Genomic DNA, 58,159 nt, shown 5'->3' with positions numbered 1-58,159 from the left:
AAAGTTAAAAAGACGGTTAAAATCTGATTTTGTCAGACTGCTGAAGAGCTGTGTCATTTGTTCCCACATGGACTATCACCCTTGTGATGGAGGACGGGAGCAATGGCATTAGGTCCTGGAGTTTTTTTTAAATGTCAGCTGTGGTGGCACTGGGGAAGCAGTGAGTGGTAGCGTTAAAGAAATGGATGTTTCTGGTTATGGAGTCACCAATTATTAGTGTGGTTGGGGAGAAAAGGGGACGAGGAGATGCCGGTTGTGTGGTTCCATAGCAGGACTGAGCAGAATCTGCTTCAACACTGCGTGCGGACTGAGGATGGAGTGTGTGAGCTGCCGAGTGTTGTGTTGGAGTAGCAGTAACATACCTGAGAGAAGGGCTACCTGACGGTGCAGGGTAGAGACGGCCTCCGGAGCGTCTGAGCACAGCCTCCTTCAGGATCCTACGGCCGCCGATCAGGCCCAGCGGCAGACCGGCGGCCCAGCTAATCACCGTTTGCCGCCAGTGCAGGAGATGTAGCCAGTGGAGGAGATGCAACAGTGTTGGCAGGCACTGTCCGCCAAAAGAGATCCGTATCAGGGAGACTCGAAGCCGCAGGTGCCTCCGCTGGATGGACTGGAGTGTCATCAGACAGGGCTGCATAAAGTTTGCAGAGGTGGATGTGCGGAGGAGAGGCAGCCCCGTCCGAGCTTCTCCTTCAGCCATGGACCACCACTTCAGCCCAGGTTGACTGATGCTTTGGAGTCGAGCAGGAGAAAAGCCTGGGAAGGCAAGAGGGGTCCCAAAACACGGTGTCCTGGATGTTAGCGGTTGCGCTAAGAGAAACAATCTGTTTGGCTTGTACTGAAGCCACATCCATAAAGCCAGTCAGCAGGGAATCTTTCTCTTTGAGTTCCTCTGAAAGTCGTCGGATGTCTTCCATAAGGTCAGCAATCTTTTTGTTTGTTTTCTTAAGGAGTGTGCAGTTCTCATGGGGCAGAGTTATCTCGGCTAGCATAACGTTAGTCACTGGAGCTTTGTTGTGGTCAGTAACGTTAGCGTTGATAGCGTTTTTACAGTCATCTAGCTTAAAATCCATGTCGGATGACTAAAATCCTTAACCCACGTAAAACTTAAGTTAAAAACTTCAGTTAAATAAAAAGGATATAAAAAATGTAAGTGTGGATTAAAACTGGATAACAGTTTTATTTTACGACGCCAATGCATGCGCAGAGTACAGATTAAAGCAGCTGTAGATGGCTGTCCTGAGTATCAAGAGTTAGTGAAGCTGTAGTTTATACTGCAATAGCTAATTTATTAACAATAGCTAACCTGGCTAGTTGTAAACAAATAGCTGGCCGGACGAGGTTTTCCAACCTTTTAACTGGAACGCCATCAACTTGGGTGTGACGTCTTCTCAGCTCTGACCTCCGACTTCCGAGGTCAATGGAGCGCAGCATCTGTCAGTGCCAAATCCGTACTGCCTGCCGGATCTGTTCTGCACATGCGCAAAAGTGGTTCTGTCAGTCAAAGAAGGTGACCGCCTATTCAAAATTATCTTTCAAATCAAGATAACAAATTGTTTTTTAATCACTGGAAATTAAACTGTCTGAACTAAATGATGTAAGAGGAATATACTTAAGATATGAAAAACTTTATTCAACAGTACATTTTTAATTTCTAATAATGACAATCAATCTAACGGTGTAGCAACACATAAAAGGTATTCAGATATAATGACCTGCTCCCTATGTTGATATAAAGGCCTCATTCTAAGAAAAAACTAAAACGCACTACTTTTTTTCAGGTGATTGTACAGTAATGAAAACATACTTATATATTATATTCCATTTCTGACAATAATTCTGTCAATATCCCCAAAAGTCCTTAAATGTATCAACTTGTGGAAATAAGTTAGTTAAATGCTAAGTAAATTAGATTAAATTATTTGTTATTTGAAAATTCAAATTTAATTTGACTGTCTGCAAATTATCAGACACTTTTGCTACTGTGTTAGCGTGATGCTAACTATCAGTATTATTATTATTTTCTCAACTTGTAGATCTTCCATATTCCTACACATAAGCACAACTCGGCCCCATGCTGTATAATGCCACCAGAGGTCAGCTGTTTGGGTCAAGCTTTTAGCATTTCATGGGAGACACAATGAGGAAAAAGTAGTACACAAAGAAAAAGCACTGAAAGTCTTCAAAATATAGCATACACTTGAACTGAGATGGATTATTTTCACTGGGCCTTCTTTTAGGCAGCTAAATTTTGCCGCTGACTCTGTCCACAACAGTACATTGCTTATTGTCTGTGCTGATACAACTCTCTGCTTCTCTAGACTTAACTATGCCTTAAAATGAAAGGGATAGGCAATCAAAGAGAACTGGGAAATACAATCATTGTGTATAATATAACAGCAGCACACAGACTTTTTCCTCCAATCCTGGAATGTGCCTTTGCAGTGAAAAGAAAAATAAACTACTGAAAAATGTATGAGGGTTGTGGCTTTGGAAGTGATCATTTAAATTTACAAAAGTATAACAACATGTAGACTGAATGAGTACACAGGCCGCAAAAATGTTTTTGTTCTTTTCTTCTGAATAAAACCACAAGCAATTGCTGGTAAGGGAAATTGGTCAAGAATCATTATATTGCTGTCATAGAATATTTTTTAAAGTTTTCAATTGAGGCAAATAAAAGATCATTAATTATGGATTCTTCCCATTAGTTACCAATAACAGAATGATGTTGGGGGCTGAAATACCAAGCATCAAGGCCAATGTTCCTGACTGTAATATGCAATTACAGACTATTTTGATAATCATTTAAGTATTTTTTTTTATGCAAAAACATTTAATGATTCATCAGCAGATTAAACCATAATGAAAATAATCATTAGTTGCAGTCCTTTATAAAATAGATGCTACACATTGTTACATCGGTTAGATTACCCACAATTCAATCGCTTAGATCATTTTATGGAAACAACGAGCACCAAAGTATTCACATTTACTGGCAGGAATGAAAGGCCTGTCCCATCCAGACATGTCTCCCAAATACAAGCAGGATGAGTTCAATGATTTAAGCAAATAAAAGCCCGACTATTAATTAAAGTTATGCAGTAGTTAAACAACTGGAAAATGAGCTGTACCTCAAGCCACTACAACAGTAAAATCCTGCTTTTATGTTAATGCACAAGTAATAATCTAAATATCTTAATATATAATAGTACAACAGTTGCATGCTGCGTTGTTCTGCATTGAGTACTTTTACTTTTAATATTTCAAGTATTTTTTTTAGAAAGCCAAATGACATACCCTTGTCCCTGGTAATGCTGATCATGATGATACTGATGTGTTATCTTGCCTGGTCTGAGTCTGACCTGCAGACCGCCTCACTCCCGTGAATCCCAATCGAGTGCCACTGGCACATGGCAGACATCTTGCAGATTTGTTAAATCAGTGGTAGCTGATAATAAGCATTCATTCAATAGGTTTTAATTCAAATACAGAGTGGTGGAAATATTTGTTTAAAACTGGACTGAACATTTTGCGATGTTTGCCATAAATTTTGGCAGGTGCTAATTTGACTAATTGTAATTTGTGCCTTGGCTTTTTTAATGATGCAGATATTCTGATTGAATTTATTGTTCCACAAGGCACACCACCTGAAGTATTTCCCTAGAGTGAAAAAAAATAGCAATTCAGTCAGATTACAGGCAGGATGTGTTTATTATACATTATTTAAAATGTACCTTTTCTAAAATTAGTCTTATATATATTAAAGGAGACAAGACATATTTGTCTGTTAATGGTGTGTTACAAGTAGTAGTACTATTAATAAGACTTACAGTTCTTATTTATATTGCAATATTTATTGATCGACACTTGACCCCAAACTCGTTCAAAGATTTCAGGGCTACAATATATAGTATACAATATAAAGTGTTGTTTAAATGAGACACTGATGGGTGATGACGGCGAGAGTGAGCCCTCTGGTGGATAAACCATTTCTGTTAGTCTTACCGTCTTTGCCACATGAGAAGTGCTGCATTTTGTTTTTCCATTTTTAACTCCTCCTTTTACTTCCTATATATTTGGGAGTTTTCCCCTTAGCCACTGTGCCACCTCGCCTCCCTCGTTTGCATCTCGTGCTCACATATTAGATTGGATGGAGGAATCACATTTACCAAACATCCTTGCTCACACTGAGTTAATTTTAAACAATTATTTTTCCATAATGCACAGGTAGTTTAATGATGAACTTACTCTATAATTTACATTTTGCACACATCTAATACTTTTTCCTTAATGAATAAAAGAAAACTAAAGGTTATTTTTTATTATCATGTAATATTCCGGTTAATTAACAAATTTATCTATGAAATGTAAGAAAATAGGAATATCTCAATTTTCTTGAGCCCAAGGTGATTAAATATATATTTATATAAAAAGGTCTCCAGTTTTACAGGCTCTTTATGCTCATGTGATTCTCTCTTGTTGACTTGCACATTTGTTTTGCCATTCATTATTATTATTTTTTAAGAAAACATAACCAAACAACTGACCCAACTGTTCACTTCCTTCCCTTTTCCCCTTCCTCTCACTTCCCATAAGTCACCGCCTAACAAGACACAAGCGGACATGAGGGAAGAGAGGAAACAAGTAGGAAGATGGACATTTAAGAAGATGACATTTAAGTGCTGACAAGGAGGCTAGAAACTATTTATGTTTAGCAATGACTGATGACTGGGGTCGGTCACTGAAATTTCCCTCCACGGTCCAATAAAGTTTCATCTGATCTTTAACATAGATTTTATTAAACCATAAGCCAAACAGTTGACATCATTAAGCACATATTCATGAAAAAAAGCATTCAATAGTAGACAAAGGGTGGCTATTTGTTTGACATTTATTTCACGATATAAGTATGATAACTACTTGGCTAAATATAAGTGGATTACATTTTTTTTTGCATTTTTTTTTTTTTTTTTTTTTTACAAATAACCTTAAAAACATTAACATCGCTTTGAAAAAAAACATTTGGCTCCAAGTTTTCCATTGTAGCTACAGTCATAACTTGTCTGTATCAAAGTCCAATATCAAAAGAGATTTATAGGCCATCCTGTCTGCTTCATGCTGAGATCCTCTACTGGAGGAAGAGTGAGATTTCCATCACAGTTCTTTCAATATAACAACAATGAGCAACAGGGGACAACAGGAAAGGAGGCCATATTAATCTGCCCAAGGACTCTTAGGGTTTTTTTTTTTCTTTTAAGATTTCACTTGAGATGGCCATTTGTCATTTTTTGAATATTGTATTGAAAGGTATTTCCAAAAACATACACAATAGAATCTTGAGAAAAAGTAAAATACTGAGTGATTTCCCACAATACAGCAGGAAAACGTTAAAGCTGCCATTAATGCTGTTCTTGCTCATGTTAATCCAAACCATTATTGTAGTTCATGTAGTGTGGATATTACAAACATCTGGTGAAAATCAGATAGAAAAGAAGCCTTAATAGACTGAAGAGCACAAACAGGGAACCGACACAGCAAAGTAAATATGATCTGAATGCATTAGACCAGTTATAAGCTCCACATTCTTGATTCCAAATACTCTGCTTGGTACATTTTCATTCTCTCCATCAATGAAATAAACCTTACCATCTCTTTAGACATAGGTCATGACTGAAGTGAAGTGTTTTCCCTTATTTCCATTGTTTAAGATGTTTATGTAATGGAAAATGGACAATGAACATGGCTTCCCAGAAATTAGTACAGCTCTAAAGGATTGCCTTAAAAAACAAGAACTACTGAGGAAAATGTTATTAAAAGATGCTTTATACAAAGAAGGCACAGATACTTTATATGGAGATACTTTTCAGCCGCTTATGAAGGCACAAGAAAATGTATATGGTCATGCGACTCAGTGTGGGTATATCATAAATTTAAGTTTGGGTTAAGGCACTATATATTTTAGGGTGTTTCCATGTAGGATCACAAAATATGTGAGAATGCAACAGAAATCACACATATCACTTTTTGTTACTCGCACTGTGAAATGTCGTTTTCCATGTGTTGTCTTGGTTAATTTACCACTGGGTTTTTTATAATTTTGTTGTCCATTTGAGGGCGAGTTTGCTGGAATATATGTGAAGGTTTTTGACTTTCAAGTTGATGAGGGGCGCCTGAACACACCATTGGGTTTGGTAACCGTTAGAATTGTATGGTAGAGCACTTCTGAGAAAGAATAATTTGTCCCTATAACTATGTAAGAGTTCTGTTTGACCTAGAAGATTTAGGCTTCTATTGTAACTCTATCATCATGCCATACTCCACTCATCGGGCTTTCTTTCTTGCAATCACTGAGCATTTTGTCGAGATGAGTGCATGAATACGGTTCTAAAATATGGTAACTGGTTTCTTCAATTGAGTTGTTGAGAACACACACACACACACACACATCTTTGTTCCACTATCCCTGTGGGGACATATCACTGACTTAATGCATCCCCTAGCCCTTATCATAACCTTAACAATCATAACTACATGCCCAACCTTAACCCTTATCCTAACCTTACTGTAACCTGAACCCTAACACCACGTCTTACCCCTCAAAAAGCAGTCTCTGACACAAGTCCCCATGGGTTTGCGTGCATTCGGGTTATTGTCCCCACTCTCGCTGGTGTGGCCCTGAAGAAGATTTTGGAGAAGAGTTGTCTGGTTTTTGATGGGCTAATTTCTTAAAGCTCAGTGGCACAAGGCATTTTAATTGTAGTCCCATTGCTTTATGAGAAAGATGCACCTCAAAATATCCCACTTAATTAGCAGCTGTGCATTCAACTCAACTAGGGTTATTTTCAGTTTTAGTAAATACTTCACTGAAATGGAAATAATGCAACAAATCCAAATGTTTGCATCACTAAGTGAGGTAAATCTGACTCTCATATAGGTAGTTTGGTGACAAACAAACCATGTCTCCTTATTTCTGACATGTTAAGTGTTGGTCTAAGATATTGCTGTATTCTCTTACTGGAAAGTATTCTCTACAAAGGCACATGTATATTGCACACAGATAAACAGGTGTATAACCTTTGACGCATTCTGTACATATGAGATTTTTATGATCTTATGGTGAAAAAATACTACTAGTACAGTGAATTTAAGATTGTATTTAAACATTTATGTCAACCACTTATGAGTTTCATTTAAAATATACAGATTATTTCATCTGTAATAATATTAATTTGAAGGCACAGCTTTTCAGGTATTGATCACTTTCAGTGATTATTTACAATGCTATTTACATAAATGAGGACTTCTTTTAGAAAAAGTCTCCACTTTGTCAGCATCAAGGTTTAGACTGATTATATTAAAAAACATTCTGTGTTTTTGAAGTACTTTTAGGATTCCCTTATAAAAACATATTTCTTTGGCTATTTTCATTTACTTGACCAATCCTCCTAGCTGGCTCAAGGTCCATCCTGGTAAACGCACTTGCGGCTTTATACTTCATTATTATTATAGTGTATCTTCACTACAAAATGGACAAGAAACAGCTATTAAACATTACAGAATTGACAAAGTAGCCAGTGCTGCTGGAAAGTTTGTGAACCCATTAGAATTCTAGAATCTGTATTTCTGCATAAATGTGATCGCAGATGTTATCAGATCTTCATTTAAGACCCGAAAACACACAAAGAAGGCCCAGTCAAACAAATAACACAAAAAGATCCACTTTTTTTATTAAGCACAATTATCTAACATTAATTATCTTTGTTGGAAAAAATATCTGAACCTTTATTTTCAGTCCTTTTAGTGACACCCCTTGAGCAGCAGTAACTTCAACCAAACCAAATCCTGGAGGTTCACATACTTTTTCCAATACACTTAATGTTGGGTTATTTTGCTAAATAAAGAAATTAAAAAGTATAATCCGTTTGTATTGCTTTTTAATGGGGTCCTCTTTATTTAGTTTTAGGACTTCACATTTTAGATCACATTTATGCAGAAACACAGAAAACTTTAAAGAGTTCACCAACTTTCTAGCAGCACTGTATATGATACAGTGAGTGATATAAAACAAATGACAATAAAAGGTAAGCATTAGAGGCTGTGGATAAGCACTGATACAGGCAGACTATACTGACTTTGTCCTTCTCCTGGACTTGTTGCAACAGAAATAAAAACATGGCTTGGCTCTACTCAGACAGGTATATGGCTACATCTTGAGCAGGAGTGGCAAAAAATCCATTACGTTCTGTGCAGACTCTTTTCTCCTGCAGAACAGAGTAGAGAGGATACATGATAAAGAGTCGTTTGTTTGTTGAAAACAAAGCCAAAAGTTAAATAAAAACACTAAATGTAAATCTGAAAAACAGAAAATATCCATAAAAATGCTAATTGGTAAAGGCATGTGTATATTGAAATTAATCTGTGATCAGAACTTTATGCAGCACATAATAAAATGACATATACCTCTACTGTTTTATAGAGATTTGGGTGAACTTCTATCTTTTAGCGGAAGATTTGTTAATATTTCTGGTTTTCAATTCCACTTTAAATTATCATTTCAAAATGAATTTGAAATGAAATGAATTTTTTTCCTGTTACATTTAATTAGTGCTAAAACAATATATTAACTATTTTAATAATTGAAAATATTCAAGTCATGTCATTCTCATTCAAATAGTCAATATTGATTAATACTGATTAAAGCTTCTCAAAAATGGAGAATATGCCACTTTTTGTTTTATATCACAATAAATAGTATCTTTGAGTTTTAAAAATTTTATTATGTTACTTTTGGCTCTTGGAAACTGTAAATGGCATTTGTTCATTTATTCTGATATTGTATAGACTTAATAATGAATTAATTAATCTAAAAATGAATAGAATTAATATTTAACAAAAATTATTTATCATTCATTTTCTCTTATAATTTTCCTGTTGGGTGAAATTATCCAGCCCACAGTGGGACATGTTTACCTGTTTCTGTCTGTGGCGTTCCAGGTAGTGCTGCATGACTGCGTGCTGTGAAGACGACACGTTGGACGGAGCAGTCAGAGGGCCGATATTGTTGCTCTGCTGGGTGACAGGTGATGTGCATGTCTGGAAGTAGCAGGAACCCTGATCCAGAGACGTGTTAGACCTCAGGCCTGAAGACCCAGAGAGAGCCAGGATGTCGCCGCCTGCTGGATTGGAAGAAAAGTACTGGTTGAACATGCAGCTGCTGTGGGTAGCTACCTGGCCACATGCCAACTCTCCCTGCTGAGTGTGGTTCAGTCCGGTGACACTACTTGGCCAAAGGCCAGCACGTAGGAATGTTTGGCTTTCTGAAGTTTGGCTGTGGCATACTGGCATCACCTCATGTCCATTCTGCACGATGCCAGTATTAGGCAGCTTCTGCTGCTGGTTCTGCTGAACCTGGTGGTTGTGCGTTTTCAAAGGGGGGCTTCCTTGCAGAGAAGCTGTGGCAAAGGGAATGGGAATATTAGGTGTGCTTGGAGAATTAAAGCCATTGCAAGGAATCAGGGGTGGCAAAATGTCCATTACACCGTCTGCTACATTGTTTGGTTGTTCAAAAGAGCTCTGCAGCATCTGTCCATTTGCTGCCTTTCTAGGAGCTTGAAAATTATTTTGAGGATACAGCAGACGTTGGCTGGACAGAATATGTCCAGAAATCCCCTGAGGGCAGCCCGTGTGGCTGATAGATGCCTGTCCACAGGATTGAAAAGAGGCTGAGGCATTATCAGCTGAGGCAGTGAGCTCTGGGAGGTCTATAGACAGGCTGAAAATGTCCTGGAGCTGCAGCTGTTGAAGTGGGGGCATGTTGGTGTCAGCCTGAGTAATCAGGGAACCATGGTGGAGTGTCTGGGTGCTGCTGAATATCTGAGCAGACTCTGCAAAGCTTTGCCCTGTAATCACTGGTCCATTCCCTGTATCCTGCTGGTGAGCGTAGAGACCATTCATTGGAGAGTGTGTGCAATCAGGACTTGGTGTCTGAAACAACTGTGGCTCACAGAGTCCAGTGGCTGGGAGCCGAGCAGCCTGAGTGAAGGGATCCTGCTGATTACTGTTGACTGCTGTGAGGCAGCTGGGAGGGCTGGCATTTAGACATTCTTCTTCCTTCTCTTTGAACAAAACATTTTCAATGTAGTCAAATATGTCATTAGTGAGGATGCTGTCTAGCTCAGACCTGACATTGTTCTCCGGATTCTCATCCTGACCCAATCTCTTGAGAGCATTTTCCCACTCCATCAGCTCTGTATCACCGACGTCCAGATTCTGCAACGCTGTACAAAAGTCACCATTTTGAGCAATTCCTTCCAGGTTTTCAATCACAGCCATCACTGACTGTGTGGCCTCCTCTTTCACGACACCTGTTGTGGGTACAGTCCCACTTTCCTGCCAGGTGTTACTGGCAAGACTGACCAGGGCCCGGCTGTCCATGAACACCTGATCCACAGGTAAAGGGGGGTCCACTGTCTGCGTGTAGGCCTTTTTATCCTGTCTCAGGAAGCAGTCCAGCAAAGAGCTGGGGGCCACATCTGTGTTTGTGTCATTGTTACTAAACATTTTATTGAACTGAAACTGTGTGATGTCCACTGTGGGGCTGGTGTTGTAGAGGACAGCCTCTCCTGTGGTTAAGCTGAAGGGAAGCTGCAGCCTCCTTTGACGCAGATACTCCTCACCCTCAGCGTTGCTGAAACAGACCAAAAAGCACACGTTTTACTAGTTAATAAGACATGTTGTAGAAGAGGTTTTTTTCAACCTGCCCTGGCTTGACAGTGTGCCATTGCTGTCTAATTCCATAATTTTAGCAACCAATAGAGCCACAGACAGGACTAAACACTCACACTAAAGCTCTCTGAAATGCAATGATGAATTCAGGTCTTCCATCTTTGTAGATCAGCTTGGCGTTGGCCTTCACCCACACCCAGCCAGCGGACTTACTCAGGAGCCTGAAAACAGTCAGACCGCTTTCCCCTGTTTTTATCACTGTGATAAAAAGACAAAAACAGCACACAAAGAGAGGCTATCAGTATAGTGGCAATAAATGTCTGTTATTAATTAGGAATGCGGATTGTTAATTTTTATTGATAATGATACCGTTATTGAGACTGCTTAATGATCTGATTCTTTATTGATACCACTATCGATACTTTACTATTATTTAGTGAAGGTTGTTTGGTAAAGACCAGACCCAACGGGCATGAGGTAGGCCTGCACGGTATGAGGAAAATATTCAATGTGCGATAACGTTGTTATATATTGAGATGACATATGACTTGTGATAAATAAACATAATATTGAAGTGCTCATAGCTGCCTGGTTGTTTTTAAATTAATTATAGGATTAGAATTTAATATTTTAAATACAGCTAAATATTGTTTCTAGAGCAGCAACATTAATGTTTAAAACAACAAAGTCAACATATAGTCAATTTGACATCACAATACTGAGTGATGTTTAGAAATCACTCTGTATCAGTCCCTCCTCTTCATCCTCCTCTTCCTCTCTGCTGTCAATCACTGCCTGCAGGTAACGTTACCTGATGGAAGGAGGAGTGGCTGATTTGTCTCAGCCAGAAGTATTAGTAATTAGTATTTAACAATTTTTAAGACCACAGACCAGTCTATGCTCCAGACAGACAGCTTTCTATTAGCTTGTTGGTAACATTTGGCTAATTACCTAGCTAACGTTAGCTGTGCTTGTATAGGACACACAGGATGAGAGACTGAGGACAGAGCAGTTTAAAATGAACCCTTTCTACATGTTTACCTTAAGACAGGTGTACTGATAAAGTATTGTCTTTTTACTCGTGAAAAGTCTTTTTACTTTGTGAAATTTTGGAACCGGGTCCTTTTAGAACCGGGTCTCGATCCCCATCCCTAGTTAGAATTATTCTTAAAGGTAACCCTGACATTTTTTAGCCTGTCATGATTTTATTCACCATGGATTATGGTGAATAAAATCATAACAGGCTCTTACAGTCAGTAAGAGATCTAGATAAAAATCATGTATACATTCTGTATAATGTTAGTCAACAGGACAAAAAACTCAACATTAACTATGATTCTTACTTTATTTTCTTAAAAACAAGTATCCTTTGGACTACTACTTGCATCTCCATTTAATACAAAATAAAATTATAAAATTCTAATGTAAAAGTCAAGTTGAAATTGCCAACATACTGCGGATGTGGCTGTCGGCACAGTGCATCATATCAGCTGCGTGGATGAATTGGTAGCCGGAGCCTTTCATACACAGCTCAGTCTCTGAATAGCCCAGAACAATCTTCCCCCTGGTGAGAGACAAAAAAAACAAAGCAAAAAAAATACATAAACTTTGTTTTGCCGGAATGAAATTCTGTTACCAAGCAACCGATGAAGAAATAAGCCATGGTTAATTGTATTGTAATAAGACCTAGGAAAACTGCCCACCACTAGATGGTGTTTTGAAATGGGGCATCATTTGAGATCAAAACTACCTGCCCTTAAAAATAATCCACTAGCCAAAATAATAAATTGAAAAAGAAGAATGGAACAATTAGTAGCACCTGCTATCAATGCCCATGGGTGTGAAGTCCAGCTTGTGCTTGGTTTGAAAGAGGAGCATTTTCGCTCTGATCTCCACAATGGATGGAGGCTGGACGGGCATAGCAATGGTGAACAGCGCCAGCTGAGGTTTGTTACAGGTGCCGTTTTCACTCTGGCCATGGAGGTACTTCAGTCGCCCCTGGAACTTCAGAGCCTGGTTTGGGTTAAAAAAATTAGATGAGTAACTTGGGGATATTTTTAAGGGCTTAGAATGGAAACAGTTTCTTCAAATGGCTCCCAAGAACAGCATTTGCTGCTGTTTGAGATGAGTATTTCAAATTAAGTAAAGGTAATTAAGCCACATTACACCCAAATATGGCAATGTTTTGACAAAACAACTTAAAAAATATTGTTTTGACCAGAAAGCCAGAGGAATTGTCCAGGAGGCAGCGGAAGCGACACACAAAGCTCCTGTCCAGGAAGGAAGAGTTCTCTGGGGGAAGCTGCTCAGGACTGTACATCACTGTATTACCACAACTCTGCAAGACTGAGAACACAGGTGCAAATAAAAGATTAGGAGCCAGAACGATTGACATAAACAGTGAACCATTGATTTATGTCAAACTCATGGTTAAAGCCTGAATAAAGAAATGCCTTATTTTTTAATTCAGAGTTATTACCATCTCCATCCGCATCAACAGTTGGGGGGTTTAGAGCAAAGTGAAGCTGCTCCCTGAACGAAGCCCGGTCATCAGTATGGATGAGCTCAAACACACTCTGATGAACCACATCGGACTGTCGGCAGAGGAGAGAACACAAATTTCATCAACAGTTCAAGTCATTTAGACATGAGGAGTATACCAATCTGGCTCCACCTCCTGTGACATTGTGGTGAAATAGAAGCAATGTATTTAGAATTCTTTTGGGGGGCAAAACCACGAGTGTTTAGAACATATTGACAACAAAATGACAACTCAGGAGTGATTTATACTGCAGAATTAAAATGACATAAATCATAAGCTAGGACACCAACTATTTTTCACCCCATCTGTTGATGGCAGCAGACATGTATTCGAGGAGGAAAGTACCAGCTTTGAACAGCTACCTTTCAAGTCTCCAAATGATGATATCTGACACTAAAATAATATTGTATCTGATTGCATCTCACCTGATGAAAGCCCAAGTAGTCCTTGATTGTGGCAGAGGCATAAAACACAGATCCCTCGGACGTGATCACCATCACAAACCCGTTCAACGCCTGCACAGAGAACAGAACATTCAGCACTCACAGAGGTTTCATGCATACATGTTAGGTATGTTACTGACACACTGACCAAGAAGACATGGACATATGCATATCAGGTACACATATCAACTGTAACAGGCACCAAATCACTCATAGCACAAAACAGCTACACATGCTAAGGATGTAAACACATTGTACAATAACATTATGTAACAAGAAGCAGTGTTTTTTGCTTTTTACCTTAAGACAGTAAGGCCTTTGTTTTCTTTAAATTACAACAATCGTTAAAAATATGAAAGTCTAATCTAATACATACCTAGGACCGTGATAAGGTTATCATCTGGAAATTATTTTTTTTACATGTGTGACACTGCTACCAGAGGGCAGTTCAGAGTTTACAGTAAACAGGCTCCTCTGCTGACTAGGACAGGTAAGAACATAAGTCCCAGCAAATAAAAAACTGAAACTACAGGTTAACAAAGCACAGATTAAATCCCGATCTGTCAATTAAAAGTGGTTTGAATCTGGATTGTGTAATGTCATGTTGTATTTTTTAACTACATTCCACTTTTTAGTCTGAGTGATGCCTTGCAGAGGACACTGAAATGTAAATCCTGCTGCCAGTTTATTGTCCAAAACCACATCAACAGCTGCTTTTCAAAGGCCCTTCATATTACATAATCACCGTCTGATGTGATCATTATGCAGAACAAAGTGTGAAAATGAACCTGACAGGTAAGTGTCAATAAACAAGGTGCAGGCAACTTGACGAGCACAGGCTTTGTTAAGAACATTCTCTGAAACTGTGTAAGGTGTATTTACACTATTTATAGTTTCTGGCTTTAATCTATTACTCTGCTGGTTGCTGTCATTTTGTCTAGTGCTGCTTTTAGACTGACAGTTACACAGCTTTATCCTGTGGTGGTAGTTGATCAGAGAGGGTAAATAACATTTCATCTGACTTGGCTTCATGACTTAGCTTTGAAGAATAGGTGTATCTTTTGGGGATTGGAAATTTCTCTTTTGCTCTTTACATCTAACTTACATTTACTCTATGTAACTACTCCATGACAAGTCTTAAAATATCAAGAAAAAAGTAGTAGAAGAAGTAGGCAAACAGTGCAAGTGTAAGCATGTTGGAAAATAAACTAAAATCATTTGAAACTAATTTTGGTGCTCCATTCTATTTAATCTGATTTAGTACATTTGTATCTTATGTTCTGTGTAATATTATGGTTTGAAAGCGTGTATGGAACTAGAGTTGAAGACTGGAGACTCTGGAAACAGTGGCTGCGTTCGAAAAGTCTTTTTTGCTTAGGAAGGTTCCTAACTGAGTGAAGTGAACCGGAAGTGGCAGCCATGATAAGAGCTGTTCGAATTCTCTAAAAGCTGAGGAAAGGAGCCTCAATGCTTCCTTTCATATCTCCTTTAGCATAGGGTACACCTGACTATCCTTTACGAAAGGAAAGGAGAGAATGCCGTCCCACAATTCCTTGCGGCGGCAACATTCGACAAAATCCATCCAACGATAAAATCCATCAACCACATTTAACAAGATCCTTGCAATTCAGACGCACATAATGATTCTTGAATAAGACTCTCACAGTTTCCTTCTTTCTTTTGGCTTGTTTTCTTTTGGATTTGCTGTAATCTGATGCTGTTTCAACACCGTTTTATGTTTTGGGTTGTTGAAATATGCAATAAAGTGTTTTCTACAATAATAAAAAAAATTAAACCATCCATGACGGATAAAGGAGGTTGATCACCATGTAAGTTACCATTGGCTATTAAGCCTTTTCTCTCTTATGCCATAACTTGCTAATATGCATATATCTTAAACTGTCAACAATAACTGAGACCCATGCCAGCTGTCTTGTAACGTGATCAAAGTGAGGATAATGTTGCAGCGTGTAGCCTCACGTATGTATGTATGTACTGCAGCCTTCTGCAAATTAATACTTCAGTCACAGATGCTGACACCCTCGCCTTAATAAAGGCAAAGATCAAGCTGGATAACCTACAGGAGGCGTTTCCCTGATCACTGATTTATTTGTGGCGGCCTGCCACATTATCAACGCTGATTTTCGATTGATTTTGTTACTACTAAAAAAAGGGTAAAATCGTATTTGATGATGATCACAGCGTATATATTCTCTCAGCATCTCCTCTCTCTCTCTCGGCACAGTTACGCTGTCATTCTGTGGGAAACACTGTATTTACATACAACTTGGATTCATGTTGATAAATACGCCTATGGGTGGGCAGGAGGGTAAGTGTGAGCAAGCATTGTCAATGTGACAACCCTGTCCTTTATTTAGTGACTGGTAGGCTACCTTATCTGCCTTTTTGCTATCTTGGTTATGAAGTAATATATTCCACCGTGTTGTGCACCTTTAGATGGCCTGCATTACAACAACATGGGGCGCAGTGTCAAAGATGCACTTTTTGTAGTCCATCTTCAGAACATTGCAGTTTCATCACGGCTGGTCACGTCAGTAAAATCCGCCGTCGCATAATTACGTCGCTTAGAAAAGAGCAGTTGGATTCTCTTAGACCCGCCGTCCTCTTTTTCTAAGTCCTTACAGATTCTCCTTCACATCTTTCCTTGACCTCATGATGTTTTCCATCGAGGTCAAGGAAAGGTGGTTAGGAAAGGAGATTTTTGTCGACTTTTTGGATGCAGCCAGTGACTATCAGTGACAGCATCCTTGTATCAAATATTTATTCACAACAACCTGTTTGCACTTGCATACTCTTACAAGTGACACCAAGCTTGCTTTCGTCTGATTACTATGACCAGTTTTCAGTTTGAACTCTGTTGTGGAGCTGTTGGCTAGCGTTAGACATAAATCCAAACCACCTACAGGTAAGACTCATCAAAATTCAGTTTTCACAGATCTTTGTTAGAGTTTATCTTCAACTTCAATTGTCATATTTGTCAATTGTCAAGTCCCAAACATGGCATGACAGTGTACTGAGGTATTTAGAAAAATAAGTAACGTATGATAAGAGTCACAGCTATTACAAATATGCCCCTTAACATACATTTACATGTAGTGTCTGAATGGGAGTTATCCCTCAGATTTTGACTTGGCCCAGTCTCTTACCTGGAGCAGTAGGTCCCCCTCAGAGAAGCCCGTGCTGTCCACGCTGTTCCCATTTTGCCCGTTCACTACAGGAAACATCAGACTGCTGTTACTGTTCTTCATGGTCGCTGCACAGAAGATGACAAAACAAGAGGACTCAGCAGAGGTAATATTAACATATTTTAGAGCTGGTGTAGGACATTTATTTCAGAAGCATTGTTTTACTTTTTTGTTATATTAGTTGAAATTCCCTTAATATCCTGGCAGCAATCAATAAATCAAATGTTCTGACACAAATGTGTTTTGGGGGAGTGGCTTTGGAGGGAAGCCTGAAGGGAAGGAGTGGGATAATTTAAAAATCTCTTGCTAGTTTCTTCAATGTTGCCTATTCCAGCTTAAAGATTTTAAGCATTTTAAGCACAGTTATGGATTGCACCCTCAGCTGACTCCACTTTGTGTGACTGACAATGATTTAAACGGGTAAAAGGCTTTGGTGGTAGGCATTAGACCTTCTGTAGGTGTTAAAAGGAAATATTCAAATATTTATTTTGGAAAATATTTTCATTAGTTAAACTGTAGTTATATTATTTTCACTAATAACTAGAGTTACAGTACTTGCTGAGATCTGGGAACAAACCAACATCACTGTAACTCAGTCCCTTAAAACTGATCGTACACAAATCCAAATTAGTTTTAATCTGTCTTTTCTTAGACCTGCTTCGTATCCATCATCATTGACTCTAACAAAGTACTGTAGAGACCATCATCACATTCAGACGGTACTAAATAAGATAAAAAATCATGCGTCTTTACTGCAGAAATAAATGATATGTCACATGACAGTACGCTCAAATCTTGCATCTTGCCTGAAGACATCCTCTATGCAGCCTTGTCTCTTTTACACGTTCCAGATGTATGTAAGTAGCTTGCTTGATTAGCCAATCCATTTAGAAGTAAAAAGTTAAACTATACACTCAGTGAACTATATAACAGGGTCACTTAAAAGGCCTGTGCGCCAATCACTATGTGCAATCACCGTCATCTGTTCCATTTCTGAGGTCATGTGATTTAAAGAACCTAAGGTAATAGGACACCACTAGCATTCATTTGAGCTGTTGGGTGTCAAAAACATGCCAGACAGAAGTCAGTTTAGACAACCATTTCCTTGTAAGAGACTACGAAAAACCTGGCAACGTCTCTTGTGTTTTTATATCAGGGAGATGTATGAGGTGATGGCTTGTTATATGAAGGGAAAATCCATATTAAATGGCATACTGTGTGTTGGCATATGGTTGCCTTTGCCTGTGTGTGATTGTTTTTACTGTGTGACTCTTTTAGGGATCTATAAATAATCTGAATATTGGATCACGAGTGTGCAGCAGCAATAAAAATTAAAAAACAGCAAAACTGGCTCGCTGGCCTGAGTCGAGCTTCAATTGTTAATCCCCTGCCAGAAGACAGGTTTTCTCATTGCTGGAGAACTGATCTGGCTGCCTGCATTTCTGCACACACATAACATGCACAGAAATAACACGCACAAACACACTCAATTCTCTTGCATCTGCCCCTTGGGGTTTTTTGCAAGCAATAGCCGGCAAGAGTGCTTCCCCTTATCTGGACAGCCACTACAGGAAAATCCCAGGATATGGCCTCTCCCAACCCGTCCGTCCAGTCCTGTCACGCAACTTCTTTAAGGAGGGAAGGGGCCCCTGAACACTCTCCCCCTCTAACACAGACACACAGACACCACTCAGCTATAACTCACACGGCGTTTACACACCAGACCTGCACAGCTCTACAATCACACATTTACACCACACAGAGCTGCAGGCCTGACACAGAATGCAATCCATGCATAAAACCACTATTAGCATAATATGTGATGTGCAGGCAGTACAGGATAGAAATACAAACTGTCAGATAGACTTAAAGTTAAAATCCTATTAAAAATAAGCAGTAGGAATTAACACACATGTAGTTAATACTTACTGCTTTAGTCAAACAAATGTAAACAAATGTAGACCATGCCACTTCAAGTGCAAATCTGGATAACCCACCACATCCCTCTTGTTTTTTGTTTTTTTTCTCTATTCAGTGAGTTTGCGTGAGTAAGTGGGCCTCTGTGGCCGACTGTGTTCATTCTAGTTTTCTTCCCCAGTGGTGAGCTCTGCATTGTGTTTTCCCCTTTTCCCATCTTTTTCTGCTGCTAACAGTTTATGGCGCTGCACAGTTGTTCATGTGCATGTGGCTGCAGGATATGTAGGAAATATGTTCAAGGATCCTGGTCAGAGTTTGACCAGAGGTTGTTAAGAGACTGCTGTAAGTTTGTGGGAGGCAGTGAAGGAAGTAACATCAAAACACACACACTGCCTTCACAGGAGCAGGAAAGGCAAAATATTGTACAATAGTTTCTTCAATATATATTGATGGTATCTGTGTTGAAGCCCGTGGCTAGGCAGAAGAAACACTCCTTTAAATATGAGTGAAAATGTTTCACGGGTTTATTCTCTGAGGGTAAATGAACTCAGAGGATTCTGTTACTACAATTAGACCAGTTACCAATCACATATGTGACTGTACTCAAACTTGTCAGGTGATTCCCAGCTTCATCTGTACCATTTTGGAGGTCATGTGATTTAAAGAACCTGAAATAATAGACACCACTAGTATTCATTTGAGCCGCTGGGTGTCAACAACATGTCAGACAGAGAACCATTTCCTGGTAGGGGATAAAAAACTTGGCAACGTCCCATTTTTTTCTGTACTAGGGAGATGTGTGTCATTGTTGTAAACCGATAACCAAACTTCCACTCTAGGCAGAAGTCATCATTTGATGGTATCTTTGTTGCAGCTGTGACCAGAAAGAAGCACCAGGTTTATTCATATTTTTATGCTGTTGATTGCTACGGCATAACACCTGATTAACAGTTCAGTGCAGGATTTTCACAGCACCACTGCAACACTAGATAGATGAGTGTAGTGCTAATTGAGTGATTAGTAAATCGACAGAAAATTTACAACATTTTTTTGTTATTTATCACACAAAAACTGTCCCATTACAGCTTCTGCTGTTTTTCTGTTTTATATCATTGTAAACTTTGCAGTTTTGGACTGTTGCTCAGGAAATACATTCAACATAAACATTTTATAGACTAAATGATTTGACTGATTAATTTAAATGAACAGATTAACTAATAATTAAAATAATAATTGGTTGCATCCCTACTAGATGGATACATTTCTTTTACAGGGCTGACTGCCTTCCATTCAGTAGTACATTCGGTCTGTTGCTGGTTCAACCTGTTGTGTTCAGTTCAGTACATAGGCCTATTCACTGTTTATAAGTTTAACAGCTCAGAAACCACTTACCGTCAGGCTTTTATTTGCTTCAGTCACTGAACTCAACCTGCCTGTATTGGGGCAGGCGCCAATATTGGGAGAGGCTTTTAATTCCTTTCACATAAAAATCTTGTTCAGCAGAGATGGGGAAACACTGTCAAATTGTTTTTTATGAAAAATACTGAAAAATTTGAATAACATTTCAATTACGAATCATTAATTTCATCTAGTTCCGAGAGAAAGGGTATCTAGACCAATCTTATGCAGAACCTACCTAAGAAAGAATGAAAGCTGAAGGTTACCATAGTTGTTTTAACTTGGACCGCTTTGTTGGGGTGGGATTTAATCCTGCAAAACCCATGAACCACAAGATAGTTGTTAGCTTTCCCTTTGACGTTTGAATTTCAGTCCCTTTACCATATTAATGACAACAGTAATGACACACTTTCATACTAAATATTTCACAGCCGCCCTAAAAGCTTCTTCCAATACTTTCAAACTCTTTATTTTTCAACCAAGGTGTAATTAGACACCAAGAGAGGCCACTTTCAACATCAAACTTCCTGTTTTAGAAATCAGGCCATTATAGACTTTTAATGCAAGATTCACTCCAGGTAAACATCCCCGAAACTCCCCGAATGAGGTAACCTTTAAGAGATTTTACATCTTTTCATCATGGGGTAATTAAGGGAAATACTATACGCAATAAAGTCTGAGTATTCAGGGAAACAAGTTAAAGCAAAGGAAAACAAATTCCAGTATAAAGTGGTGACAGTGAAGCTTGAAGCACTGAACAGTGAAGTGTTCGACATGTTGGATGGTGATAGAAAAAAAAGAAAACTGAAACTAAACCAGAAGCAATTCTTGAAATGCTTTAAGTTGAACTGCAATTACCTGTCTACACAGTTTCTCTGTTAAAGTATTAGTATGTGGTATGGAGTCTGCACACAGTGAAGGAGGAAAGGAAATGCTGTCACGGGTTGGAAGTCTGCCAGAGTCAGGGAGAGTATAAAGCATGCCAGCAATGCATAGGGGAATATTATCTTGATTTGAAAACATTTAGTTCCAGTAGATCCTGTACAGAGATCTCTGTTCTCACGCAGATGTGCAGGAAAGGGCAGTAACAAATAACAGCCAATGATCTGGGTCACTCAGTCCATAGGTTCTTTTGATTAATGTCCCCGTTTACTTCCATGACTTTAGGGGAAGGACACAGCCTCAACTTTTTCATGATTAGACAGTGTCATCTAGGCAAGTCAATGAAAAGAAGGAAAGAGCAGCATTGGATGGAAAACAAAGGTTTACACAGGCAGCCCAATGCTTATTATGGATATGGGGGCACTGTTTTGCAATTAAAACAAGGAATTAACATAGCAAATTGTTGGATTTCAGTGTGTTATTACAAAATCATTGAATGTATGTTAAAATTGCAAGTTACATAATCCTATTAGTATGTACATTTGCTAATAATTATAATTATAATGCATAAGGTTTCAGTTGTACCGGGAATGTTTTACTCTGGCCCCAAAAAGCCAGTCCTGTAGGTTTAAAAAGCTTTGTGTGCTGCAGCACGAGCAAACCTTGATGATCAAAATAAACAGTGATTATATATTATTCAAGACACAATGGGCCTCATGCCAGATTTTATTCTTATCTTTCTTATGGTTTTTCATATGGTGGGCTTGTACGAGTGAGCCACACCAGATTCAGATAACTGTGTAAATGACCCGCGTAAACAGGATGAATACCTCCTGTGTGTAAAGGAGTGAACGTTCATGAGAATTGTAAATTCTCATGTAATACCATATAAGGCTAGGCATCCTACCCCATATGTCAGGAAGTATTCATTCATGAAAATTACATTGAAGAGTAAAAATAAAAACTTTACGAGTTTGGAGATTGAAGGTTGAGATTGCTTTTGGAGATCCATATAAAGAAAGTAACATTTTTAACAGCGTCAGCAGTGGAGTGTTTGTGGAGTTGCAGCTCTAACAAGTGTCACATTTGCAGAAGCCCATTGTAGCCTAAACTGTCTCTGCCAATATATCACCACACTGTCACGCCCTTCCAGGGGCCTGATGAGCCAAGGCATCCAAAATATTACACTTCTAGCTGACCTTTTTATAAACAGAGTCAAATTACCTTCCATTAGTGCATTATTTATAGTTGTTTTTCAGTTTTAGATGTTCATATTGTAGTGTTATACAGTAGCATCAATAACCAGTTTAAATTAATGATACTGTTGGGCTGTATGAATACAGTTTGAATTATATGATAATTAGAACTACAGAGTCAAACAGCATCATGTTTAACATGCTTATGAAGTGTAAGTTATATATTTTACAAACCCATTTAAAAATATATATTTAAAACTTTGAATAATAGTAATAATTATTTGCTAAAATCACTGAATTGACCCTGCCTTTATTTGGGACAGGCCTTTAATTCTTTTAGCACAAAACTGACACTACTATCAAACAGAATAATACAAATAATATCAAATACACATCATTAATTTGATCTAGCTCCGACAGACGGCTTATGCACTTTTATTTTGTAACATCACGATAACAACACGGTGCAGGATGAGAGAAGTTAACAGACCGAGAGCAATGGACTTCACGTGACAGGATTCACAACTTGGATTCATTTTTATGAAAAGCTGTTTTGATTCTTTTGATTGGTGGACCCTTACAGACTATACAGAATATAAATAATCAAGGAACGGACACATTCGGGCTTAACGAGCGGACTTAACTAGCGATTCAAAGTCAACCTGTCAAGCACTTTTTTCCCCTTTTCCTCTCTTGTAACCATGCAGGTTACACCAGAAAATCTAGAAGAATTAGAATGTGGGTCTTGTTGTTTCCCTTAAATGAACTTAACAGTGGTATTGTGGAGAATCTAACTGATCTAAGGATGTTCAGCATGTCCATATTGACATATTGATCATACGTTTAAACATTAATGTTTGTATTAACAATCTAAGCAGCTTAGAAGCAGCTAAAGTGGCAACCCTGCGGGGTTTCAGAGGATTTATACATCCAAAGAGCTTCTATAAAAACCATACCAGGCGTTTAATTGAGGCAAAATGTGTTCAAACTCCAGGCCAGTAAAGGAGATAGGCGGCTATTTGGTACTCGGCTATTAACTGAAGTTTTACTGAATACAATCCATTAGTGAAAAACTTAGGTTAGGATAACAGCAGACTAATTGCACATGACTCCTACGACAGGAAAATTGGTGAATATGACAAATTCTCCTAAATCACTCGCACAGAGCCACTTAATAACAAATCTGTTCGTATGTGTGGTTTTTGCAGCCCCATTGTCTTTTTTGCTGATGGTGGCAGTGTTGATAGTAGAGTCTGGTGGTATCTGTTTTTTTTATCAACACTGCAAGCTATTTTTGGCTGTCTGGACTCTTTTCTATCTGTTTGAAAAGCAAGTCATCTGTTTTAGACTGGGCACAGACAGAGAAAAAAACAAAACAAAGCAAAATTCAGGTGCAGTGTTAGGCGTGCCTCGCATTTCATATCGCTAATGATCCCTATCAGTCTCCAAGCAGTCAGTCAAAGCTCTCAGAAAGAAGGAATCATGTAAGGCAACAATTTGAGGCTGAAATAAATCTTACAAGATGTCTAAATTTAGCCCTGGCGAATCAAATAGTGAGAACTTGGATGTTAAAGCTGCTGGCAGATGGATGAACATAAATGTTTGAAGTCTGGAAATATATGCAAATTATAACACTAAAAGCTAATTTAGTGTCCTGGGTAATATATTATATTATGGGTATATTTTCAAATTCCTTCTGAACCCTGACAGATCTGAATCATAGTCATAATAAATGTGATAATACTGTTCCTCCAACCAAAGTTTGAGTGGGACGACAGCTGATTTTGGTTCGACACATAAACAAACAACAGCATTTTTGGAAGACTCTAAATGTCAAAGAAAGCCTTGGTGGGCGAGCACGGCTCCGGCCAACAGGGAACCAGAAAGAAAAAAAAGAGTTTGGGTATGAAGGGAGATGTAGCTTGTGGTTTAAAAGCTGGAGAGAACAAATCTTCCAGAGAATGGAAATTGGAAAAAATGAAAACATGACTAAATCTGTCTCCCAGCGGTTGCTTGCATTCTCACGATATACTGAAAGGCGAGTCAGGAATCAAGAGCCAACAGGCATCTACTGTCACCCCAGCAACATGCCCTCTTCTCACATATTATAATACTGAGTTGACAGGTGAATTATGCTGAGGTTTTCAGGGCACGTATATGTAAAATACACGTCTTTCAAAAAAATTATTCTCATAATGAGCCCATAATAACAAGCAAGACTGGGCGTCCCCATACTGGTACTCTCTCCTCTAAGCTGCAAACATTTGCGAGGACTTACCTTTTTCATTCCCTGTTACACTTGTGTCATGTGTATGGGTTTGTGCGTACATGGTTCAGATATCCCAAATACCAAATTATATGAAATTATAGCACACGCTACAGCGTTACCACATCAACTATGATTGCTAACAGGCCCTGGATGTTTTCAATGAACTTGGAAAGCCAGTCCACATATTTCTCAAATTTCTAACAGCGTCACACAAATATGTCAGCAGCAGTGAGCCACAAGCCTTTCAAAATATCCAGTACTGCATCATAAAGTCACGCTATGAGGCGAACAGTCCAGCTTGCAAAGAGAGAGCTGCCATTTCAAGGGAGCCATAAATAGTTGTTTCATTATCAGGTCCTTAAATCTCACTCGTTCCCCCTGAAATTGCTTATGTTTGTTCTTTTCTCTCAAGACTCAAAAGGTTTATGGGATCCTTATCTTAAATTCTAGGCATGTCCCCACTTGAACACCCATCCCAGACTTATGTTTTGACTGGGATAACCTGAGAGTCAACTTTGGTGATCTCGTTTAGACATATAGCAAAGACTCTGTGTTTATCGTCTGTCGAAATGCAAATTCATTTTGTCCAACTTGATACAATTAAAATGGCAATTTTTAAGTTATTTAACTCTAGAGTTTCCAATACGGTGGAGGTTTGGAGCCTATCATACTGCACAGCCGTGTGTAAAACTATAAAAGTGTGTTTGCTTTCTGCACTTTCTCACAAAAGCACAAAAGTTTTGGGGGAAACGTCTGCTGACTTAGACTGCATGAATCCAGTGATTTTTTACTGTATTTTAAGCCATTTCCCTCCAGAGTGCAGAGGACTTTGAACCGTAAGAGCTTTGCATCTACATTGAACAAAATTATAAATGCAACACTTTTGTTTTGCCCCCCCCCCAATTCATCATGAGCTGAACTCAAAGATCTGAGACTTTCTCTATGAACACAGAGGGCCCGTTTCTCTCAAATATTGTTCACAAATCTGGCAAAATCTCGAAAATGTGCAGTTTAACTGTATTGGGGGGCCCGGGGTGGTCAAGAAACCAGTTAGTATCTGGTGTGACCACCATTTGCCTCACGCAGTGCAACACATCTCCTTCACATAGAGGTGATCAGGTTGTTGATTGTGGCTTCTGGAATGTTGGATGTACTGCCAAATTCTCTGAAACACCTTTGGAGACAGCTTATGGTAAAAAAATGAACATTCAATTCAGATAAATATGATCTTCTCTTGTCAGACATCAAGCCTGACTGACTCAGCATGACAGTCTGTCAGGGTCAGGAGTGACGGAGAGGCACGAGCGAGCTGACCAATGAGGGCAGCAGATTTTCCGTAGTATATAACTAAATTTAATAACCACTATGCCTTATGGTATCGTAATATATAGAGAGCTGTCTTTCATATTATTTCATTATTTTAGGTTACTTTTTTCAGTGAATATTTTCCACCACTAGCAAGCAGTGACTGTCGGGGGCCCTCTGCTGGCCACGGGGCCCTATGCCACCGCAAAGGTCGCTTGGTGGTTTGGCCGGCTCTGGCTCACTAACACAGATTTTGACAGATTTGGGAACAATATTTGAGAGAAATAGGCCTTTTGTGTTCATAGAGAAAGTCTTAGATCTTTGAGTTCAGCTCATGATGAATGGGGGCAAAAACAAGAGTTGCATTTATAATTTTGTTCAGTGTATGTAACATCCCTCCAATGCTGGCTTTTCTCTTAAGGGCAACAATTAGACAATGAATCAGGGCCTCATGTCTGTGGAATTATATATTTTTTTGTACAAACACTGGCAGTTCTGACGTCAAAGCCAGGGCATTCTTACACATCCCTCAAAAGTTTCCTCATCATTTCATCCTGCCTCTGTAGCCCTGTCTGTCTTCATCCATTCACTTACACTTTCCTTAACGTTAATGTGTGTTTGTTTCACACATACTTTCACTGGAAAACATGCAGTGAGTTGACAACTGCGTATAGTGCACATTCTGTTAAATAAAAATTAAAATGCACTCTATTATTAAAGGTATGGTAAGGTAGCTGTACCAGCTATTCCACCCAAAGGCAACATAAGATGAAAGATGAAACTTTCCACATCACAGGCCACCATTCATCTCATTGCAGTGTTTTTCATACATTGATTTATTTGTGGCAGCCAGACACAATACTAATGCTAACCGCCACATATTGATGTTCATTTTTCGTATTATTATTTAAAATGGGTAAAATCGAATTTCATTGTAGAGCTGCACGCAGCTCACTCGCTCACTCTCTCTCTCTCTCACAAACAATTGACAACAGACCCGTGTCTGAATAGCCCTTCCTCTTCGTGCACAATTTGAATCAAAACATTGCGCTGAAATAAGGATTGTTGCCAGCTTTTTCCCGCAGAAAAGATTCCTTAATCAATCCTGAGTTGAATGGTTGGTATCATGAACACCGCTGCACAAATTTTTCCAAAACAAATGCAGTCATGTTAACTCTGATGATTTAGTTTATCTATGTTCTTCACACAATGCTGTCAGTCTCAAAGACCCACCTTCAAATAAGTTATAAGCATGAGGAGCCTAACTATTATGGGCAACTATGTTAGAATACAGAGAATTCATAAAATATTTCTGCAGTCATACACCCACAAATGAAGTGTTAAAGAAATATTTGTAAAACATAAAACTAGGCCCCTCGATTGCTTTTATGTTTTTTTTTGTTTTTTTTTTTACAAAGATTAAATTACATTTGTGTATAATCTGGTAATATCCATTTTACTAGTTTGTTAAGATTTTATGAATTAATATTCTGTCTGTCATGAGTAACAGCAACAAAATCATAATAACTTTAGATGGAATAAACAGTAACTTGTCCTACTAAAAGTGATATGAAAGCTGTTTGTTTACTTTATTGAAAGTAGACAAACAAAATGCTGAGATACACAATGCTGCATTCTAATATTCCACCTTATAATGAACAACTCACTTATTTTAGGCTTTCACAGATCCCTTTCAGGTGAGCTTAGCTGGCACACAAGAAGAACGTTGGCATAGCCGACACTGCATATTGTTATAAGTGTATCACGTGTCACATTCATGCCAATGCCAACAGGTAAAGAGTGACAGGCTGTGTCTATAAGAACGTGTTTGATGCCTGTAAAAGCATTCAGGGGCGTTCCGTTTTTATCCACACCATAATACCACTTTCATGCAGGAGACAGGCATTTAACCAGTGTTGGACCTATTCATATGGGATGATTATCGCGGGTTAATCTCTGGTTGTTACTGTTAGCACAGTGTCTGCTGTACATAATTACCAGTCAAGCTTCCTTTTCACTCACCAAAACATGCACTTTCCCTCTCTCTCTTGCTTTCTTCAAAGAGTCAACGTTTAAACATCAACAACATTAAGTTTACATCCCTAATAAAGAACGCCGGTCAACACGGGCAGGTAGCGTCCCACTAACTTTCAACCAGTTCAGGAGGAGTTTCATGTCCGGTGTGTTAAACCAGATTTGATCTACAACACTGTGTCAGTGTGAAAAGGGCATCAGAAATAAAAGCAACCTTCACATCCATCACAGTGTAGTCCATTGATTTAGTATTACATTTCCACCAAGTTATTGGGCTCCTAAAAGACAGATTACAAAAAAATCGAAAATATGAAAGCAGCAGAAGATGCGGCATCCTGACTTTAACAAATGAGGAGAGGGAGCGTCATTAGCAAGAACAAAGCAGTGAATTGGAGAAATAAAAAGATTTTATTTCTGATTGTTTCATGGCGGTTATGTTCTAAAGCACAAATAAACATAGCCACACCTCCAAACAGCCCTGCAGGAAGGACACATTGCTGGATTTTGTGTGAATGCAGCCAAAGTCACGCTTCCTCATGTCCGCTGTGCTTGCGTATGTTGTGTAGCTCAGCCCCGCCCTTGGACGAACATACACACAGACCTGACAGAGAGCAGAAGAGAGAGACGAAGACAGCGATGCAACCTGGTCGCTGCGATTTATAGAGTCCCGCCCTCACATCCTGCGTGCTGCAGAATGGATAGACATGGGGTAAAAAAATCTGTGCAGCATTCAAATGTTGATTTGGAAACCATCAATGGCTCTCCATCAGCTGTCAGTAAACTGCTGTATGAAACACACCAAAGATGTTCTTTTAATGTCATGCTTCAAACTTGTCTCTAGGGATGCACCGATCCAACACTGATGTCAGATATTGGCCCAATGCTGATTCAAACAGCTAGATCTGTATCGGTGATAAAGGGGCAGATCTATTCAATTCAATTACACGCTTACTACACAATGCATCAGCAGTTCGCCAGTAGACCCCAACATTTCACTAGGAGAGGAAACATAGCATGGAGGGAGCTAAAAACAAGGGATCAGCATTGTGCAAAAGAACAAGATTCTTAGTCTCTTCCTCATAGTGAGGAATAGAGCTTATTCATTTCACACCGGAATCAGATTGGTATACAGCATCAGCCAATACCCAAAGCCCAGGTATTGGTATCGGGACTGAAAAAGTCAGATCAGTGTATCCCTACTTGTCTTATCCATTGTTGTCTCATTTTTTATGCTCTCAAAGCTCCAACAAGCTTCTAGCTAACAGCCTGCTAACAGCAATTTACTGAGTGGTGCATCTTTCAGAAAGCAATAAATATCTTCAAGTGGAGGGGGTGTCTTCAGCCAATAACTCACAGATTCTGCTCCCAAGCACTGAAACATAAATATCAACAGAACGATCCTTATTTTCCCCTGTGAAATGTTGTGTGATTCTCAGCTATAGCTGGCTAATTTTGTGTTTCTACCCAAATTAATGAGTAACAGACCATATAATCAAGACAGTGTTTCTATAACAGCTCAAAGATAGCTTCTTGTTACCTGCTGACACAGCACAAAAAAAAAAAAATAAGACTTGTGAGTGCAGATCTGCTGTGACAAAGCAGCAGCATTTATGGGCTGATGGGTTGCACATGGGCAGTGTGATGTGACATGTGATTTTGATCCTGCCCTTCACAGCTACAGGGTACAGACCGTCTTTTCAGTGTGCCTGATTACTGCTGATGTGAAAGGAACTGAAGGAGAGGCATAAAGAGTACGGCAGTGTCAGGGAGACGAGCACTGGCATAAATACTGGAGAAACTTCAGGAAGAAAAATAAAAATGACAGCCCATCAAATTCTCCACAACTGTCTGAAGAGAATGACTAAAGTTGAGCTAAAAATTCATATTGCTATTTCAATTGAAAACTAAAAATGAGATGTTCAACAAAAGACCAAACACCACTGGATATTTTAAATGTGCAGTTGTTAGTGTTTCCCACCGTTTTAAAGTTTATTTGTGGTCAAACCTCTAAAATCCAACACCAGACTTAGTCAGCTGGAAAACAGCACTGCATTCAGAACCACAACTGATTGAGGATGTCATTTTTTCCAAAAGGACTGCAAATGAATGCACCAAACACACAAACACAGGTAGCCGACTCAGGGCTGCAGAGAAAAATAGTTACATTTCTGTTTTGTGTGGATATTGGCATATGTCACTTTGGTGCAGGGATGTTTTGGGTTAACCTTTGACTAGAGTGTTGTGGGTGAAAATTAGGACAGTAGGAGCAGAATAGCAGTTAAATGCTGTCATTGATTCAGTGTCTCATTTATTTTTATCATTATATTACATGTCTGGCACTGTAAAACCATGTATTTGGTTTGAGGTATGCATGATGTGCACCTATTCTCACTGCATGTTCCTCATTTATCGATACCACTTCATGTGTGAGAAATGGCATGTGCATAGTTTTAGTGTTTAAGCATAATTTATACTATCTGGCCCCAGGCTATGGATAGGAGTTTCACATGGCTCCACTGATATTCCACTTGTGCTGGCTGTGACAGATATCCGTATATATTAAAATGGAAAACAATTGTTTTATAATTCAAAACCATTTATTTGAATGAGAGACACATTCCATTCTTTACCTATTTTAAAAATAGAGAATCACAAGCTAACTGACAAACTCCTCTTAATAATATAATTGAACAAATCCAAACTACATATAAGTTATGTTCCCTGGTATCCACCCGCTGCATATTAGTTAAAAGGAATCTCTGAGACATCTATCAATGGAACCATTGCAGAATGAAGCAAAGCAGATAATAAAAGCAACTGAAAGGTTTATCATAGATTAGAAATGTCATGTTGTAAATGCAGGTTAAAGTTTATGGAGACTATCTGAAATGATGGCGCAACTACAGTACTCCATCAGATCTTCCTTGCATAACAAAAAAGTATGCTAAAGGGTGTGAGAACAAGCAGCACTGGAATGTCACAACTCCTCTGACTGCACGTAACATGTCCATTCATACTGGCTGTTTACACTGCAACAACTTAGCAAATAAGGGAATTACAGTCTGCAGCTACAAACCTGTTGATTATTTTTTGGCTGCTAGGTTTTCATTAGATTCATCATTTCACTGGGTTAACACTGCTAGATATTTAAGAACTAGCTAGGTAATAACAGGTGCTTATTAAGGTTGCTTTAAATACATTATAGAAGGATGAGGGTATAATGTACTGCCACCCTTTCACACAAACAAGTACGTTAATGAAAAGTGAAAATTAGCAAGACCATAAAGATGTCTTATCCTGATATTATCATTGTGTTAGAATACATTTTGTGCACATTTAGGTCACTTCCTCAGTACAACTCTTTTTGGATGTTTTTATTCTTTGATTAAAACATATTTTCTATCATTAACCAATGGTTAACCAATGCCTATAAAGATTACACTGGTTAAAGCAATTTTATTTGTATTTTGCTGGTCACTAATGAAATTCAGTAGGGTTTTTGTTGATGGAGAGATTTAATGGCACATGTCCAGTATAACTATAAGGCCACATGGGCAAAACAGTGCACAGAAAATGTAAAAAGCAACAGAGACAAGACACATCAATTCTAACATGAGTGAAGCCAGAGGCAAACAAGCAACTTACTCAGCAGCCTGTCTGCCAACACCTCAGCTAAAACGTTTGTTTAATTCAAAGAAAGCTATCATCTGGGGGTGGTGGAGATGGTATATGCGTGACTCACATATAATTGACTCACACATGACTCATCTGGTTTTCAAAGCCGGGGTGCCTGCAAGTTTAATCAACTTACAGTGGAGACACAAAACTTTTTTTTTTGTGATTATCTAAAGTGATTATTGTGTTGCTAACAAAGAGGGTGGAGTAAGGTTACAAGTATTGAGGATGTGTTGTTTCCTAAAACTAGATTCCTGCATGCTTCTCATTCTTGCCTTGGCTGTCAGCTGCACTGCTGGGGCAATTGCATATGTTACTCTCGAATCAGTTCCAGTTCCAACGATTGTAAGTGCTGGCTTAGTTTCCTCAATTCTGTCTTGCCCATTTATCCAAGCTTTAATTCTATGTAAGCCACAGTTCCAGTTCCAACGATTGTAAGTGCTGGCTTAGTTTCCTCAATTCTGTCTTGCCCATTTATCCAAGCTTTGGACCTTTATCCAAGTCTTGCCCATTTATCCAAGCTTTAATTCTATGTAAGCCACTCTACCCAAAGCTTGACACCATGTATGTCTTCATACATATACTCCTGTGTTTAAGATAAAATATAAAAACACTATGAAAAAATGCTCAAGCTTTAAAGCTAAATAAACAATGCAGCTTGTGTCAATCTAAACAGTGTGAAATTCATACAGTGCAGTGTAAAGCAAAGGTGTGGAGGTCAGAGTGATGTATGGGCTTATCAGCATGTGTCTTAAAAACTGGTGTCCCAGGATCACATCCTGACTTGTACAAACAGTCAATGTTGGCATTTATTTTGACATAGTTACTTGAAGTAAATTTTATGAGATGCAATTACAGACTTGGCTGAAACTTTACCAGGCTGTTCCTCACCTTTAAAATAGCTCTTGACCCTCAGGTATCCAACGCTGAGGCGAAGGACCGACAGTTTGTCCAGACGAGAGCGAACCTCATCATGAAAGGGCAGGAGGTCCGTCAGGCGTTCCAGCTCCCCATTTAGCCGATCCCGGTGGCGCTTCGAAGGGTTTGATTTAACAACTCCATTACCTTCAGAGATCTTCTTTCTGTGGAGTATAAAAATATATAGCTGTTTCAGCAAGCCTGTGATTGTGGACCAAGACTGATTCAGTTCAGGCTTTGCTAACCAGCTCTGCACAGCATGCCATCTGTTATGAGGTGCAGTATGACACAGGCCAATTAAACACCAGCCATATTAACTTTTAGCAACGCACCAAATAGCTTCAAACTTAGTCAGGCAGAAGAGCGTCAGCCATTGATGTGACCAACAAACACTGCAGTTCAGGTGAGTCAATAGTACATCAGCTCCCTTTGAGAGTGTTATACAAAAAACCTTAGAGAGCTGGAGTTGCTGAATGCAGTCACAGCTTTTCAGAACAGATCAAAGAAATCTTTTACGAGGAACTACACCTAGAGACAAAGATAGTGGAACAGAAGCTAGCTTATCTGTTTATAGAGGGACAACATAAAACTGTACCAAGCATCACAAACATCTTGGTTCTTCATAAAAAGAATCACAAAACTTGAGGATGTCACCATCCTCACAGGGTTTCTTTTTTTTCCACCATTCAGAGAAAAGTCTCCTTCTTAGTAAACTTACCTTATTTCCTATTGTCATTCAAATACTGTAAAAGGTTTTGACCACCTTCACAGACTGAGAGGATCCTTTAAGTCTAAATTATGCGCAATTTAAGGGTGACTTTTGAAATTTTTGGACCCTTTCATCCCATGTTATTGTTTCTGTGACTAACTGGGACAACATCTTTTGAAACCGTTCCAGTATTAAATAAGTGTGCTGGAGTCTGTGGCAGCAAAACCGGGCTGCAAAGTAATCCTTATGGGAAATTGCGCCCCATCATTACTTCTGCTAAAGTGCTTGTTTTTGCCACTGAAAGGGTCAGATTGTTATTTTAAGTGTCCAGCATTATGGTAAGTTAATGATCCCTGCAGAGATCTACCTTTATTTAGAGTAAGATCCTTTTTGCTTAACCAGAAATAGTCCAGTGTTTCCCATTAATTAACGAGACCATGGCGGCCCGACATAGTCTAATTTGCTCCTCCATAGTTTCAAAATGAATATTTTTACATCTCATAATATATTACAGACCTCTAACGTGTTTGTGGGCGCTGCTCCGCGCTACTGTAAGCTTGCACGCTCAGACACTTCTTTTGAGGTAACTACGGTAACGTTAACGACCTGTTTCTTTCACTCGTTTGTGAGAAGCATAGACTGTATATAAAAAGGTGAGAAGGCTATTTAGCAAGCCATTTGGAGTGCACACGTATTCAAGCCTTTATGGTAAATCCACTGTAACGGCGACTTTATCCTGTCCCTGTTTCTCTCTTTACAAAGACATGTGTTGCAGTATGAGAGTCCTACCTGAAGAGAGGCTGTGAAGTCTTAATTTTACGCGATACGAGGGGGTCTACAGGGGAGGGGGTCTACGCCACCACTTATCCCCCACTTACAATGCTGTCCTTTCATCACTTCCCAGGAAACTCAACAAACGTAACCTATTGGCCTCAGGTGAAGATACCAACGATGGTCGTACTGTCTTGGCCACAGGTAGTCTTAACAACTGTAACGACTGTCGTCACAGCAACCAGGAACACTAACGAACCAGCGGTATCGATGACCCGGGCCAACGACCCCACTGAGGTTAAATAGCTGAGTTTCCCTGCCAGTCAGTCAGAACTGAAGAAGTCCTTTGGATGAGGGACGAAACGTCTTCCAGTATCTTCAACCAAGTCCAGTTGCCCTTGATTTTAACCTTCGTTGGATAACTATGACATGGATGACTGAGAATCTTCATAGACATACCAGAACCACATACAACATTATTTATCAAGTTCGGACCGGTTCGGACTCGGGTTGGACTTAATGAATTTAGCGCGAGGATACACACAACGCCCGGTTTTCAAAATAAGGTGTCTATACAGCATGGAAATACAATTAATTGGATTATATTCACAGAAAGTATAAAATATATTACATGTGTCCAATAAAAGTAAAAAAAAAAAAACAATAAAATGTTAGGGAATTACTTATTCTGTCTTCTATTCTTTGATTCAGGGTTTTTGGGAAAACATTAAATAAATTTGTTGACTTTTGTTGCTGTTTCATCACCATTTACAACGGGTTTATGATCAAATAGTTTATTACAGCACAACATTGTTTACAAGCATACCAAGTTCTTCATAGATAGCCTCTTAATTTGCACCAAATTAATGCTAGTCTCTTAAAATCCTGTGGGAAACACTGTAGTCACTTTATCGCTATTGTCAAAGTCACCAGACTCCCTTGACAAAACTTGCAATTTTACCTCTGTGGTCTACCTCTGCTTCTATTAGTTGGTTTGTCTTATTGTGCGACTTCGGTCATTTTAAACCTTTACAAACACCATAGTCACACAATAACAGAAACAAACAAGAACAACACACAAACACACCACCAGATCGAGGCAGTGTTAGACCAGCAACTCCTTAGCTCTGCGAGGTAAAATTACCGCTTTTAACAATGAAGCCTGGTGGCTTTGACGATAGTGATATAGTGATTATTTCTGGTTAAACAAAAAGGACTTTATTTAAATTGTCCCAATTAGTCACATAGACACAAAAACATGGGAAAATAAGGTCCAGGTTGAAAAATACCAAAGTTTCACTTTAAGGTGATAAACATTAAACAGTGACATTTGCTGCTTAAATTTTGAACTGGTGGATTGTCCACTGCTGGCACTTGACAACTGCCTACCTGTTCTGTAGCTGAAAATAAAGTACTGACATAAGCAGGATTGTTTATTAAGAGAAAGTTGGACTGTTCTGTTGCGTCTTTTTGAACAGCAAGAAGACAGCCCACTCTCTTTCTTTTCAGACATGAAAACAACAGTGGGGTTTTTTTCTCTCAAGGAAACAATCTTTCCTCCCAGACACCAGAATGCAAAATATACAACGTGACCACAAGTCATTCCATTTGCTACTTATGTAGTTTGTCAAAATGGAAACCAGTTTTTATCATGACAGCTGCTTTAGTTGCTCTGCATGACTTTCACTTTAGGGATACAGGGTTACAAACAGGGTTTGAGACCACCCATGCTCAAGTGCAAGAATGCAAACTCACAAGGCTCGCTGGAGATACATGTCATTACTCACAAATCAGACACACATGCTCCACCAGGAGTGAAACCAAGTATCAGTGAAAGGAAGCAATGGGGACGGCACACAACACCACTGTTGACATTCCTCCACTACACACCTGCTGGGAAAAACACGGACCGGCTTACAGCTTTCAGGTCCTAAAAAGCCTATAAATATTTTACTACTTTTAATATTAGAGAACTGTTTTAGAGTTTTCAGAAATTAATTCTCAATATATAGAAACTCATTTCTGTCAAGAATTAAATAGTTAGAGAAAAAGGGATATGTCTCAAGTAGGGCTGAAACGATTTATCGAGTTTTTCAAATAATTTGATTACTAAAAAGCATCGACACAATTTCTTTGCACCGATGCTTCATTTAATCCATTTAACTATATGTTAACTGTTTCACAGACATTTATTCCTGTCCTTCATCGCGCTTACGCTGTGATCAAGCTAAGATGAGGTGATTTGATGACACTGTTTGAAAACTGGAGAGAGAAAATAGCGAGGGACGAAGAAGAGATTGGCCAGAAAAAAAACACAGAAAGTGTCCAAAGTATGAGATTGTTTAAAGCTAAAAGAAAACAACAACTCTGTAATTTGGGCTGTGAGTTTGTGTTGTAACGTCAGAGTCATGAGTTTCACAGCTGATCCCGTTGAGGGGGGGGGGCGCCAAGCAACAGTACTCGATGAATCAATGAATTAATCTGTAGAATACTCGATTACTAAAATCATCATTAGCTGCAGCCCTAGTCTCAAGAGATCTTACAATTATGACATTGTCAAATAAAATTATGATAGAATAGATAAAGATACAATTTACTTAGTAGGAATAATCTTCTTGTGCAAGTTCAGTCTAGTGAATTGCAAATGCAGGGTTAGGAGTTAAAGGTTTAGGATTAGTGTGAAAATAATCAATTCTTGGAGACATTAAAATCCCCCTTGAATGATGAAAAAATCCTCACAAGTGCCAAGCCTTCCTCTAAAAACACGTCTTGCTGTGCGCACTGTTAAATCAATTAAAGTAATGGCAATGATCTGCTTATGAAATACGAATTATAAAGGTTAAAGAGGTGGTATTATGCTAATTTTCTGGTTCAAAATCCTATTTAGGGGTTGCACCAGAACAGGTTTAAATGGTTTTATTTTCAAAAACAGCATATCTTTTGTCATACTGCACATTGTTGCAGCTCCTATTTTCACCCTGTGTGTTGAAGGCTTCATTTTAGCTATGGAGTGATTCATCTTACCTCTACATGATCTTTGTTGGGAGTTGTACACGCGCAGTTCCTAGTTAAGGACTACTAGCCAATCAGAAGCAGAGTAAGGCGGGCCTTGAGAAGCCGGTAAACATGTCTTCCGTTCAGCTGAAGCAGGAGACACCTATTATTGCATGCCTCTGAGGGACAGCTGAGCTCTGACGGATCTGTGTGGTTTAGATTGTAGCAAGCAATGCCAATCTGTTCCATTAAAGACATTTGCAATGTAAAATTATTATTGATGGTATTGGATTTATTTATTATGAACAGATTGGTGTCAACTAAGTATGCTCTGAAAATAAGCTGATGACAAATAATGAAAATAAGCTTTCATGACAAATGGCCCATTGTTTGGAAGAAATCTGGTAAGGCATGGAAATGAACATCCCTCAAGTGTTGTTGTGTTTTCATTTCCTGCTTTGTCATGGTTGTGGTTCTCTAGCTGTTGATCATGGTCGGCCCTCAGATGCTGTCACTCAGGCAATTCGCTACACTCAAAACTGATACAATTGCTATGAAGGTATCACAAAGCCTTATGGGTAACTCTTAGACATTAGTTAAAAGCAGTGGCTCATTCAGAGAAGCCTCAGTTTTTTATATCTGTAGTCATTTAGGAAGTGGAACCAATCAATAATCTGTATCAGACCGGTAAATTCTAATTACATTATCAGTTGCTTTCAGCCCTAAAACACATCAGAGTACTTAGTGTCAAAGACTTTTCCAGGTCAGTTACTACCTAAGAATGTCTGCAGCTTCAGGTTTCTTATGCTCTTTCTTTGCTTAAATTTCTCTCTTTACTGAAACTTTGGTTAATGACACGCAATAAAATTTCCCCCACTGCCACTGAATAGTCTGATGGGAATACAGCCTGAACTTGATTGCTGGCTTCAGACCCGAGCTGTACCTTTTCAGAAATGGAGCAGGACTGATCTCATTCTCAAGAAATGCCTAGTGGAGACAAAAGCCAGCATTCAGAACCATTTTTCCACCTTGATTTGCTATGGATCACGGGGTTGAGCAGCAGACATCAGGACGTGAAGGGGGATGTTTTACCTCATCCCTCGATTTCTATTTGGATTCCTTATCTCAAGAACAAAAGAGAGTCTGAACCCAAGCACCTCTTTCTCACAGTCTAGGCAGCCCATGTTGCACTTAGTCAGCTGTAATGAAAATGAAACACATTTGCTCAAAGTATGTAACACTGCCAGATCCAGAGGGATGACTCAGTGGCTCACAAGTATGGAGAGTGTGCTTTCTATACACATGTTTGGCGGCTGACAAACACAGACTGCAAGTAGGATAGTTTACAAAAGGAGGCTCTAGCCTACAAAGAGCTTTCCAGACAGGGAGGTAAAAAAACAGAATAGAGAACCACAAAATAACATATGTTGTACATAAATGTACAAGAACAAAGATGATGAATGGGTTACAACAAAAGCAATTCTTTTTAACCATATCCTACAGAGCTCTGCAGTTAATCCAAACTTCTCTGTTACTTTATGCTCATGCAAAAGTTTAATGTGCTGAATTGATCATTTGACTGCACACAGAAACCACAGACAGACAGAATCTGAGGCATCACTTTGCCAATAAATTGCTAAATTTCCAAGTTAAGCAAAGGAAACAGCGTTCTAGAGAAACTGTCTGAAACATGTGGCTATGCAGTGAAGAACTGGATGCATAAGTTTTTATGAGAAGAGAGAAATTACCATCCTCTGTGAAGGAGCAAGCCACAAACTCTTTCAAACACTAGCTTCAGTTCAGGTTATTACCAAACGTTTTTTGGTAGATCTTGGACTGTGACTGGTTTGGGCAAAAACTTATGGCCTGAGTAGAAACCTACTGGGGTGGGGTGGGCTGATTGCTAGTGTTTTGTTTTATTTAACTTTTAGAGATACTGCTCCAAAGTACTTGTACAGTATTCACATCTGGAAAAAAATCAAGTCCAAAACATGAGTTCCCAGCCCGAGCCACATTACATACATTACATTCATTTGGCAGACACATCTATACAAAACAACACTTTTGTCCTTCACCTGAACACATCTGAAGTAATTTGGGGTTCAGTGTCTTCCTGTAGGGCACTTGAACATGTGGACAGGTATAGCCAGGGGTCAAACCTCCAGCCCTACTTTTAATGGCTTACCAGCTCATTCCTCTGAGCAAAAGTCGCCTCATTTGTTACCCTGCTCCACTATGCAGATTTATATAATGATATATTAGACTGATTGAAAAACATCACATCTTTCAAATATTAATGATATTGAATACAATAAAAAATGTAAGCTACATGAATTTATACCCTGTCACAACTTTAGCATAAACAACAACCTATAGTATTAATTAATCTGTTGTTAGCTGTTAGCTATGTACACTCACCATTTAGGTTTTATATCAAGCTCTTTCATAAATGGAGATATTTTTCCTGTAAGACTGTTAGACAATGATAAAAACTGTTAAAATGGTATTTGTGTGGACTCCTCTTGAAAATGAAACAAAGGGCAAAGAACAAAGAGCAACTTGTTGCTGTTCACCAGGCGTGCTTTGGTGTCCTGCCAAATCTCTTATCAGCATGTCTGTGTTTCTCACAATCCCTTTAGATTACTGTGCAAAAAATATTTCCATTGGTGAGGCATATTATCCCCTCTTATTAAGGACACCCTTACTTGTTAAATAAATGCATAGTCATATTATAAAGTGTTTAATTTATAATCCACTCAGTTTAAAGTACGTACTCGAACACACATTACAGCTGTACTCTGGGGGAGGGGATTTAAATGTGGTATGTGATAATTCATTTTTCACAGCAACCTGTAGGAACGGTGCTACTGTTTAAAACCAATCCTGCGCATGTGGTAAGAAAGTATAAAAAAGCAGGAATGATTCTCTGTGTTTTGCAATACCATTGCCATTTGATGTCATTTAGTTGTCAATTTGATGGACTACAAGAGGGTTTGTGATGAGATGATGGTTGCCAGTTTGGCACATGGTTTGCATTTTTGACACTGGAAGTAAAGTACATGACCCAGACTTTAAGTAGTTAAATGCATGAGAACAACATTGCTTGCAAATGAATTAAAAATGACTGCTGTAAGAGTGTAGCGCTTGTTCTCTTTTGAAAGGTGCATGTATATTTAATAAATTAGATAGGCATTTTTTAATAATATAGTATGTCGGATGGATGGCAAAGAAGACTGGCAACATACACAGAAGGCATCTGGGTAATAAAACAGAGAAGTTGGATGGCCAGATCTGCCATGGAATGCCCCTGTGTAGTGACCACAGCCTTTTACAGTCAGGCTCAATGGTGCCTTTGTGCAGCTGAGCCCAGCTGGCCTTCCAGGAAACCTCAGTCCTTGTTGCACACAGTCCCACATCTTCAGAAACACAGACGTCTTGCACACAGGCCACCTTTTTATTTTGGGTTTTTCACTGGGAACAGCCAATACACAATTTGCCAGATCGCTATAAGACATATCTATAGTACACTGTGCGGACTCATATTGCATCTGTTTATAAATATGATTTAAAATCATTGTAAAATGGTACTGTTACAACTACTAACATGATACACAAATACTACTTGTGAAAAAAACCTCAACTTGGATTTTATTTGTTATCTGTTGTTAATCCCTGTATTATAAGAGATGTCACTAAATTCAAAAGCAAAAGTATGAAATAGTCCTGTTTTGATTTGTAACAAAAGATATATAACTGGACCAGAAAATGTGTCTCTAATTAACAGAAGTCTGGTAGAATTATATACTATTGCTCAAGTTTCATACTAAAGTATCACATTTGGGGTCGGTCCAATATTCACTCTCCTTTTGGCTTGATTTTGGTCTCCACCAACTTCTGAGAAAAATATCTTGCTTTTTGGAGCAACTAAAGCCGTGTTTCGACCCCGGATCTCTTTTCACTAAAAGGTTCCTTCAGCCCATTGTTGTGTGCATTTCCACCGTGATCTAAAGACCTGTACGCCGTACAAAGCGATGCACAGGCATCATTATTTAGTAACCACAAAATTTATAAATGAACATCAGATTTGATTGGAATATAATGAAAAGCTATAGGCTATTCTTGACCGTTATAAACATCTTTTTTGTGTGGGAGTATAATGAAGAGACACGCGATAAAGTATGTTACAAATTTAACAACAAACTGGATAAAGTTACAAGTTCTTAAAATAACTCCAGCACAGAGAAAGCAACACAACAGCCGACAAGAGCTGCAGATCAGCTGGCCAGACTCACGTCTGTATCGGCCTGATCCTCGGAGGTACGTGATTTTAACGAGCTTTATTACCTGCTGTAATCAGCTGTTCCACTTATTTTGGAGAGGAGGGGACCGACTTCGGCTCTCCTGACTGATGAAAACTTAAAAGAACTCTGGACCCAGTATTTAGCGTAACTCCATCAGCTGTTTGCTGTAAACACACCGCTGCACACTGGCTGCTGTTTCTGAGCGATACATTTAATGCCGATGTATGATCTCAGGCGGACATCGGCGAGACTTGTGTGCTATCTGACTGTTGATTGTGATTTATTGGTTTGCAAACAAGGTGGAAAATAGAGGAGCAGTTGTAGAAAAACAGCCGACACGCTTGATTTAAAATCAGTAGCCTCTACTCGCCCATTCAGAAATTCACTGCAAGGCAAGTACCAGTACTTTCAGAAAGTACTACCCTCCTGAGCAGGGACTTTTTGGAGGGTAAAATAAAGACCCTAGAATTAAATTTAGACCCTGGTCCCTTCGGTGGAAACGCAGTGAGTTCCTCCAAAGGTTCCTAGTTCCGGGGTATAGTTCCTTTGGTTGAAACTCAGCATGGATGCTCCTTTCTGTTCACCAGCTAGTCGCTTACTTTGTCTGTCTGTCCTTTGGTGCTGGGAAGGTAGTGTACACTACAAATCAGAGGGTATTTGAAGATGTCCACTTGTCCTATGAGAATGTGATGGAGATTACATGAACCATTAATCAAGTAAATAATCTGCAGATTAATCGATATTGAAAATAAACGTTTGTTGCATCCTACACATAGTCTAATGCATTTTAAACTCTCTCAGACTACACTTGGACAAGCACCAACATTAAAATACTGCTTGTATGTTAATACATTGATAATTTAACCCTGACAAGAGCCCTTCTTCTGTTGTTATTTAAGTACACTTTGATGATGGCAAGAAACAAAAACCTGGACTTTAATTTGTAATGCACCTATTTCTTTGATGTTGTATTATGTAGTACTCCTACCTAGCTGTAATTTGCTGTGAGATAAACTTTAAAAAGGTAAGAAGACAAAACAAGACGGGAGGAACAGAAAGGGGCACAGGCACTACAGTGCGCGCGCACACACACACACACACACACACACACACACAACCTGCAGTGATCCCAAAACCATGAAGCGCAAGGCCATATCAGATTACAATAACATACTCGGAGCCTGCGAGCCCCCCTCCCTCCCATCTCCCCTCCTCGGAGCATCGCGTGAGAGCAGCAGCCGACTCTCCAACTTGATTGTGATTAATGCGCGAGGGCTAGATATCCATGCCAGTTTCGAGCTAGACAGTTAAGGTAGTCCACAACAAGTGGAAAACAAAACCAGAGGAGACCACAGCCGTCAACACAAAACACACGGCCACATTACCGAGTAGTAGGCTACTCGCTCCTCTGGCAGCTTTTGCGTTCGAGTTACGTGTTAAGTTGATACACTGAGGATGAGGTTAATTGCTTAATCTCAAATTTAGATTTTATAGCTTGCCGAATATGAGCAAGTCTAATTTATTACAAGTTTTGAAAAGAAAGCACTCCTTAAATGCACTACTCACCTCTTTATAACTGGCAGTGCGTTAGGTAAACTGAAAGTTCAGGGGGCTTTGGCTCTATGGTGCATTTACTGCACTGGCCAGTGAGAAACGTATAACTTTATGCTGGACTTCGAATCGCGTACAGTTTCACAAGGTTATAATAGGATTAACCACAAAAACGACAATCTGAATGCATGAAGTACAATGGCTCTTAAATCACCCAAATCTTTTCAGTAATACAGTTTCTGACAATTCTTACTGTTTGAGAACAGGCTTCTTCCTCTTCTTGTTGGCGTAAGACCCTGGGTTTCCCAACATGGTGCTTCGTTTAATGTTCACAAACTTGAGGTTGGGCTAACGTTTGTTTGGCTCTTTCAATCCTTCGGTTCCGAGGCTCGCTCTATCCATCCGGCGACAGTCGGTTTTGAGTCCAAACTGCAAAGTTAAAAAGCTGCCGGGGCCCGCGCAGGTTTGGTGCCGCGTTGACAAATCCCGTGGGCGGTCGCTGTCGCTGACCTTGGTTGGCGGTGCGTTGCGGGTGAGATTGACGCACTAGAGTGAGTTCATGCTGCTGGTAAATTCTCGGAGTGGGAAGTAAGAGAAGTTAAAAAAAACAACAACTCTGGAGCAGAATCTGCCTATGTCCAACCCCCGAGTCTTTGGATAAACAACCCAGGCTTATTATTATTATTATTCAGAAGCACTCGAGTTTTCCTTCTTTTTCTTGAACGGGGCGTTTTCAGGAAATGTGTATCTCTGTCAGAGCTGTGTTTTAAGGTGGACTGGACATTTTGTGACTGTCAAGCTTTTGTAATATCCAGAATGTGTTTTTTTTTTTTTTTTTTTTTTTTTAACTTAGTAGGGAAAACATGTTCTTTGGCTGAATATTCTCACCACAGCAGGAAGTAGGACTATTATAGAAATATTACCCCAATAACTTCTATAATATCTGATGCACACATGATCTTGTTTTTGTAACTCGCTACATCCTGGTTTTAGTATCATTTCTCCACTTCATTACTGTATACATACAAACATATACTGTGCCTTCTCTTTGAGAATAAACTAATACTTGCACACCAATGATTTATTTCAACTAATAACAGACACAACACAAGCAAACAAACTCCAAGGGACTCTTATTAGAGATAGATTCTAAAAACCTTTATTAGCATATTATTGAATTAATATGGCTGACACAGAGCTTCAAGCAATACAATGTCCAGAATGGCCACTGGGCACTGCAGATTTTATGCAAGGGTGAGGATAAACAGAGATTTGTCCTGGTAGAGGTTAAAAAAGGGAGGGCTTGTAAACTATATACCAATTTCATACTACATATTTTATTACATGGTCAAAACTATGTTAACATGCAAACAAACTATGTGGACACCTAGGCATTACACCCATGTTCCAAAACAATGGGCATTACTCTGCTAATATCAACCTCCACTCTTCCGTAAATGCTTTGAACAAGATTCTGGACCCCGGCTGCAGCAGTTTGCTCCCATTCAGCTAAAAGAGCAGTGGTGAGATCGGCCTCTAATGTTGGGTTGGCTTGAATCTCTTCCACACCAAACTGGAAAACCTTTTCTTCATGGACCCGTCTTTGTGCATAGGGGCATTGTCGTGTTGAAACAAGCGAAGGCCTTCCCCAAACTGCCGCCACAATATTGGAAGCACACTATTGTCTTCATCATGGTATGCTGTAGCATTCAGACTTCCTTTTCTTGGAACTCGAGCCTTCCCCCAAACTATCTGAAAAACCAAAAGTACTCAAATGTATGTGGACAGATGTATCCCCTTATATTTAGTACACTGTTTGGTAACACTTTAGTGATACACTAGTCCCCACATTTAGCAGTTAAAAGCAGCAGTTAAATGTTTAATAAGTGGTCTGTACCACACTATAATGTAGTTGTGAGCAGATATAAAGACCTTTTAAAGTGTTTATTGATGTAGAATTTTTTGTCAACAGTTGTAACTCATCCTATGAGTGTATTCAAACTTACACTCAGTTGCCACTTTATTAGGTACACGTAAAACAAATGCAGTCTAAAACAACAATCCTGCTGTTGACTTCTTATTGAAATTTTTTTAGAGAGGTGTTGATTCAACTTTATGATCAACTTGTTGTTTTTATCATTTTGCTCACCCCATGTATTTAAATGAGGGTAGGCTAAATCACAGAAACACCTCTCTGTATGCTTGTTTGATGTTCTTATTTCCTTATTCCTGATTAAGGAATGATTATTATTCCTTATTATTTGAAAAGCAGCTTTCTGGCATTTAACACAGGCTGTTGCAAAAGAGATTTTTATCACCTCACTTCACCTCACCACACATCAGTGACAGCTAGAGACATGTTGCCGAATGTTCCCATGGAGACCATTCACACCCTAAGCTTTCCCCATCCTGCCTCTGTAAACAGCAGTGTTTATCTTGGGCACACTCTACTTCCTCAACAGCTGTCTGTCATGTTCACATTCCCTGCTTGACGTTTGTCGTTGGTTCTAGTAAGAATGCCGTTTTACTTTTGATCATAGGATAGGATAGGATTAGCCTTTATTGTCTCCCTTGGGAGAAATTTATCTTGGGCATTCAAGAGACCACAGCATCAGCGCACAACCATCATAACAATTGCACTTGAATAACAAAAACAGTTACATATTCACCCACAACTGCTGTATATTGCACGATCCAATAGTTACAAATTGCACTTTCCCTACCAGTAAAAGTAGCAAAGTGCACAATCTCCTTAATGCCTGATTGCACATTTACTTGCTCATCTTTGACAGCAGTTTGGCTGCTGGATGACTGAGAGACGCCCGAGGTGGAGGCTTTGACATGGAAGCTCTGCCATGTCTTCGTCTCTGAGGAAGGATAGGATCAGGCAATAGGTATCAAGGTTACATTCTCCTGATTTTGAGGTCTGGCACTAACTGCGTCCAAAAGGGTGTAAAGAACTTGGCTTGAGGGAATTATTATGTTTTGGCTTTTTTACAGACACAGTTTTATTGTTTGTGATCTCTGCAAGGAAACTTGTGAACAGCATTATTATCATTAACATCATCATTTGATACTGTGTCTTCACACGTTATCACACTCTGTATGCCACTAATCAGTCTCACTTACACTGTCTGTATCAATATCACACATAGGTCTTGCTCATTGTACCTTCCACTGTCAGCCACATCGTGCAACAACCTTTGCACCACAGGGAAGTAGTTTTATGTTGTACAAAACATCAGTATGCAGAAGCGTAGCCTCAGTAAACTGGTATGTGTTGGTACACTATAGAAATGATTCCAGTCAGAGAATCCTTTGTTGTAGGAGCAATTGTTTATTTCCAAAACCTGAGTTGAATATACAGGTATATGTCTGGTCTGAAATAAACATATGTTTAAATAAGGAATGGTACGTGGCACATAGACCTTTAACGGGAGAGTAATAAACATTTCAACTATGCACTAACAAAGCAGTACAGAATTACTCTCAGCACACAATAATACATACAATTCTCTTGTGAGCAGTACTATACAGTTAACCGCATAACTACATCATCCTTAATAACCTATATTAGCATGAACAACACTGATAATGAGGTTGCTCCATCTACAAAGTAATCAGTTAAGCAAGTAGACCATAGGCAAGTATGCTAAATAAAACAATTTAACACAATGATGTACAATATGTGAGTAAGTGTCTATTCAGGTATGATCATTCACAACAGAAGTGTCATAGCTTGTCCTTCATGCACACAGGAAAAAACACAATCATTATTTTGAATTTACATTAACTTTAGAATAAACTATTAAGGCCAATTATGTAACTAAATTACATGTAACTAGATAATCCCCAACACTGGTGGCAGGGTGGTGGAAAAAGAGCCACTTCTTGCTATAACGGTAAGAATATCTCCTGGGGCCTGTTCAACAAGGACATTTTAGACCGGTCTGAAGTGTTTGGCCAGTCTTCATTTTGCTCTCAGATTAGCCTCATGCAATAATGTTTCACAAAAATGAAGACTGACTTCTTTAAAGCCTAAAAAGGTCACCGCCCCACCTGCAGGCTAACTCAGAACTAAGAGCTATGTTTCCATAGTGCCAATCAGTGACACTAAATGAGCAAAAAATGGCTCAAAATTTGTGGTTTGTTAACAATGTTGTGGAGCGAGAACTAGGAGGGGAAGGACCTTTTAGAGACCGCTGTAAGCTGTTGGAAAGATGCAATTATATTTCACGTAAAAGTAATCAATAATGCTGTTGTATTTACTGAATCTCTTTTTTCTAATTCTGCATCTGAAAAACAATAAATAAAGTTAAAGAAGTTTTTTTCAGCACCCTCCATTCAGTTTATGTTGACATTGGTCCATCCGGCCACTCCCCCGAGGGCGAGTTAAAGCTAACCAAGCCGTCCACAGGCTGTGTGAAGTGACAGAGACCACCACACTGAGAATAATAGTAGCAGCCAAGTACTGAGGAAAATGGGAAATGTGAATATGGCAGCTGCCGTACCACAGAATTTGGCATGTGGTTGCTGGTGAGTGCTGTGCAACTGTTCCCACGCGTTTAACCCACTCTGTGTGCTTGTTTATTTGGCCCCATTGCATTCCTGTGACAGCCACTGGTGCATGGCCATCAACACCAGGCGCAATGTCTTCAGTTCACACTAACTTTAGAACAGTGTTTTATCCAGCCCAGCTACCTAAGTGCCTTTTATTGCTCTCCACCTACTCCATAACTTCCTTAAAAATTATTACCACACTGCTTTTTACTGTTTGACGTGATTTCATCATTTGAACAGTTCAGTCTTGCCCTGGGGTCTGTTGCCCTCTGAGACAAAGTACTTGAAGCTGATGCAATGAGGCTTAGACACTTGGATGTGTCAGACATCCTCTGTGATTAATTCTTTCTTTTGCTCTGAGTAAGATGTATAGAAGCTCATTCCAACCAGGTAAATAGACACATTTTTAAAAAAGGATTTATGATAAAAAATACAAATTCTCATTTGGCAAAATGAGGTATCAAAATCAAAAGTTGTCTTAGTTTAATGATAACTTATCATTGACTAAGTCAAATGTATGACTTCTTATCTCATAGTTGAGAGTGTAACAAATACATGTCATAATTATGAGGTATTCATCATAGAATCATAAATAGTCATAAATAAGGGGTAACCTGGCTTTGACGTACTAATTATATAATCTTATAGTTAAAACTCTTCACAATTTGCATGAAAGTGTGAGCTTTGAGCAGTACATTGTTAAATATCCATGGTCAGCAAACCTATTCTGAATGAAGTGTAAAATTAAAAGTTTGTCTCATAATTTGAGATTCTCCTTCATTTTCAAGTCTATATAAGTTATTATATACACCAGGCACTCATTTAAGTCTTAATTCTGATTTACTATGACATACTCATGGGAGTTTTCACCTTTGCTCTTCAAACTTTATCAGTGTATTTGTTTTGGTGGTGGGAATGGGTTTCCATGAGATTTGATGCTGCAGCTGAAGTAATGAGTGGAAAAGTAGACAACTCTGCATTTACCATCTGATATTCTCTGAACTGCAGAGTCCTTTTCAAACAGCCAGAGACTTGACAAGAAGCAGGACTGCTGCCCTCTGGGAAGGGAAGAATCGCGTGTGAAGGACAGGCGGGCAGTTTTGAACACAGTGAGATGTAACTGAGATCCATTATACCCTCAACCACAGCTCCTTAAAATGAACATCAGGTTGTTAAAGCACCCTGTGAGTGTCTCTGTTAATTTCTGTTAATTTGCACTTGTGTGGTCAGATAGTTTCAAGTGTGATGTTATTAGTTAGCTATGGAAGTTACTACTGTGTTTGTGGTGGGCAGCCAGAGGGAGAGGGACCCCACTGTGAGAAAAAAAAGTAGAACAGAATTGAACCCTTTTGACAACAAAATCTTGTCAGTGGGGGAGCACCCTTTACAGGAAGTATGTAATATAAGTAGGCTAATCAGAACATTATTTGGGGTTTTCACCTTGTGTCCCATACGTGGTTAGGATTACTTTAGGCTACTTAAACTCTTCGATCAGTGCTGAAACATGATGCCAAAGCATGAGCATCAACTTTTTAAATGTCTTACCAAGATCTCAAATGCTGTGGTGTAATCTGCCTAAAATAGCCATCATTATGCTTGTAGGGGGAAACAAATGAAAGACTGAAGTGCACAACTACCCCTTGTTCTTAATAGGACTAAAAGCATTAATGTTTTCTTTCAGATGAAGAGCAGAGAAAGAAAAACATGACAATAATGTTACATAATTTGCCTTGTACCTTGTGTTTAGAGGGCATGGAGAAATTAATTAAACTTGCCTTTTTGCCAGGTGAAAAAAAAGTTTTTCTCGCCTCTCAGGGCTTTTATAGTTTAGTCTAAAAATGTCAGAAAATAGTGAATAATGCCCCTCACAATTATAACACTCACTTAATCTATCAACATCACACTTCATATCCATGTCATATGTGTTTGATAAATAAGTTAGATTGCGAGACAAGTTAGAAACCCTGGAACATAGAGTATTATGTTTTATAACCACTGTAAAGTCAAGATGAAGTATGTTCATCTGCTGTTTAAGGTAGATGCAGAGTGGAGCGGCAAATGTAGGCAATTTTCGTTGCCATGCTTTTGAGTTGTTTTAATGATAAACAATGCAGGCAAACCTCCTCCCTACTGGCACAGTTAAAAGCCAGTCCAAACTGCAGAGGAGTGGTATAAAACCTGCTGTAAAACCAGGGGAAATTTGGCAGAGAAAGATTTGCCAAACCCCTCGGCTGGCCTCACAGGGCTTCAGCCGTGAGACCTGAATGTGGAGTATTGTTGTTTTACTGTTGACTAATTATTCTGGTTCCTGTGGGTGTGTGTGTCTTTGTGTGGCAGGATGTGTACACAGGAAAGTGTTGCTACTGTACTGTAACCGTGTGCGTGTGTGTACATGCACAGTATGTGTGTATGAGTGTGTGTCCATTTCTCTCCATTGGCTGCAAAGATCTATTGCATACATTTCTCCCCCCGAATCCCTGAACTTCTTTCCAATCTGCTGTGAAGTCAACTAAAGTAAACTATTTTTGACAGTTATTTTTCAATGTCAAAAAAATTGACATTAAATTAATTAATATGTCAGTCCATCAAGCCATCCATCTATCCAAAACAAGATAAATCTTGACAGCCCTTGACCTGTCTGCCGTGATAGCTGCTTTCATAGTGCCATAAAGATGAATCCCTGACTTTTCCTCTAGTGTAAACACCAGGTTGCACAAAAGATAAGTCAATGAAATTTGCTGAGTATGTTCTACTTCCTTTAGGATAAACCCTTTTGTTTAGGTGACCTCCTTGCTACTCTGTCTCATACAACTTATGTTTATACTAAATAGTTTTACCTAATAATCTTTTGGAGAAATGAGAATTTATGTTCAGTGGCAAAGTTCTTCCAGCCCTCAAGCTGCTGTGTTCTTGTACTGCGCAGAAGTCATGTAAAGGGCTTTGACAATGGAAACACCTTGGGTGAGATTGGGAAAGATTGTGGTTTTGGTTACATGAAAAAAGTACACACCTCTGTGTCTTGTGTTCCGCCAAGACCACAAACCTTCCCAAACCCGTTACCAAGCACTTTGTGTGAACATAACCAGAAACTTAATCATGCTTCAGTGGCCATAAATGAATATTATAGGGGAAACAAATAAAACATGTTGCCACTGAATATTTTGCAGAGAAATTCTGTATTAACATAATGCAAACTTTAAAAGTGTTACCTTTTAATGCTGAATAATTTTTAAATAGTATTTTAGCAGACAGGGTTGTCCCTTGACCTCTATCCTCAGTTTATTCCCACTAATGTTAATGCACCTTAACGTTGTGGGGTGTCATAAACATTGTAGCCTCTAGGGGCCACTACTAACATTTAGTTCTACAAACTCACATTGTGAATATAAAATCTGTCACCTAGAACAAGATGCGACATCCAAGCTGTGACTAACATAGGGAGGAAGAGTACTCAGAAGAAAAGCTGGTAAACAGAAATAGATGCTCTAAATAGACGGCTATTGGTGTTGTGGGCAGTGTCCACACGAATTTAATTGGATTTAGATCTGCCAGAAGGTCTGTACGAGCAGTCTTGACTGTGCAAGGCTGAAACACTAGTGCTCATACTGAATGGCCTGAAATATGAAGTGGCGAAGTTGACTGTCATCCATGTTTGCATTGGTGGTTTCCTAGCCTGCAGAGGAAACAGCCAGTGAGTCACACTTGTATGCTGACAGGCTGGAGGTGTTATGTAAAGTCTCGAGCATTTGCATTTGTGAACGTAGTGAGGTTGTAGCTGTAGGGGAAAGTGCAAGTGTAGGAAAGGATTAGCCTAACCCAAACAGAAGGTGACTGCAGACGTGTGAAGTCATTACTATCATGGGGAAACCAGTGTGAAAAGAGGGATTTGTAATCATTTGTTTTGTTATGATTCTCAGTAGACCAGTGTTACAATAACAGCTTGCTTATGATGGTTTAAGTAACAGCATCTCCACCACACTTCTTAAATGACCCCTGACCCCACTGGTGAGTCATAGCATAGCCAAGCATTGTTTGGACCCACATTATGTAAATTCCAGTTCAGATCATGAAGACTCATAACATTAAAACCATATTTTCCTGCTGAACATTTGTAAAATTACTTACATTCAGGGTTTTCCCTTTGATGTGATGCTGAATTCAGGGCCAAACTGAGCTCATGCCCCTTCCGGTTCCAGGGGCATTCCCTCCCCCTGATACACACTATGTTTTTACATCTCCCTGCCTGTTTTGTCTGACGGTTATTATAATGTTGCGGCCATTTACATTTCTTGTGGGAAAACAGACCTAGCTAAATTGTTAATCCCATCTGCCTCATGAGCTTGGGCCAAGCAAGTGCTCCAACCTTTAGCGGTTTCTGCTAACCTTGGGGGATGAAAACCCAGAGGTCAGTCAAAGAAGGGGCCAATTTGTATTAGTCTACTTTTTCATTGCAGATGGTTACGCTGCAAATATATTTGTTTCTTAATGAGAAGACGCCTTAAAGATTTACTGACATCAAAAGTGAGGCAGGCTTACTGAAAAGAAATGAATACTGCCACCTGCTGGTGAAAAGACAGACACACACTAGGCATGGATTAATGTATAGGCTACTGTAGCATCCCAGTGGGCCCTCACAAGGATATATGAAGAGATTAATGTTAGTAGTGGAATCTATGATCGGGCAATAACATATAATTATAAGAATGAGACATTTTGGTAATCGCTTCATGTGTTCAAGCTAAATATTTCATTAGCTGGTTCCATCTTCTCAGATGGGACCATTAAAAGCTTTTTTCTTTGTAATAAACTGAATATCTCTGAGTTTTGGACTGTTATAAAACAAGCAACTTGAATCTGTCACCTTGGGTTCTAGGAAATTATAATGGACATTTTTCGGTGTTTTCTGAGATTTAATGGGCAAAACAAAATATTAACAATGATTTATAGGAACACTGCAAGAGGGCTTCTAAATAATGAAATAATTTATACATTTTTATTCCCAACCCCCCTACCAATCAATGCACTTTTATCAGCTATGTATTTTATTATAATTGTTAGCAGTTTCAGACATTGTTTGGTTCATCACAAAAAAAATAAAATAAAAAATTCAGGCAACAACGAGTTAAACGTAAAATGTATGAGACAACACTAAGCAAAGGCCCTAGAAGGCGCCTGCCTCTGACGTATTATTCAGTCGCCGGTTTGCGGTGATTATCGGGTCAGGTCGGAGGGTTTTTGGAGGACAGTTAATCATGGCCCTGAGGGTGATCCGACTGGTCATCCCATCGGGAGCAAATGCCTTTAAAGCGGCGAACATTGCACAGAAGGTAAAGACAGAAACTACACGGGCCGTATGTGTCCTGGAACACGTTTCAAGTTTACAAGGGCAAGCTAACTTTGCTAGCTAGCCTCCTAGCCGCTAGCATCACAGTCTGTCAACATCCCACCTGGTAGTTTGTTTATGATGTTGTTGGTGGTCGAAAGCCAAATGTAAGATATTTTATTCACGCATACAAGTTGTGTGTTGGTCATGTGTGTTCCTATTCAAACACGTCGAGATGCCACCTAGTCATGATGCCATTTGGTTAAGCTAGCCAGTCAGTCAACCAAGCATTTGCCTGTTTAAAGTTGTCGTTAGCCCAACTTGTTACCTCGACTCTGCGTAACGTTACACTACTCCGTGATTATGCTTACATATAGACAAGGCAAATGTATTTATAGAGCGCATTTCATGCTCATGTGCACTTAAGTGTGCTTGACATAAAAATAGAGAGGTTACATGATAAAATAATATGATGGGAAGGAAAAAAATGAAGAGAGCAATAGAAGTAATTTAAATAAATAAAACGATAAGGCTAAAAGATTAGTAGATTGAATAAAAACAATACAAGATGGGACAATTAAGGCTGCACATATATCTAAACAAGTCAGTACTCATAGACCCTACAAAACATGGAGGTTTTATGGGAGGATTTAAAAATTCCCAAAGTTGGGGCACATCTCAGAGATTCAGGGAGTTTGTTCCAGGTGTGGAAAGCAAAGTAACTGAATGATGCTTTACCAAGTATTGTCTGAGGTGTATTAACAACTAGTAGCCCCTTACCAAGACGAGCTTGGTCTTGATGGTTCATATGGAATAAGCTGTTTTGGGCCCAAGCAATTTAGAGTTTTATAGAACAATACAGTAATTTTAAAATCAACTCTCTGGCGCAGTGGAAGCCAGTGCTGAGATCTGAGAACTGCTGTGACCACTTTGTATTCTTTGGTGTTTGCGAGCACCCTTGCAGGTGTAGTTTTAGGAGACTATTTATTTATTTTTTTTGGGAACGTCACTATAAAGAGCGTTGCAAAAATATAATCTACTAGAGATTAAAGCATGGATAAGCTTTTCCAGGTCTGGTTTAGATAGTAGAATTCTGATCCTTGCTATATTTTTAAGATGGAATTTTTCTGACTTGGTTAATAGGTGGTTTCCAAAAGAAAAATCAGCATCTAAGATAATGCCTAAGTTTCTGGCCTGATTTGGCGTTTCTAATAAAAGAGAGTTTAGATAGGCACCGGCCTAATTCTCTCTTTTTTGTTGGACTCAAAAACAAATACCTCTGTTTTGTCTTTCTGTAGCTGGAGAGATCAACATTTAAATCTTGTTCTGTATTACTACAGAATGTGATTCTCGATCTGTGTCCAGAGACAAACATCATTATTAAGATTAAGTATTCAAGATCACATTATCAGTGAGCTGTAATGTGTATAGTTTGTTGTTGTCATTAAAAACCGCTTATAGTAAAACTATGAAAACAGTTAGGCTGGTTATTGACTAACTGAGCCAAGTGTGAAAATGTGCCGGGCCCTGTTGTTGGTGTGGTAATTATAAATAATTGGATAATTTGTTTAGTAATGTGTACCACTAAAACACAATCAAAACTGAAATGGTAAAGGCAGTATAGTTGTTTGTACCTAATCCTGAGGCCCTTGTCTTGTTTGTGTCATATCTAGTTTTTATACCTGTAATATGTTAGTTCAAGTGATGCATATTCTGAAATACATTTGAGTTGAAATTTTCTTAAACTAACTTACTGTACTTGCAAACAGTAAACCTGGGGCAGGATGTGTAGAAATTCTTAATTTAGTGGGTTTTAGGACTTCGGACAAAAGTATGGGTTCAAAGCAAATATTTACCCTGGGGCCCGCTAGTGTATTAATTGGGCTCTCGCCTGTGTTAACCCCATTTTATCAATTAAAAGTAGTGTTTTTGTCATCCAGGCAGGTGTCCACACAAGCTCAGTGAGAAGCCTACGGTATGGCTGGTGGTCCTATGCACTGGGCGAGAGGACGACGCCAAGGTTAAGCCAGTACAGCAAAATCATCTCCGTGGATGGAAACTTGGTCTCAGGGAAAGGCGCTCTGGCACAGAAGCTGGCTGACAAGCTGGGTAATGGTCTAACTGTAGGGATCTGTTACAATCCTTCACCAGAGTTTGCACCGGCAATTAGTGATTCGCTCAGGGTTATTTAGTCATGCAGTGAATGGATGAAGGCGTTTACAAGCATTTATGAGGCTTAAATGGCTGAAATGCTATTGTTATACTGCACTTTTGATGCTAGTACTGATTGACATTTCGGAGTTGAATCTGTCAGTGTTTGTTTTCTTTATCAAATGCATTAATTTAATTCATATACAAAATAGAGCTGAAGCGATTCATCAATTAAATCGATTAATCCGATAACTAAAAAGCATCAAAGCAAATTCTAGTATAATAACAGCCATCCAATTTATTTGGCTCTATTGTAAGGGTCTACTATGGACTGCATTAAAGGCAGACTTATGACATTTTGTGAAATATACTTGCTTGTTGTCTTAGTTGGGATTATTGGCTCACATGTAAACACAGCTAGTGTCTGAGCTGAGCTGCTTGGATATATTTATGGGAAGACCAGTATTTGTGTTGAAAACAGTAACGTATAAGTCTGTATCTAAAGGGATGCTTTACATGCCGGAGCCTGACACTTTCTACTTGGACAAGATGACCGGGCAGAAGGAGCCGCTTCCTGTTGACTTCAATGGGATGTGCAGCCTGGAGAAGTTCTACACCGACCCCAAAGCTGCTGATGGAAACAGCTACAGACTACAGCTGTGGATGTACACCATGAGGCTGCTTCAGTATGCCGACGCCATCGAGCACCTGCTCACCACAGGTATCACTGACTCAGATGCACTGTAGTTTCCTGTGTTATACTAACGAGGAAATCAGATTTGGAATTAAGATGCGCACCTCAGTTCCCTGTCTCCTTCACGTGGTAAACAGCGGGATTGTGAATATCTTGAACATCTTGTTTCTGTGTCATATACAAGTTTGCAGTCATTTGGATGTCAGTAATAATAATAATTGATTTCAGTTATAATTAGGGCTGGGCATGTTAACGATTTATTATCGTGTTAACGCATTAATTAATTAACGCCGACAATTATTTTATAGCACGTTTACGCTTTTATTTATTTTTTTTTAAATGGATGTTGAAAGTCTGTTACTCACTGGGTCTGAATACACATACAGCCAAACCATGGGTCACAAGACAGACAAGCAGCGGAGGGAGGCTTCAGCAGGATGCTGCGTGTAGGAGAAGTAAGACGAGATCAAATGCCATAGCGAAGTGGATAGCTTCACACTGCACGCTGATTAGTACTGGGGAAGATGTCGCTCTTAGAAACATCCTTAAAATCGCAAAGTGGTCGGATGGCCCTGCGGGGTTGCTCTTTCCTCAGGTAAACAGGAGCGGCAGGCGCTCTATGGAGAGTAACCATGGCAACGGCTTCTGTGCGCTACACAGCTGTAGCCTATTTAATTTAAGTTAAAGTTATAGGCTACGTAACTTTACCTGATAGGTCTAGATCTAGTTTTGCAGGGATGCTCTGCCAGAATTCCCTCCTGTTGATGTCCTGTTTAGTAAACAGTAATAGATTCTGGAAACTCACAAACAGCGAGGATCAGTCACTCTTCCAATGATTTGTGCTGAGCGTCACTTACAAAAAGTTCAAGATGTTTCAACATTGGTGGCGGGCGTGTGCGTGAGACGACGACTTCACCTCACTCTAACAGGGACACTTACTACTGAACATAGACTGTTTACGCTGCTCCCTGATAAAAGAAAAATGTTTCTGCTGATACCTGTTCAGAACCCCCCCCCCCCCAAGAAAACTGGACTCTGATGGTAACTTGCTTTAACAAGCTATAAAAGCTAATGCCCTGTGTGGCAAATAGCTTTGGTTTAATATGTAATTTGATTACATTAATGTTTAAGTTGAGAAGAAATATTTGATTGCTACTGTGTAAAGGGAATTACAAGATTTATGGCGTATTAACAGAATCACTCATCTATGTCCTGATCTTTTGTGTTCAAGGCCAAGGAGTGATCCTGGAGCGTTCTCCTTTCAGTGACATGGTCTTCCTGGAGGCCATGTTCAAACAGGGATACATCAGGAAGGAGTGTGAGTATTCAATATCACTAAAGATGCTGGCAAATTATCTTGATTTGACTTCCCACTGACTTAAAAATGACAGCACTTATCAAGCACAACCATTAAGTTTTTTTCTTTATTTCAATTGGCTCAAATACATGTGAATATAAAACGTATTGGCAAGCATTTCCCAATTCAGTTCTGTTTCCATCTCATTTAGTTAATAATAAAAATAAATGCATGATGTGTATTGCAAAAACCCAAAGTGTGGTCCACACATTACACAGTTCTTAAAGAAATGTCCTGTGGCTTGCAGGTGTGCAGCACTACAATGAGATCAAAGACATTAGCATCTGTGAGTTCCTGCCTCCACACCTCGCCATCTATGTTGACCTGCCAGCTGAGGAGGTGCAGAAGAAGTTGAAACAGAGCAGCAAGGTAGTGAGACCCGCTCCCTGAAACCACCAGACACTGCTACCTCTGTTGTATACTGAAATGACAATGTAATATTTCAGTCTCACTCATTAACTTTTAAAAGAGGTCATAATCTTCTGTTTTCAGCTGGAACAACAACAAAAAATAAAACATAGGAGATTGAATATGCTGACTGCAAATAAAACGTTGATATAAAAAGGACAGTATAAAGTGTCATCTTCTAATCAGGCTTTTTAAGCTTCATGTGAATCATTTATTAAAATGGAACCTCTTTATTCTCAGTCTTATCTTCAGAATGTGCCGCTGACATATTTGAAGAGTATAGAGGACAGCTACAAGAAGTCTTTCCTGCCCAAAATCAGGTCAGTAAAATGTTTAATAGATGTTAGGGCTGTGCAATTAATCTGATTTTATTTGATTTACAATTTTTTGTAAATCAAATAAAAAATTCTGAAAACAGGATAATTGACATAAAACAATCTTTGTGCCGCATTCTGATGCTCTAGCTTTGTCTTCGGTACCCCCACCCCTCCCCCAAAAGCCGAAGTCACTCTCGGCCAGGCTGTGGCATTTTTAGTTCAGCTCGACCCAAGATGACCTGAGGTTATAATGCTATAACTTAGTAGTCAACATTATAAGCTTCAGCTTACGGCACTTTACATTGCATAAATTAGCCTAGCGGCTAGTGGATTTTTCCTCTGCTCATTGCCTAACATACTGTTTTTAATCACTGTTGGTTTAAGTAACTGCATCTCCCGACAGAACACCATGGTGGGATTTCAGCATATGTAATGTAACGAGTAGTCATCAACTTCACCTGTCATCGGCTGTGTTCCACTCTGTGCCCACACACACACACACACACACAC

At 39.2% G+C, this 58,159-nt stretch overlaps 2 protein-coding genes and 1 long non-coding RNA gene across 3 annotated transcripts in view; 1 reads left to right on the top strand and 2 right to left on the bottom strand.

The window, feature by feature from the left end:
* Window positions 1-4,780: 4,780 nt before the first annotated feature.
* LOC123973511 (aryl hydrocarbon receptor-like) lies at window positions 4,781-43,534 on the bottom strand. Its single transcript, XM_046053597.1, has 11 exons — window positions 43,093-43,534; window positions 32,487-32,677; window positions 16,881-16,987; window positions 13,696-13,785; window positions 13,208-13,322; window positions 12,947-13,074; window positions 12,548-12,741; window positions 12,183-12,292; window positions 10,845-10,986; window positions 8,974-10,690; window positions 4,781-8,264 (listed from the first exon to the last, which is right to left on the bottom strand). The coding sequence occupies exons 1-11, from the start codon at window positions 43,149-43,151 to the stop codon at window positions 8,187-8,189; spliced, it is 2,931 nt and encodes a 976-aa protein (XP_045909553.1). The 5' UTR covers window positions 43,152-43,534; the 3' UTR covers window positions 4,781-8,186.
* A 9,034-nt stretch (window positions 43,535-52,568) lies between these two features.
* ndufa10 (NADH:ubiquinone oxidoreductase subunit A10) overlaps window positions 52,569-58,159 on the top strand; it is a 44,653-nt gene continuing 39,062 nt past the window's right edge. Inside the window, exons 1-6 of the mRNA XM_046054851.1 lie at window positions 52,569-52,726; window positions 54,663-54,831; window positions 55,379-55,594; window positions 56,799-56,885; window positions 57,172-57,293; window positions 57,573-57,652. Coding sequence (XP_045910807.1) covers window positions 52,652-52,726; window positions 54,663-54,831; window positions 55,379-55,594; window positions 56,799-56,885; window positions 57,172-57,293; window positions 57,573-57,652 — 749 coding nt within the window. The 5' untranslated portion in view covers window positions 52,569-52,651. The remainder of the gene's footprint in view (window positions 52,727-54,662; window positions 54,832-55,378; window positions 55,595-56,798; window positions 56,886-57,171; window positions 57,294-57,572; window positions 57,653-58,159) is intronic.
* Window positions 57,037-58,159, bottom strand: part of LOC123974277 — a 41,518-nt gene continuing 40,395 nt past the window's right edge. Inside the window, exon 3 of the long non-coding RNA XR_006825803.1 lies at window positions 57,037-57,345. This is a non-coding gene — a long non-coding RNA (uncharacterized LOC123974277). The remainder of the gene's footprint in view (window positions 57,346-58,159) is intronic.

This window comes from Micropterus dolomieu, linkage group LG07, assembly GCF_021292245.1.
Source record: "Micropterus dolomieu isolate WLL.071019.BEF.003 ecotype Adirondacks linkage group LG07, ASM2129224v1, whole genome shotgun sequence".
NCBI lineage: Eukaryota > Metazoa > Chordata > Actinopteri > Centrarchiformes > Centrarchidae > Micropterus > Micropterus dolomieu.
Note: the sequence above shows the minus strand (reverse complement) of the source record. Positions and strands in the feature narration are given on the sequence as shown.

Bases quoted from the DNA above. Each gene is read 5' to 3' on its own strand.
- LOC123973511 (XM_046053597.1), bottom strand. From the start codon at position 43,151: ATGTTGGGAAACCCAGGGTCTTACGCCAACAAGAAGAGGAAGAAGCCT. The intron at 13,323-13,695 runs GTGAGATGCAAT...CTCTGCCGACAG, and splicing joins ACTACTTGGGCTTTCATCAG to TCCGATGTGGTTCATCAGAG. The intron at 12,293-12,547 runs GTGCTACTAATT...GTCTCTCACCAG, and splicing joins CCCATGGGCATTGATAGCAG to GGGGAAGATTGTTCTGGGCT.